Raw genomic sequence first — 72,089 nt, 5'->3', positions numbered from 1 at the left:
TTGTTTGCCCTGGTCGAGTTTGTCTAATATGCTGTTTTATGCCCTGGTGCAGTTTGTCAGAGATGCTGCTGTGTAGTTTGCCCTTTCCTATCACTGTTCACCAGTGCAGTTTCTCTGACATGCCATGTGTCTCTGACGTGCTGTTGTTTGTCGGTGCAGTTTCTCTGATGTGCTGTTGTTTGCCTTGGTGCAGTTTCCCTGACGTGCTGTTGTTTTCCCCGGTTCACAGTGTCTGACGTGCTGTTGTTTGCCCCGGTTCACAGTGTCTGGTGTGCTGATTTTTTGCGCCAGTGCACAGTGTCTGACATGTTGTTGTTTTCCCTGGTGCAGTTTCTCTGACGTGCTGTTGTTTGCCCTGGTGCAGTTCCTCTGACGTGCTGTTTGTTCCCTGGTGCAGTTTCTCTGATGTGCTTTGTTTACCCCGGTGCACAGTGTCTGACGTGCTGTTGTTTGCCCCGGTGCACAGTGTCTGACATGCTGTTGTTTGCCCTGGTGCAGTTTCTCTGATGTGCTGTGTTTGCCCTGGTGCAGTTTCTCTGATGTGCTGTTGTTTTCCCTAGTGCTGGTTGTCTGACGTGCTGTTGTTTGTCTGGTGCACAGTGATGTGCTGCTGTGAAACTTGCCTTCTTCTGTCTACTCTGTACTGGTGCAGTATGTCTGGTGTGCTGTTTTCTGCCGTAGGGCAGTTTGTCTGATGTGCTGTTTTGTAATTTGTCCTCTTCTATCACTGTTCGCCAGTGCAGTTTCTCTGATGTGCTGTTGTTTGCCCTGGTGCAGTTTCTCTGACGTGCTGTTTTGTGCCCTAGTGCAGTTTGTCAAAGTTGCTGTTGTGTAACTTGCCCTCTAATATCACTGTTCGCAGGAGCAGTTTCCCTGGTACTGTTGGTTGCCCCGGTGCACAGTGTCTGAGATGCTGCTGTGTAATATGCCTTCTCCTATCACTGTTTGCCCTGGTGCAGTTTATCTGACGTGCTGTTGTTTGCCCTGTGGCAGTTCCCCTGACTGTGCTGTTGTTTGCCCCGGTGCAGTTTCCCTGACTGTGCTGTTGTTTGTCCTGGTGCACAGTGTCTGTCGTGCTGTTGTTTGCCCCGGTGCACAGTGTCTGATGTGCTGTTGTTTGCCCCGGTGCACAGTGTCTGATGTGCTGTTGTTTGCCCCGGTGCACAGTGTCTGGTGTGCTGTTGTTTTGTGTTGGTGCAGTTTCCCTGACTGTGCTGTTGCTTGCCCTGGTGCACAGTGTCTGATGTGCTGTTGTTTGCCCAGGTGCCCAGTGTCTATCGTGCTGTTGTTTGCCCTGGTGCACAGTGTCTGACACGCTGTTGTTTGCCCCAGTGCACACTGTCTGTCGTGCTGTTGATTGCCCGGTGCACAGTGTCTGAAGCGCTGTTGTTTGCCCCGGTGCACAGTGTCTGACGTGCTGTTGTTTGCCCCGGTGCACAGTATCTGACGTGCTGTTGTTTGCCCCGGTGCACAGTGTCTGTCATGCTGTTGTTTTCCCCCGTGCACAGTATCTGACGTGCTGTTGTTTGCCCTGGTGCAGTTTCTCTGATGTGCTGTTGTTTGCCCTGGTGTAGTTCCTCTGACGTGCTCTTTGCCCTGGTGCAGTTTCTCTGACGTGCTGTTGTTTGCCCTGGTGCAGTTTCTCTGACGTGCTTTGTTTACCCCGGTGCACAGTGTCTGACGTGCTGTTGTTTGCCCCGGTGCCCAGTGTCTATCGTGTTGTTGTTTGCCCCGGTGCACAGTTTCACTGATGTGCTGTTGTTTGCCCTGGTGCAGTTTCTCTGACCTGCTGTTGTTTGCCCTGGTGTAGTTTCTCTGATGTGCTGTTTTATGCCCTGGTGCAGTTTGTCACAGTTGCTGCTGTGTAACTTGCCCTCTAATATCACTGCTCGCAGGAGCAGTTTCCCCGGTACTGTTGGTTGCCCCGGTGCACAGTGTCTGAGATGCTGCTGTGTAATATGCCTTCTCCTATCACTGTTCACTGGTTTAGTTTGTCTGACATGATGTTGTTTGCCCTGGGTGTAGTTCATCAGACGTGCTCTTTGCCCTGGTGTAGTTTCTCAGACGTGCTCTTTGCCCTGGTGTAGTTTCTCTGACGTGCTCTTTGCCCTGGTGCAGTTTCTCTGACGTGCTGTTGTTTGTCCTGATGTAGTTCCTCTGACGTGCTCTTTGCCCTGGTGCAGTTTCTCTGACGTGCTGTTGTTTGCCCTGGTCCAGTTCCTCTGACGTGATGTTGTTTGCCCTGGTGTAGTTCCTCTGACGTGCTCTTTGCCCTGGTGTAGTTCCTCAGACGTGCTCTTTGCCCTGGCGCAGTTTCTCTGACGTGCTGTTGTTTGCCCCGGTGCAGTTCCTTTAATGTGCTGTTGTTTGCCCTGGTGTACAGTGTCTGACGTGCTGTTGTTTGCCCTGGTGTAGTTCCTCTGACGTGCTGTTGTTTTCCCCGGTGCAGTTCCTTTAATGTGCTGTTGTTTGCCCTGGTGTACAGTGTCTGACGTGCTGTTGTTTGCCCTGGTGTACAGTGTCTGACGTGCTGTTGTTTGCCCTGGTGTACAGTGTCTGATGTGCTGTTGTTTGCCCTGGTGTAGTTCCTCTGACGTGCTCTTTGCCCTGGTGCAGTTCCTTTATTGTGCTGTTGTTTGTCCCAGTGCACAGTGTCTGGCGTGTTGTTTGCCCCGGCGCATTTCCTTTAATGTGCTGTTGTTTGCCCTGGTGCACAGTGTCTGACGTGCTGTTGTTTGCCCTGGTGCAGTTTCTCTGACGTGCTGTTGTTTGCCCTGGTCCAGTTCCTCTGACGTGCTGTTGTTTGCCCTGGTGTAGTTCCTCTGACGTGCTCTTTGCCCTGGTGTAGTTCCTCTGACGTGCTCTTTGCCCTGGCGCAGTTTCTCTGACGTGCTGTTGTTTGCCCCGGTGCAGTTCCTTTAATGTGCTGTTGTTTGCCCTGGTGTACAGTGTCTGACGTGCTGTTGTTTGCCCTGGTGTACAGTGTCTGATGTGCTGTTGTTTGCCCTGGTGTAGTTCCTCTGACGTGCTCTTTGCCCTGGTGCAGTTCCTTTATTGTGCTGTTGTTTGTCCCAGTGCACAGTGTCTGGCGTGTTGTTTGCCCCGGCGCATTTCCTTTAATGTGCTGTTGTTTGCCCTGGTGCACAGTGTCTGACGTGCTGTTGTTTGCCCTGGTGCAGTTTCTCTGACGTGCTGTTGTTTGACCTGGTCCAGTTCCTCTGACGTGCTGTTGTTTGCCCTGGTGTAGTTCCTCTGACGTGCTCTTTGCCCTGGTGTAGTTCCTCTGACGTGCGCTTTGCCCTGGTGTAGTTCCTCAGACGTGCTCTTTGCCCTGGCGCAGTTTCTCTGACGTGCTGTTGTTTGCCCCGGTGCAGTTCCTTTGATGTGCTGTTGTTTGCCCTGGTGTACAGTGTCTGACGTGCTGTTGTTTGCCCTGGTGTACAGTGTCTGACGTGTTGTTGTTTGCCCTAGTCCAGTTCCTCTGACGTGCTGTTGTTTGCCCTGGTGCACAGTGTCTGAAGTGCTGTTGTTTGCCCTGGTGTAGTTTCTCTGTTGTGCTGTTGTTTGCCCTGGTCCAGTTCCTCTGACGTGCTGTTGTTTGCCCTGGTCCAGTTCCTCTGACGTGCTCTTTGCCCTGGTGTAGTTCCTCTGACGTGCTCTTTGCCCTGGTGCAGTTCCTTTATTGTGCTGTTGTTTGTCCCAGTGCACAGTGTCTGGCGTGTTGTTTGCCCCGGCGCATTTCCTTTAATGTGCTGTTGTTTGCCCTGGTGCACAGTGTCTGACGTGCTGTTGTGTGCCCTGGTGCACAGTGTCTGGTGTGTTGCTGCCTTCCATGCCCTCATCTTGCCCTCACGGTCCTCGGATGCGGGTGCCGACGGTGTTCTGCCTCCTCTCACCGGTCCTTATCTGTCATCGGATCGTCGGTTCTCAGCATCACCGCCGCGCATCATGCGTGGGAGGGGAGCACAGCAAATGCTGCGCCTTCGCCCTGCAGGCGCCTCTAGCGCCTCCTCCTCACCGGTATCTGAGGCCCCATCAGGCGCTTTGTCAACCGTCGGTGTTTTATAAGCTGGGACTTTCATTGCACATCACTCTGCAGAGGCGCGTTTTCAATTTGGAGGCGAAAACAAGCCCTGATAGACCTGCACGCACGCGCCCTCACGCACGCGCCTGGCACAGCAGGGCCTCAGGCAGAAACTTACATTTTCTCCAAAAGTGATATAAAGAGGCCAGTCCCAATGAGGGTGATAGTGGATGACGGGGGTGCCTGATCGCCTGCCTCTAAGCGCTCTAGGCGCTTTGATTATTCAATGAGACCCTGTCGCAGAGTGGTGATGTCCTTTGCTGGAGGGGTACTGAGGCGGCGTTCACTGGGACCCAGTACCCATGCACTGGCCTGTTCTCATTGGATGCCCTGTGCAGACCCAGGTGTGCACCTGTAAAGGGGCGGATGCTACCTGTAAACAGGTTTAGAAGCTCTGACGTCATTACCTCACTGAATGCACCTGCTGCCTGCAGCATGCAACGCAGCGTGAGTTTTACGTACACTTTGTGATGTGTGCATGAGTACCAGAGAGTAACATTGAAAACTGAGATTAATTCTTATAAAATGTTAGTGCCGGGGCTCTTCTGGGGGGGCCACTGTAGCCTGCACCATCCATTGCCCCCGCCAGCGCTGCCCACGACAGTACCAACACAAGCACTAACCATCACACTCCTACGAGTGTGACGGTTCAGACTATTCCAGGCCCCCCAGGACATAAGAATGGTGTGACCGGCTGGTATTATTCATTTTTAATGTATATTGACTTATTAAACGCTGTTGTTGCGCTCATCTCACAATCAGACAGCGCCACTGGACTGTCACTAGAGGCGCTACTGATACTTAAGTGCCAGTGGCGAGCCCCGGAAACCACAGTCTCAAATTAAGCATCGATTGAAAGTCTTCCATGGTGAGAGAGGTAAGCTCCAGGAAGAGGGGTGTGCCTGCTTGTGCAAAAGTGGAAGGTGTCATATATACCGTGCTTAATTTGAGCCGGTGGTTTCTGGTGCTCAACACCCATACTTAATTCTCAGCACCGGCACTAATGCCAGTCCACCACATGGTGGTGCTGTCTTTCCAGGTTTGAGATGAGCACACCAGCAGTGTTTAATAGTTCCGTATCCATTAAAAATTAATACTACCTACCCTCCATGCCATTTTGATAGCTTTGGGTGGCCTGGCCTAGTCTGAAGGGTCCCACTGGTAGTAGTGTGAGGGTTAGTAGCTGTGTTGGAACTGTCGCTGTCAGCAGTGTCAGGGCAAGGTGTCATGCATACCTCAGTTGTCTCCTTAGAAGGGCCTGGCACTTATGTGTTTACAAATTAAGCACTGCATACATAGCTTTAGCAGCATGGAACGTGTGTTAGTTGGTCAGGCACACTCTGGGTGTGCATGGGTGATGTGTATGGATGGCAGGAGGACAGAGATGCATCAGTAGAGCTCTGTGTGGCCTGACAAATAATCTAGCTGGAGGTGCCTTTCCTAGTGAGGCTTGGTGGACGATGCAAAGCGCCTTGAACACGGATCATCTAGCTACAAGCACCCTGTGAAGTATTTGCGGGACTGGCTTCATGTGATGCCTTGGACCGAGGCGGAGCCGGGGTCTTGCTGCATTGCTTTGGGTTTGTTTAATTTGGCGTAAGAAGATGCAGGGGGTACCAAGGTGTAGGCTATTGGCCCAGTCAACCTTGGAGTTCACAAGTGTGAGGGTGGCGTGTAGTGTTTGTGCATCGCATGGGAAGATGCGTTGTAGTGCTTTCATTGTGTAAAAGGCGCTCTTGGTGCCCTCCTTGGCACGTGGCATCAGGAACACATATGAGTCCATGGTTACTCCTAGGTTTTTCACGTCTCTTGATGTACCAGAGAGGACCTCATGTTCCTGGGGGCCGCGTGCCCATAGCTTGCTGCTCGTGCCGTTTGCCACGAGTCATGTCTGTGTCTATGGGGTGCTGGTGCTGAGCTTTGGGTGAGTAAACTGCACCCAGACATCTAAAGCAGAGGGCAGTTCCTAAGTCTTGACTTGCAGAGATGTTTTACGCCGTTCATTTTTTAGAATGATCCGCATATCATCGGCATAATCCTGGCATGTGAGGTTGACTGTCCTTCCGGTCTGTTAGGGGGTCCGGTAGATGTTGAAGATGAAAGGAGAGAGGGCTGGCCCCCGAGGGACTCCACAATGCTGGATGTAATGGCAGCTATGTAAGGTGGTTTGAAAACCAAGCTCTGTCTGTCCTTGGGTCATGAGACAAACCATTTAAATCATTGTTTTGTTTTCCAAGCTGATGAAGTCTGTGTGTTCCTGGAAAAGTACCGGTGTCTGGAGAGTTCATGCATTCCCCAATCTCCCATCCCTTCTTGGGTTTCTTGCTGGGACAGGAGGAGAAGGTTGAACATGAGCAGGACTTCTGCGGGAAGGGAGTTGTGGAAGCGGCAATGCTGTGCCTCCGTGTGCAGGACCGCCGCCCTGGGGTTGGCTACTCCGCCATGGGCGTCCTCCCCCTCACACCCCACCTGGGCGCTCTTGGTTAGGCTGTACCCATCCTCTCTGGGGTCCCCAGTCACCCCAACAGGCATGATTCCGGATAGAGCATTGCTTACAACCAGCACAAACCATCACCAGGTGAAAGCCCTGCTTAGACTTGCACGCCATGTGTTAGAGAGAGCACTTTACACACCTTGATTGAGGACACCTCAGACTGTCCCAAACATACATCCTAAGGTCCCAGGAATTAATCTTCTGGTTAAGAAATACTCACACCCAAGGTTGCTGCCTCCCTGGCAACCCACTGCACCAGGACGAAAGATGGCGCATCGCAAGAGACTCTATTGTAAAACATGTCCGCAAAGTGCCGGAAGTGGCAGTCTGTTCCCTGTAGGTCACTGCAGGGGCAGCCTGGATTAGGGTAACATTGGATCATGTGCCAGGCTTGGACTGATCTGTGCTGCAGCATACATGAAATCTTTAATAGGGAGTCTGAATATTGGACACACTGTCCAGCCTGCACTCCTGGGCAGGACCAGGGCTATCATCAGACCTTCTGCCTCTGAGGCGTCTCTGCCGCCAAAACTGCCGCTTGTCCTCATGTGTGGTCAACGTTTCGTCAGTTTCTTGAAATTGGTCTGTTATTTTCTAAGACATATTTCATGTGTATAAGAAAAGGGGAAATAAAATGTGAGCAGCACAGCCTAACGATTAAGAGAGAGAATTTGGACTTTTGTAAGTCCTGAAAAAGATCAAAAGAATATGATGACTAGACACTTCCAACAATTCCATAGGTCCATATATGTTTTATTTTTATTTTACAGGCATAGAACACACACCCCTCTTGACAAGTGGGGCAGCCATCCATGATAGTTAGTTAGCAAAGGGATTGTTAATTAGTGTTCACTCAACCAAGGTCTAAATGAAGGTATTGACGTCTATGTGCTTGTAGTTGGGTGTTTTTCTAACTTCTTTTAACACTGATTTAGTTAATATAACATATGAAAGATTTGTTTCAATATGTTTTGCTTAATTTATTTTATATTTTGCTATATTTGAACTTTCTCCCTAAAGTCCCTCTTTCAATGCTGCCTAAATGCTCTTGATAGAGGCCATTTCGTGGGCACTTAAACTCATTTCTGACTGGCATCACCATATGGTGGCATGCCAGAAATGCCATTCATAAATGTAGAAAGTATAAGGAACTGCTTTATATTAAAGTTGCATAGAATAAGCTAAAGATTGTATAATACTATATTTGCACACCATTATGCTAGGACATGTATGTGTTGCAGCCTTCAAAAAACAGCTCGCAGTAGATGGCAAAACATACGTCAGTTCATAAAATACAGGGTGAAGTTTGGAAATCACATCAGGCACAAAAACTAAGCAGCAAGTGCTGGAGCATACATGCATGCAATATATGACACAGCGAAGTGGAGTTAAGTACAAATCACAGGGCACATCATTAAAAGCACATGCAGCCCTTATCTGTTTACTAACTTGCTGTATGTGCTACACCCACCAATGATTGAGTTTTTAACAGAGGGTTAGATGCAGAGCACAAAGTCACTTGCACAAGTTGGACAAAGATTGCTAAAGAGCACTTACATGCACAAATGACAGGCAGCACATGAGATGCATGCTGACGGCAGCTTTACCCCCCCCCCCCCCCCCCCCCGGATATGAGCAGTGGTAGAAGGCGCACTTTCCATATAAAACAACTGAAACGAACCATTCAGTTTCATTACTTCAGAAAACCATGCAGTGGAGGTAGGAGAATTTGTGAACTCTACTCAATTAAATAAACTCTTTGTATGCTAGTTTCCTAGTATACCAGATCATAAAACTGCAAAAAAACTAAATTATACTGGCAACCTCATCCTTGGGTCAAACAAAACATGCATCTATTGTAGTTCACCTAAAAACCTCTAGTGGTGTCCTCTGCAGGGGTGAAATGGGGTTCATGGCCCTTTGTCTGACCAGCAAGTTCCTGGAGGCCTCAGCCCCAAAGTATCTCCAAACAAAATAAAACAAGCATTGTCAAAGCCAATAGGTGTGGAGTAGGATGCCAGCATTTTGGCTTTTTCACTGCTTATGTTTAGTCATGTTTTTTGCAAACCTTTGTAATTCGCGAAGATTCAGAGTGCTTTTCCATCTTTAAAAAAAATGGCTGAAAGCAACTTTTTTTTTAGTTTTACCAAGTACAACTTGCCATGGTAATCACTGGCGCTGGAAGGAACTACTTTCTGTGTGGATGCGCTCCTTGTGAAAGGGCAGAATTCCGTCGCTCGCAGTGAAGTTTGCCAATGGCTGAAGTGACCCACAGCTCCATGCTGCATACTGCAGAGGGCAAAATAAAAATGTGAAGGACACAATAACAGACCAATGGATGCAGAGGGCTGGTTGTATGCCCCTGTAAGTAAGTGTATCTTACATATAACTTTAGTAAAATCAAAAGGCCTTGGGTAACACCAGACCTAAAAATTACCAACCACTCTGCCTGGGTAACAGAAGCTTTTCAAGCTCCCTTTAACCTTCTCTCAGACAACAGCAATGCTTAAGTCATCATGAAGTTGAGCTACAAAGTAAAGAGACTTTTGTTCCAACACCAGCAATTCCCACCACCTCCTCCACAGCCAGCCTTCCATGGGCGTGGCTTTCAATCGCTGTCCCACTATCTGCAAACTACTCTCATACGAATGCGCCCTCCTGCGATTCCCCTAATGCTGTGACTCCACTATGACCAGGTCATTAACAGTTTTGTTTTGTGAGCAGCCCACTCCACTAATGCCTGTAAAACATGCATTTATAGCAACCACAATCCCATGGGCGCTATATACTTAGGACAATACCCTGATTCTTGGTAAACCTTGTGGCTACTCTTTCTTCCGCCACACCAAGGTGTAGACTAGTGATTGCAAGACAGTCCACTTTGTCGGGGCAGCTCATACAAGTGGCCCCCGGGGGGGGCCTTGGTGCCTTTTGAGAAGCTCCCTGGGCAATGCCTCTCATCACAGCTCAAGCCGCTGCCATGAGGACTTGGCTATTCCTGTGCTCTGAGGGAGAGCGCCAAGCGATGGGGGGCAACTGAAGATGCCACCCACGTCTCCATTCGTACTTGAGATGGGCAAAGTTGAGATGAACCCCTTGTGTAATTAAGAACCTTCATTAATTGGGCAGCTCCCCAACTTTGACTTGTAGACGGTGTTCATTGTTCTCACCGACCACTCACACTACGCGCCCAAGACCCAAAGCTTAGAAGACATAGAGGCGCCCCACGCCAATGTACCGGGCTGGCCATGTTTATTGATTTGTGACCTCATTGTAGTGATTGGTATTTAAGCGGAAACTGGAAGTAAGCCGGAAATGGGCAAAAGCTAGAAGCAGGAAGGAACGGGAGAGGAGAGGAGGCAAGACGCGGTGAGGTATGTGGCACTGGGGACGGGTTTTTGGGGGTGAGGGGCAGTTTTTAGGGCTGGGAAAGGGTCGATAGTTTTTACGGCTTGGGGGGCAGGGAAGTTTTTAGGACTCGGGGAGGAGGTTGGTTTTCAAGAGGGAGGGGTTAGTTTTAGGTTTCAGGGCGGTGGTTTAGGGGCCGTTTTAGGGCTCAGGGTAGGGGACAAGGATCGGGAAACTTTTTAGGGCTGGGGCAGGTTAGTTTTTAGGGTTTGGGGTAGTTTTTAGAGCTTAGCGGAGGCTGCAGTAGTTTTTTAGGGCTTGGGGGGCAGGGTAGTTTTTAGGGCTCAGGGTAGTTTTTAGGGCTTAGGGGAGGGCGGGGTGGTTTTTAGGGCTTGGGGGGCACGGTTATTTTAGGGCTCAACCAGGAAGGAGGTTGGTTTACAGGAGGGAAAGGGGTAGTTTTAGGTCTCAGGGCACGGGTCGGGGGTAGCACTTACCTAAAAAATCTTAACCACACATACGTCTTTGCCATAAATGCAATACCAACACATATTTCATTGTAAAGGCATGCGTGGTAAAGGCATATACATGGTTAAGACTTGCGTGGTTAAGACCACGTGGAACCGGCATGCATGGTAAACACATGCTTGGTTCCGTCACACAACCCGCTGTAAGTGACCACTGAAGCATTTCCCCTTAAGACTATGGTGGACCGGCCTCTGGAGGCTGGGGCGCAGTGACTGGCAGGCCAGCTAGGGTCAAGGGGTGGGACTTACAGGTCACAAGAGGCAGCTGCGCTATCTAACATCCTCAAGGCGAATAGAAGTTTCTGCGTTGCATTGGTGTTTTGCCTGCCCTTGAGTTTGTTCCTTCACCTTTATTTTCTTCCTCTACAGTTCTCTCGGCTAACACATCTTTGCCTTCCCCCCTGTATGTGTTCTGCCTGCAGCTTTCTCCTTCATGCAGAGCTAGATCTGGGGAGTGGGGTGGATTGTTGTCAGAACCTGACGAAAATACTCCCAAACCTTGAGCCCTACTTTGAGTTCTGTCCAAAAAGGAAGACATCGCTTTGGGGCTGTGCCTCGTGGCTGGAAGAGCTGCACTGTTGTCTGTACTTTGGTGGAGAAATGTACACACAGCACACAGCATGGTTGTGGCATCTTCCATCTCCATGGTAGTTAAGGTGCATGAAATGCTGGTGATGTTGCTATGCATGACATACTGTGGTTCTTAGAATGAGGTTGGATAGGATCTTTCTTGAAGAATAAAGTCCACTTCTTCAACCTGCCTGTATTGGAGCCTGATCTTAATTATTACAATGGTCAACATTGTCTATTAGCAATTAGAACATGCCTGCCTGCCTTACTCCAGCCACCAGACCATCCCGGTGTGAGTCATCCCTTGAGGTTTACAATGATTCTCGAACTGCATTTCCTGCTGCTAACCGTGCACCTTCTGCAGTGAGTCGTTGTAGGAAGAGGTGGTCTCTGTGGGTTTGGTGGTCGTAGCTTTCAGTTCCGCAGGCGCTCTTCATGTGGGGACCCGGCACCGCTGCCTTCAGTGCTACACGGTTGAAAGTCCCTGGCACAGTCCCTTGGTGCCTCTGCGCTCCTGATTTTATCGCTTCTGGTGTGCCTGGTGTCTGTTCACACAAAGCTTGTCCAATGAGAGGGGGGCCACCTGACTTTGGTTTATCACATGTGCTCCCTGGTGGTGTATTCAACTCCGGTGAAAATGGACTGTACCGCTGTCCGGGTGTTGACCCAGCTACCGCTGTCCAGGTGTTGACCCAGCTACCGCTGTCCAGGTGTTGACCCAGCTACCGCTGTCCAGGTGTTGACCCAGTTACCGCTGTCCAGGTGTTCACCCAGCTACTAATGTCCAGGTGTTGACCCAGCTACCAATGTGCAGGTGTTGACCCGACTACTGATGGCCAGGTGTTGAACCAGCAACTGATGTCCAGGTGTTGACCCAGCTGCCGATGTCCAGGTGTTGAACTAGCAAGCGATGTCCAGGTGTTGACCCAGCTACCGCTGTCCAGGTGTTGACCCAGCTACTGATGTCCAGGTGATGACCCAGCTACCGATGTGCAGGTGTTGACCCAACTACCGATGTCCAGGTGTTGAACCAGCAACTGATGTCCAGGTGTTGCTATGGCTACGGATGTCCCGGTGTTGACCCGGCTACAGATGTCCAGGTGTTGAACTAGCAAGCAATGTCCAGGTGTTGACCCAGCTACCGATGTCCATGTGTTGACCCAGCTACTGCTGTCCAGGTGTTGACCCAGCTACTGATGTCCAGGTGTTGAACCAGCAACTGATGTCCAGATGTTGACCCGGCTACCGATGCCTGGGCGTTGACCTGGCTACTGATGTCCAGGTGTTGACCCGACTACCGATGTCCAGGTGTTGAACCAGCAAGCGATGTCCAGATGTTGACCCAGCTACTGATGTTCAGGTGTTGACCCGGCTACCGATGTCTAGGTGTTGACCCGGCTACTGATGTCCAGGTGTTGACCTGACTACCGATGTCCAGGTGTTGAACCAGCAACCGATGTCCAGGCGTTGACCCAGCTACGGATGTCCAGGTGTTGAACCAGTAAGCAATGTCCAGATGTTGACCCAGCTACTGATGTCCAATTGTTGACCCGACTACTGATCTTAAGGTGTTGACCCGGCTAACGATCTCCAGGTGTTGGCCCAGCTACCGATGTCCAGGTGTTGATCCACCTACCGATTTCCATGTGTTGATCCACCTACCGCTCTCCAGGTGTTGATCCACCTGAAGATGTCCAGGTGTTCATCCGGCTACCAATGCTCAGGTGGGTCCCATGAGTGGGGTGCCCCCTGACTTTGGTTCATCACATGTGCTCCCCGGTGGTGTATTCAACTCCACTGAAAGTGCACTTTACCGATGTCTAGGTGTTGGCCCAGCTACTGATGTCCAGATGTTGATGTCCAGGTATTGACCCGGTACTGATGTCCAGATGTTGATGTCCAGGTGTTGACCCAACTACCGATGTGCAAGTGTTGACACTGGCAGAAGTCCAGAGCTTGTCATGAGCAGTGAAGGGATACAGCTCTCTGTACCTGCCCTGAGATCAGGAAGTCTGCCTGCTGTGGGGTGTGGAGTGCAGGAGGAGGACTAAAGTATAAACATCCCTCCTTGTACCTTTATGTTTTAAAGCAGGAAGCAGTAAAAGAACCAAGACTTGGAGCACTTATATATCTGTCCAATCCTCCCAACCGTTATCCTAGTAAGGAAATACTGACTCGTAGGCCTCTATCTGCAGCGCCTCGATACCCTCACAGGTGACAAGTAGCGCTCTACAAATCTACTGAGTGATTGATTGAATTAACCCCTTGTTTCCGTGATGTTTACTATCATCTACCTCCTCATCCAATTCGGTTTTTGGCCTCCAGAGGCAGAAATACTGTTTTACGGACAGCACCCCACGCTTGAGATGCTCCTGCTGGCGAGCCTTTATACAGATCACCGCAGCGCATACTAAACCTTGTGAGCTGTCCACCTGGATTGGAACCTGCACACTGGAGGTGTCATGGTTTCCCAGAGATGACAGAGTCCAGCAGCCCTCTGCAGGGCAGGATACTCTTGGAGAGGGAAGCTTTTATTTCAGCTGAAAGAACTTCATAAGCCAAGCTTCACTGCTGTGTGTCGCCCTGTGGGTCACCGAACATAGGCAGATAGACGGTTCAACAAGCACTGGAAGTTTCCACGCAGCGCAGACAGAGAAGCCTCAAGGCGTTCATTAATAACACGCTATACTTCAGCCTGGTAGTGTTGATAAGGCTTATGAGAAAATAACGATTCTTCCCACTCTGAGGTCAACCTTGAAGCGCAGATGTGAGGCTGGAGGGAAGCGGTGGGGCCCGCGCGCCCCTCTGTTACCAGGAGAGGGGAATGCGGAGTTATTCATAACACCAGGTTACCGTTTCCTGGTGTTTTCTCTGCTCTGGGCTCGTGCGCAGCAGCTCACGTGAGCACATGATATGGAAGGACATGGAGTGATTTATGCTGTAAGTCATGTATGCCCTGGACTTTCACAGCAGCACCTCTTGGGTGGGCAGCTGTCCTTTGACCCTGAGGGCTCTTCCACCCTACAGCTGGTGCCCCCTTGTTACTGTGCCCCAAAAGCTCACACACTCTCTGCGTTTTTTCAAGCTGACACACACTGTTGCCAGTCTGACTGCAAACATCACCTCACACCGGGCATCACTGCAGAGATAGCGCCCTTCTGACTATTGGACCTTGCTCTGTGCGTTTTTACAGAACTTTGAAACTCCCAAAAAACAAACATACAGACACACACAGACACACACACACACAAGAACGCACGCACGTGAACACACACACACACACAAGAACGCACGCACGTGAACACACACACACGCGCGCACACACACACACACACACCCTGCACCAGTTATAGTTTAGTGAACTGACAATAACTTGCACCCACATCATGCACTGCTTATGACTTCACATATTGCGTCATTCAAGACGTGTGGCATGACCTCATTGATCACATCACTGATTATGTTTAAATAATACTGTTGAAATTACTAGCAAGAGCTACAATAATTTTGAGAGTGTGCTGTCAGCTTTGTGAGCAGGGAGTAATAAAAGCTTTAAATTGATGTGAGATTCATCAGCTTCTCTGTGAGATTTCAGACGATGCAAAACAAATCGGCTGTCTCAGAAGTGAAGCATTCGACGGATAGGATTGTCTTTTCATTTGTATTCGCTCAAAGGGTGGGTGCAGTGGGGGGAGGTCACTTGCCGAGAGCCCCCCCTGAATATCATTGAACAATAGACTCTTTGGCCAACCTGTGCTGTGAAGGGCTGAGATCAGAGCTAGCGGGGTGGTAGGTGGTCATGGAGGGTGGGTGCAGGTTCTGGACACAGACGTCGCAGTGGACCACCAACCCCCACTGCCTGTGGCCGAAACCATGCACAGCATGAGTCGGCCATATGTAGGGGTTTGGGAATGTGTCTGACCATAATGCAAGTCCACCGCCCAACCCCTATTGTATGTTGCATGCAGGGTGTGGTTGACACCAGGCCTTACAGACATTCCCCAGTGTGCATGCCCAATGTCTGTGCATAGTGGAGAGTGAGCGCTTGAGGAGGGGTGGGTGCAGACCCTGGCCACAGGCTAAGCCCTGCGTCATACTTATCCTGCGTATGGCTGAAGATTTTGTGCGGTGGAGGTTTGATGCGTGCGAATGTTTGGGTGCAGGGCCTTGACACAACTTACACATTGAGTCCAAGTCCTGATGCAGGTTACAGGGACGTTATAGTTAGGCTCATATTTAACTCGTACAAAACCAGTGAAATTCAGCGTAGTTACCTCGGCTAACTATAACTCATGTCCCGAAAGTGCACTGCTTATTACACGTCATCAGCAGTGGATTGCGGTCGCGTGAGTTATAGTTGCCTGAACTAACTATAACGGGGGAATTTCATTGGTTTTTTACGAGTGAAATGTCCAGCTAACTATAACATGTGTGAAACCTATGGTTTTTTAAGTGAATTTGCAAGGTTTTTTAAATGCTAATTCCTAACTATAACGTGTGTGAAACCTATGGTTTTTTAAGTGAATTTGCAAGGTTTTTTAAATGCTAATTCCTAACTATAACGTGTGTGAAACCTATGGTTTTTTAAGTGAATTTGCAAGGTTTTTTAAATGCTAATTCCTAACTATAACGTGTGTGAAACCTATGGTTTTTTAAGTGAATTTGCAAGGTTTTTTAAATGCTAATTCCTAACTATAACATGTGTGAAACCTATGTTTTTTTTAGTGAATTTCAAAGGTTTTTTAAATGCTAATTTATGTATGTATTATAATTTTTATTATATATATATTTTTTTGAATTTGGATAAAGTTGAACAGCATAGTTAATATCTTCTATAAAAGTATAAACAGTTTTAAATGTTTTTTTTTTTTATGGGTTTTTCACCGTGCGCGCACCTCGCGATTTTTTGGAAAAAAAATAAAATGTTTTTTTTCACCCTTCGGGGTCCTTCAGGGACCCCCTGACACAGGCTAGGGGGTCAGAAGCTCTCTAACCTGCCCCCTTTTCACGTTCTTATATGTTTTTTTTTGTTTTTTAAGGGTTTTTCACCGTGCGCGCACCCCGCGATTTAAAAAAAAAAATGTTTTTTTCACCCTTGGGGGTCCTTCTGTGACCCCCTGACAAAGGCTAGGGGGATCAGGAACTCCCTACCCTTCCCCCTTTTCAGGTTCTCCACCTTTTTTTCATAGCGACACACAAAATGGCGTCCGACACTTCCTGATTTCGGCCGATTCCAATGTTGACTGACATCTAACAACCAATCAGAATTACGCTCGCGCACGGCACCGTGCGTGCACGGTGCGCGCCTATAGATATTTATGTACATTTAACTGCAATTTTCTCAGGAAATACTGAACAGATTTACACCAGACCTGCAAAAGGCACATCCCTGACCTGAGGACTACCTCTCTGCCAAATTTCAAGTAATTCTGTTCAGCCGTTCGGGCTGTACCTTTGACTAAAGGTCCCTATGGAAAAATGCATGGGGAAAACGCGTTTTGGGACCCCCCTTTTTTCTCGGCCCCCGCTTGACGATTCACCCCGAGACTTTCAGGGTAGAAGCTGAGCGGAGCGCCCCATTAGTTTTGAAATTGAGGATTCGTCAACCGGCGCCAAAGTTATTCAAAATAGAATTTTCAGATTTCCTATGGAAACACGGTCCTAACTATAACTATCTACTGGCGACAGCCAGTAGATAATATATATATATATATATAGGTCCAGCCACCGGAAGAAAACCGTTCAAAACAGGTTTTATTGAAGACCTGCCAGCAGGTAGGTAACAGACCACAGGCAACAGTATAGTTGATCGCCAGACGCGTTTCAGGAGTTCATCTTTCCCTTCTTCAGTGGCAGTTTGACAAGTGAGCGCTGCAAAGAAAGGTGCACATTTATATTCCACATCACCTGCCTCTGTGGGCGTGGCCGTCCTCACGGCCTTCTGGTAAGTGTAGTGCGCCTTAGTGTTCCCCAGTGGGTGTGCTCTCTCACTTGTGCTGAATAATTAAAAGTCTTAAGCCCATGTGGGTTCGTGCTCCGGACTGCCAAAATACCTGCCATGCTTTTCAGTCTTCAAATTGATCATTCAGCTAGCACCAACCCCGCAAAGGTGCCAGCCTATATATCCAATCGTGTTGCATCCCTTGACCTCTAGAACGGTGAAAAGGAATACACGAACTCCTCTTATGTGCGGTAAGATTTTTTCTATTCTCTCCACATCGTAGTCATGATGCGTTTCGGCCGGTAATATATACATTTCACATGATTTTATTTAATTTATTTTATATTTTAAATTAATTTAATTTGAGGAGGAGATCATGTGCTGTAACTTTCTAATTTGTAAGATCCAGGTAAATTTGTATTCTTTTAAATTATTTTACATTTATATTTTACATAAAAAATATTCTTTAAATAATAAACTGTATTACAATTCCGTATACTTTGCCTTAAGGGGATCTCCAACACGGTATTGGAGTACTCTACTAACAGGTGAAAAGTTGGTAATAGTGCAAAGGCACTGGCTCTCGCAAGGATGATTCCATTTTTGTTCTGGACAATCAGGGCTTAATGATCATGGCAAATAGACAAGGGCAATCACTTCCTCACAATCCATCTTCCTCCATCCAAAAATGAAGACGTGGATATGAGATAACTCCCAAGTGCGGACACGCTTGGCAATGATTGTCCACCTGACCATCCACTTACCACTCATCCCTCCAAAACGGATCCCCAGGTCTCTCGCCGCAAAGTTAAACCCTCCTGAAAGACGTACCACACTTGTGGAATAGAAATGGCACCAATAAGATGTGTGGAGATGTAGTGTTGTCACCCCGCATGTGGGTCCGCTGATGAGCCCAGACTGCTAAGTCCCTAAGGCGAGGGTCTGCCGGTGCTCACACCTCATTCATGTTCTGATGTTTGCTGCTACTGACAATAAGAGGCAGAAGATTACACCAATCAGTCAGAGAGAAGCCCACCCCTGGGCAGGGCCAACCCCAGCCCATGCATAGTTAAAGCATTGGTATAAAGGGAACTTGCAGACTGCTGCGCTGTCAAGCCATGCCTTTGTGTTCGACCAATTCACCAGGGCTGGAAGTAACCATTCCAGTCAGTATTTCCAAAGGAGTTAATGCGGATCATGAGTTAAACTTCCCGGAATGGGGAATAACCTGCCAAACCTGAGATTAGAGTGTTCTGTATTACAGGTTTCCCCTATTCTGGGGAGCTTAACCCTGAAGTTACGTGGTAACTATCTGCAGTAGGGGTCAGTGAGAGTTAGGGGGTCGGGTCTCTCTGGCCTCTCTGGCGAGTCCAAGCTGCCCTTTTATTCCATCTGGCCTTTCCCCTGTGGGCTGGAACTATCGCAGGCCATTTTGAAAGCCTGGGGATGCTGCTGGTGCCTTTATCACGTCCCCCATGAGGTCAATTGCAGCATTTACACAGGGGCTTCAGGAGAAAGGGAGAGAGGGGGCGATCAGAGAGAGAGAGGAGAGAGAGGGGGGGATCAGAGAGAGAGAGGAGAGAGAGGGGGGATCAGAGAGAGAGAGGAGAGAGAGTGGATGGCTGGAAAGAGAGAGCTAGAACCAGAAGAGGGAGGGAGTGGGCTGCTTTCAGCTTTTCTGCCAGGGATTCTTTTGTAGCTTCCCCAGCCTGGCTCTGTCCTGTGGCTCGGTCTGTGGGGGAGGGTGGGTGTTCGGAAATGCCTCTTCCCTGCAGGCTCTGTCCCTCTCCACCTGTGGATTTACTCATTTGAATCAGCACATGGTAAAACCAAGGGGCACATTTACTAAATTTACTAACATGTTGTTCCGAGTTTGTGTTACAAAAGTGAATTTGTTTCTTTTAAATGTACTTGGAAAGATGCCTGAAATATCTGTTTCATCTGGGAGTGTGGGATTGCTGCATGAGCGGTACCCGAGTGTTCCCATGCAACCACCAAAGGGGTTTGATGCAAAGCACTATCTACTAACAGTAGTAGAGAGGGTTTTGAGGCAAGCAACATAGGGCCTTATTTACAATATAGTGACGCAGGGCAGCAAGCTTTCCTGCTGCGTCGCTGTGCTTCAAAAGAAAAGGGCAGAAAAGGTTCCTGTCCTTCCCCCCTGCACCGGTACACTAACAACAGCCACACGCCAATGCAGACACCCTTGAGTCATGTTGCAAGGGTGCCGGCATTGTGGGGATGATTGCTTTTGTGCAGAAAGACATGCTTTCCTGCACAAAAACAATAATTGATGGCATTTTATTCTTTCTGTGCATGCTTCAGAATGCAGCATGCACAGAAAGAGGAAAACACAAGGAGAAATAAAAGTATTTCTCCTTGCTGCTTCTCCTCACACCTCCCCTGGGGAGGCGTAGGATTCTGATGCATTCCCAGGTTTAGAAAATGTTGTAAATCTGGGAATGCGTCAAGTTCCATGGATGCTGCCTGGAAACACCCACAGCAACACCCATGGAATGCCCCTTTGACGCAGCTATGCATGCAAGGGGAACATTTACAAGGCCATGAAAAGTCACATGGCCTTGTAAATATGGGGAAGCCCATTGCATTGCGTCAATAAAAGTGATGCACCACTGTCGCGGGGGATCGGAGGGGCACAACGTGCACAAACTTTTTAATTTCAGAAAAAGAGTCCCACTACTTTTTGTGATAAGACAACCTTCCCGGGACAGTTCATTCCCTTCGTTTAAATGCTTCAGCTGTAGTGTGCGGCAGGGAGGCTCCTGTGCTGTGAAACTGAGGGAGAGGCAGACAGCTAAACAAACCTTCTTGCCAGGGTGCCTGCAAGGAATGAAAATGTGCACACCTGGTCAACCTGCAAATGTAAAGGGTGCTTGGAAGCCGGTATTGGCTTTAATTTATGGAATCACTTAAAGCTTCCTGATGACACAGGTTTGTTCTTTCTGAGGGGTACTGTAAGGGAGCTATTAGCTAAGTTGTGAAGTGTGTGCTTTTAAAAGAGAGAAAAATGTGCGTCCTTATGACATGCATTTATTCTTTTTGCGATGTATTGTAAGGGAGGTACCAGCTAAGCTGTGAAGTGTGTGCTTTTGAAAGACAGTTATAAAAAAATGTGCACTGTGTACAGTCTGGGTATTACTAAATGCTATATTTTGAAAGCACATTATCTTAAACCTTTTTAAACATTTTGCAGCAGCCTGTCCAGTGGCGTCGCCCGACTGCGCAGGTCAAAGAGGAAAAATAAAAGGAAAACAACTCATTGTTATTATTGTTTTGTTTTTCCCTTGCTCAGCTCGCTAGGGGCGGGGTCTCTGCTCACAGAGCAGGGCAGAAGAGGAGTGGATTGCCCACTCCAAACGTGCATGACTCTGGCCGGCCGTCTCAGGCTGGTCAAACCGCCATGCACACTTTGCATGTTCTCCATGCAGACTGCATTACAGCCTGTATGGAGAACATGCCCAGACTCCCATTCTCTGGCTGAGCGCCGATCCACACTGCTCAGGCCAATCACAACGCTGTTGCTATCGGGAGACTGGGAGCCGGGTGCTTCCTGCCCTGGAAGATGAAGAGGAGTTGGCTGCGGCAGACAGCAGACAGGCAAGTGTTAATTGATTTTTACTTCATTCCCTCCAACCCCCTGGCCCTGTGACCTGCCTCCCTAGCGCCATTAAATATCAGCCGCCACTGAGCCTTTCTTATACTGTGTGTAAGGCAAGTTTAAAATAATTACATATATTCACAGTGCGTCTGTCACAGAGTGGGGCCTTGTAGTCCTAAACATACACAAGTCCCTATTCTGCACCAGCCAGCATTCAGTTCTGTGGCTCTCTAGTGCAGTGCATTAAATAATAGCGATTTCATGACGTACGATATTACGTTTCCCACTGATTAAAATAAATCGCGTCTAGGTTTTATTTAAGCTGCATGTTATTTTCCATGTAGTTATGTGCTACGCTTAATTTGAGCAAGTGGGGGGCACCAGCGCTTATTTTAGGGGACGGGTCCTTATATTGTGCAACAGATATTTATAGAGCTGAAAAAACGAACAGATCGGAAAGACAGAGGAAGAGAAAGACAGCGAAACCGCCTCAAAGGGAGAAAGCAGGAACCTGAAACTACCAGCCTTGATATTTGCGCGGTGACGTTTAATAGAACTGGTCGCGCGCGACTGACCAGACCTTCGGGCACCGGCACGCTTTCTTTTACAAATTAAGCACAGGGTTATGTGAAGGTAAAATACATAAAATGTTACAGAATAGTTTTTTTAGCCCCGCCTTTGATTACGCCCCGACGCTCACTCGCCCCGCCCCATTGCGTGCAGCATCACTGTTCCGATACTTTTTTTGATGCACTTCGAACCAGTGCTCAAATCCTTGTTTTTCCCCTGATCCTATACGCATTTATATTCTATATACAGCACCTCTTCTTTGAAAGGCGCTTGGTGCAGTAAAAACTCCACCTAGAAATGCGCCTTGATGTAGGGTGACCAGGCGTCCCCGTTTTGCCAGGACGGTCCCAGTTTTTCACCTGATGTCCCAGCAGATTTGAAGTAATTTAGCTCATGTCCCGGTTTTTAGGTCTCGGGACCATCCGGTCGGCAGACCGGAAGTCCGGAGATTTAATGACTTGGGAGAAGAGGGGCTTGAACCCGCCCCTCTTCTGCCCTGTTCTCCATTGGCTGGCCTCGTAAATGCTGGCCAGCCATTGGAGAAGAGGTCCCGTCACTCCAATCATGCCCCGTCCTTTTCGGATCGGGGGCGTGTTTTTTGCGAAAAGTCTCAAGGAGGAGACAACAGCAAAACACGCCCCCGAATCCGAAAAGGAGGCTGCCTTTCTCCGAGGCATCTGCTCTGCCTCGGAGAAAGGCGGCGGTGTGCTTGTTTCACTGTGCCGCCTAATTTCCCTTTGTTGTAGAAGCTTGGCTGAGGCCTTGATATTCCTGGCAGTGAGGCTCCGAAAGCTCCCTCCCCTGGCCCCAGGCATTTGCATTTGAATCGGGCCATAGTCCCAGATAAGATTGTAAAGGCAGCAGGAGGCAGGGGCCCCCTTGAAAGTCTCCCGAAAAACAAAAGTGAGTTGTTAGCCGCTTTTCTTCTCTACCTTCCTGCCCCCCAACCTCCCCCACCCCTTCATCTCTCTCCCCCCAAGAAAGGCTCGGCTCCCTACTGTAAACAAAAGAAAGGAGTATGTACAGTGCACTGTGTGCTGACCCGTGCATCTGCTCCAGATAGGTGCGAGATGAAAGGCGGTGCAGAGCACCATACGTTTGTAACGTCACACTTCGCACCACTGGAGCTAAGCTGTGTTCTCGGTGCTACAAGCACTTTCTGCAGTACATCAATTAAGAGCGAGACATAATCCGTTGAAGATTATTGTATGTACATTTTAAAATGTAACGAGAACCAACACCGGCTGTCTGCAGCCAGATTTACGAATACCAGCAAGAACCACTTTATCATAACCTCATAGTGGAGAGGATTAAATATTGTTTTACATTTCTTACAATCTTTTCTATTATCCCCCCCCCCCCCCCAAATTAACGCAGTACAATTTAGCAGCCCCTGGCGCACATTATAACGTCACTAGCCATTCCAAAACATCTCACAGCCACAGGGCCATGTTACACTCCCCCATTCACCCTTGCTCCATCGTGCAGAAGACTGGCATCCGGAATGATTTCAGATCCAATTTACGCCTGCCCTCGGATGCACTGCAGTGGTATGTCAGGCGAGTAAGACACCACCATTCTATGCCGTCAGTTACTGCGGCATCTGTTCCTTAGTTTATAATAAAACGTGTGTTCTTTATTTAGACCTTCTACCCAGCGCGCATGAACATTTAGTTCGCATTTATTAACACGTAATCTAACTGGATAGCCATTCCGTGGACCGTGAAGGATGAACGGCTGAGTGGGCCCGGCTGGGATCTGCAGGTCACACACAGAAGTCAGCTTCGGTTTATTAGCCGACTCGATCTCACTAAGAAGGTAATGCTGTAATATTCCAAGCCTGCGTTTTCTTTTACAAATCACGGTTTAAATTTGTATTAATGCAATTTGGCTACGGACCAGGGTGAAAACACCCAGAATACACTAAACTGTGAAACTAAAGTCCAGGAATGGAGCGCTGCGTCTTTCTGACATGGAGTCCGTTGCTAACGTTACATCTATATTTCTACAAAGCATGTCGCTGGAGATACACAGTATTAAACGGCCATAAAAGAAATATTAGAACATTTATCTCAAAATCACGTGTATGATGGGCCTGGATCTCACATCCTGTGCTAATTAATCCCCCTCGTCCCACTGACGTTTTCTGAGGATCTGTACCACCCACTCCACCTCCGAAAGAGAATGAAGAAACAAAATATACACTTGGTGACATACTTCAGCATCGCCTAGTTTTCCACGTCTATGCATGCTCAGCTGTTCCAATCTAGGTTTTTAACTTTGCATTCTGGGACTTGTAGTTTTATTCAGCCGAGTAGAAAACCTGGACTACAAGTAACAGGATGCAAAGAAAATCCTGGACTGGAGTAGTTAGTCTGGCACGGCTACTAGAGACTTGGCAGCTATGTTAGTTCTTCACCGCAGCACCAAAAAGTTGCACCGGAGATGCGCATGGCTGTCACTCCCTCAAGGCAGCACCTCTCAGACAAGGAGCACGGGTCACTTGGTAAGCCATTAAACGAGTTCTGAGCCTAACAAACACTTCAACGTACAAAGGACACGGCTCCAACCCACCCCGCAGCACGGGATGCACGGGAAAGAGACCACCACCGTCTCAGGCACACAGCACCAGCACCTCTCACCCGAACCCAAGGACCCCTTTCACCCTTACTGTCCTCAGGAGGCGGCTGCGGGAAGGTGAGACCTCTGCGGGCGAGTGTGAAAGAGGGGCTCTCTTCAAGGGAGGGGGCACCAGGGCTCCCCGCGGGAAGTAAAACAAGCATTTACAATGCAATGGTCTCGCCATTGGTAAAGTTAGAGCTATTGGCATTGCTCATGATATTATTTTTGTTTATGTTTTTGTTTTTAAAACATTTAAAGAAACGGCATTGTCATGAGCAATGCCAATAGCTCTAACTTTAGCATGCCGAGACCGTTGCATTGTAAATGCTTGTTAGAGAGGGTCGACTGAAAACGGTGGGAGATGTTTTTTATGTTTTACAAAGCAGGGATAGTTAGCAGTTGTTTCAAGAAAGCAATTTAATTATCAGACAAGCTACTGGGTTTAAAAATTGGATTTTATGTATGTTCTTACTGCCTGTTCTGCTGATGAGTGCTCTCATCGCTTGAAGTAAAATTGTAGTCCTTCTTCTATTTTTGTGAAATGTCCCCGTTTTTGGCTTTAAAATTCTGGTCATCCTACCTTGATGACTCTTGGTACTAAGTTTGCACTATATCAGATGCTTAAAATTCAATCAAAGTAAAACAAAAATGTGCTTTAGAATATGGTATTTGCTGCGACTTTGAATAGCTCAGTTTAAAAATAACACCATTGTTCTGTGAAAATTATTCTCACACACGGCTTCTGCCATGAATTTAGGGGGAAGTCCCTGAATCTCATCGGACAGCGAAGTTTGTTGGAAGTTTCAGCCGAAGTGGCTTAAGTTGCACAAACTTAATACGTGGAACGGGTTCCACCTCCTGGCAGAATTGAAGAACAGCAGCTAAAATTCCATAGCCGGCCAGACTGTGCAGTTTGGAGCGCCGCCTCTTTCTGCACCTGAGGCATTCATAGGATTTCAATCAACGAGTTCGAAGAATTGGACGGTAGCCAGGACAAGTACTAATTCTTAGCTTTATTGGAAGATAAACTCCACCCAGCACACGGAGCGTCCTCCCAGGTAAATGAACGAACGGCAACTGATAAGTTGTATTCGAATCATAGCCCGGTGGACGCTCCATGCATGAGCCACACATTTGAAAGATACAAGTAACATTCTACATAGCATTCCTACATTTCTTAAGCATCGCGCGCTAACATGTCAACTATTACACCACCTTTCCCCCTTGCATAAAATAAAGTACAGTGCACATAAAACTATACAAAAGAACTTGTACTAAAAAAACGTAATATCTGATAAATCCATCAAATTTCTTTGGGGGTTCTAATAAACCGACCTCTTGAAGAACTTGTACTAGGATTACAGGATGATGAGTTAACAATGGACTGGGCGTTGACACAGGAAACGGGGTTAACATTGGACATAAGAGTAGATGACATCATTTCAACAGGTTTTCTGAATCTAACCAGTGTTCCCAATCCAGGTCATCCTTAACATTTCTGCGATTATCGTGCATAATCTCCACTTGATGCGGAGACACTTTCACAAGATGTCTTTTGTTCCACCAACTTTTTTTTCCAATATAAGCAGCTCCCTTACTAACCTTAAGTACCTGTTGAGGAATAAAACATTTTGACTCACCCTTTTGACTGAAAACCCAGTCTCCAACCAGAACATCCTTATTCTGAAAACTACGGGGCAGATTTACAAGAAAGTGACGCATATGTAGAGATGCGTCACTTTCCCTGAGCCAACATGCCAAACCCTTTATAATACGGCACACCATGGCGCAAGGATTGACAGATGCATCTGAAATTCTGACGCATCTGTTGACGGAAAAGTCACGCATTGCTGGAGTCGTGTCCCAAGCATGACGCAACTCCAGCAATGCTCAGGGCCGCCCTATGCCTAACATGCTGCATCAATTCTTACGCCTGCTTCAAGCAGGCGCAGGGTTTTGACGCAGCATGGACGTAAAAGTGACTCAGTGAAATCTTGTAGATTTCACTGCGTCACTTTTACGGGGTTTCCTGCGACGGAACACCCACCCTGCATACATTAAACCTGAAGCAGGTTTAATGTGGCGCAGGGCTTCACAACGTGACGCATCTCCCTAGATGCGTCACATTGTAAATGGGCCGCAACTTTTACGCTGCCGCTGCGTCACAAAAGTGACGCAACAACGGTGCAAAAGTGACGCAAGGGGCTTGTAAATCTGCCCTCACATTTTTTATCAAATTCTACTTTCATCTTGATTTGTTTCGCATTCACTTTCTCAGTTATTTCATTAAGATTGACCTTATTTTCACCAGATATATCCCGTAGCCAGGAAGGAAAAAGAACAGTGTGTGCCTCTCTACCCCTTAATAAAGTGAAAGGTGGTACCCCAGTAGTACAATGTGGGGAGGTGTTATAGTTCCAAATTATTTGTTTGACAAAATCCTCAACTTTCATACCAGAAGCAAGAACTGTTTGTACACCTTCTTTTAACACCTTATTCCCTCTTTCCACTAAACCATTAGATATGGGGGAATGTAAAGCGACCTTCAGGTATTTAATGTCAGAGTCTTTTAAAAATGTACACATCTTCTCCGACACAAAGTGAGTACCATTATCTGTGACGATCACTTTAGGGAATCCTTCTAAAGAAAAAATCTCACTTAAAAACTAAATAGTTGATTTGGTGTCAGGAGATTTCACGAAACTATGGTACATCCATTTTGAAAAATAGTCTACAGCTAATATAGCGTATCTCCTATCCTGGTACTGAATAGGGACCTGAAAAATCAAGACCAATTTTTTCCCATGGGGCACATGGAAATTCGGTAGTATGAGGTTTTAATGGTACGCCAATGTTTATCTGACAAAAGACACACGGAGCAGTTATCAATTGTTCTTTTATCTTGCGAATCTAACGATGGTCACCAGTAGTGTTGTTTAATTTTTATTATGGTTTTAGTCACGCCTAAATGTCCCAGGTGTGCTTCATTAAGAATTGTAGGACGTAAAGATGTGGGGGGAACAAACTTGTCTCCGCCTCGGACAATTTTGTTCTTCACTGAAAGTTCATCAGAAACCTGAGCAAACACACGCAACTCCCCTACCAAACACCTGGCGTCAGGCCAGTAATGAGTGGTATACTCCATTACTTTTTGCAAAATCACATCACTTTCGCACGCTGACTTCCAATCGGTTTCAGACAAAACCAAATTATACTCTTGAACAGCATCCACAAATGTCACACATTCGATCTCTTCAGAAAAAGTATCATCCTCATCATCTTTGTGCATCAACAACCTAGACAAACAGTCAGCACGGAAATCTTTTCCACCCTGAATGTGCTTAATTTTGAAACAAAACTCCTGAAGTTTAGACACCAATCTCATCAACCTTGCAGACATGCTAAGAGAATTCACCTTGTTAAAAATATAAACCTAAGATTTATGATCTGTCACCAGATCAAATTTGCGCCCCCAAATATACATCCTAAATTTATGCACAGCCCACACGCATGCCAGAGCTTCCCTCTCAATAGTGCTGTACTGTCGTTCAAATGACTTTAGGGACCTAGAGGTGAACGCCACGGTTTGTTCCTGACCCTCAACTCTCTGGCTAAGGATTGCACCGAGTCCATAAATACTGGCATCGACAGTTATACAAGAGGGACAGTCATCTCTAAAAGCGTGCAAGGCTTGGGCAGAAACCACCATCTTTTTAACATCCTCAAAAACTTTGTCCAACTCAACAGTCCACTTGAAACTTGGTCCCTTCCTTAGCAACAAGCGTAAAGGTTCGTCTGCTTGTGCATAGCAAGGTACAAACCTCGCGTAATATTCAGCTAGTCCTAGGAATGACCGTAACGTATCTTTATTAGTAGGGGGCTTAGCATCTTCAATAGCTCTAATAACGGAAAACTTAGGTTTAATTCCATTCTTTGATATAGTATGTCCTAAATAATCCAATTCTTGTAAGGCAAACTTACATTTGTCAGTTCGTACAGTCATATTTTTGAACCTCAAAATAGAAAGTACTTTTTTCAATATGTTGTTATGTTCATCCAAGGATTTCGCAAAAATGAAAATATCATCCAAATATGCTTGGACCCCACTAATATCATGGAACAGTGTATCCATAAGCTTCTGGAACACGCTACCAGTGGAGGCAAGGCCAAACGGGAGATGTAAAAATTTGTATGCTCCGAAAGGGGTCACAAATGTAGTTAACTCTTGAGAGTCTGTCGTCAAAGCGACCTGATGGTAAGCCGATCTTAAATCTATCAATGAAAACCATCTGGCCCCTCCGAGGTTCGTTAATAACTCGTGAATCTTAGGCAGTGGGTGGCTATTCACAATTATATTTTTATTTAGTGCGCGCAAGTCCGCGCAGAACCTAATCTCGCCAGATTTTTTTCGTGCGACTATGAAGGGAGCCACCCACTGCGAAGAATCAGTAGCCTCGATAATACCTTGGTCACACAAACTTTGCAAAGTGCATTTCAACTCCTCTATGACACTCAATGGGACCGAACACACTTTGTGTGAAACTGGTTGAGCTCCAGGTGTTAAGCTGATATGGTGTTCTATACCTTTAACCAGGCCAACTTTATCACTGAATACGGAATTGAATTTCAACGTCTCATTGTTAGTCTCGGGTATGGAACATTCAACGTTACACACAGGTAAATCTCCTACTTTAATCGGATTCTAATCCCCAGGGACCAAATATAGTCCCATACGTGCCAGGTCCTTCCATCCAATTATATTTTCCCCTTTTTCTGCTACGTAAATCTTTGTCTCAGCCTCTCTCCCGAGACATTGTACAATACCCGTAAAATATCCAATCATGTTAATATCTTTTTCCCCAAATCCTTTAGGATTCACATCAGATTGTGACAACTTAACGTGTTTGTTCCACAATTCATAAAAAGTTGTGTCTCTCAAAATCGTAATAGGTGAGCCGGAATCTGCCATCACCTGAAGGGGAATATTATCAATTATAGCAGAGCATAATGGACCTTTTATGGAATTTGACTCACTACCACAGTCTAGTGTAACTACCACATTACTAAGGGTATTGCTACATGTATCTATAACATTATTGATACTGTTTACATTGAGAGGTTTTCTAGCATTCCTGCATACTCCCTGAAAATGTCCAATTTTCTTGCAAATAACGCAGCGTTTTGCCAATGGCAGGACAACCCGGAAAATTCCCAATATGGTTTTTAGACCCACATCTGTAACAGAATAACAATTGTTTCTTCTGATTAAATTTTACATTTCTACCTTTGACATTCACAGCACAAATTGAGTTATCTTTTTCTCCATTTGGAGGTGAAATGAGGTTAATCCCGGTTTTAGGGACCTCTTGCATGGCTTTGCTAGAGATAGCAGAACGCTCGATACTCAGAGCCAACTCGATAACTTCAGATAAAGAAGGATTTTTACAGCTTAAAATTCTTTACTTAATTTTGCATGAAGCACAATTAAAAACAAATTGATCTCTAATATAATTGCCTGCCAATGGTCCAAAACCACAAGTTGCAGCTAATACTCTTAGTGCAGATATATATTCCTCTACCTTTTCTTCTTCTCCCTGTTTCCTTTTGTAAAATGTATGTCACTCCAGCATAATATTTGGTTCATCAGAAAATAGTTTTTTAAGACGAGTGACATCTTCTAAATAAAACGTTCCATTGACTGTCGCCAGAATGAGCCGCAGGAGGTGGAATAGGTACAATATTATCGAAAATCCTTTGGGCAGCTTAACCAAGGCATCCGAACAGCAAAGCAAATTTGCGAGCAGGTGTATAATCCACAGCATTGATGGCTACAAATAGTCTGTACCATTCAGACCAAATAATCGGTGGACTACCTGGTTTACTCAGGAATGGGGGAGGTTGTGTTATTTGTTGTACATTAGCCATAATAAATCACAAATTGTAATAATATGATCAATAATAGTAATAATAACAGTGAAATGATTAATGGCTCACAGAACTTATTAATAAGAGCGTGTGTATCGCTGAAGATAAATTATGACACACAGAGTAATTTGAATTAGAGTATCTATCTATCTGTACTTGGTAGATGAAACGCTGTATCAGAATGTAAATCACTGAATAGACTGATGATGCTGCTGTCATAAAATGCAGAAAGAGGCATTTAAAGTATTTAGTTATAGCGTGCACATTGCTGAAATAAAACTTGACGTGCAGTTGGCTTCTTTGTTTTTAAAAAAAAACTCAGTAGGTACATGCTTGAACAATGCGAAGCGTGCGTGTCGCTGCAAGAAATGGAATATTGCCGAATTCAAATGTAGCGTGCGTGTCGCTGAAAAGTAAACCTGACGCGCTGAGTAAATGTCAAATCTTTAACCTAATGTAGCCAATAAATTAGCGTGCGCGTCACTGATTAATTCGACGTGCAGGATTTAAGCGCCAATGGACTGCTTTGATTGCCGTAAATTCAATATGAAACGTCCCATTAAAAGATGGCGTTGCATCACGTAATGACGTCGGTGCGTTGAGGGGCGATGAAAGTGCTCGAGGCAGGGAATCTCCGCGAGGAGATAGAGCGCGGGCCAGCTGGGTGCTCCGTAAAGAAGAAACAAAAGTCACGTACCTCAAAATAATCTCACCCTGTAAATGTCTGTGAGAATGATCTGGGAACTTGATCCACCGAATGAAACTCGTCAATCTCCGTTCCGGTCACTGGTGAAGATAACATCAGGTACGCTGAAGGAATTCTTGAAACCTTTTGCGTGGGTTTGTGGGTGGAGTCCTTCTTTCGCTCGTCGCCAAATGAAGAATTGGACGGTAGCCAGGAGAAGTACTAATTCTTAGGTTTATTGGAAGATAAACTCCACCCAGCACACGGAGCGTCCTCCCAGGTAAATGAACGAACGGCAACTGATAAGGTATATTCGAATCATAACCCGGTGGACGCTCCATGCATGAGCCACACATTTGAAAGAATACAAGTAACATTCTACATAGAATTCCTACATTTCTTAAGCATCGCGTGCTAACCGCGCGATGACTAACATGTCAACTATTACAGAGTTGGAAGAGTAGAAAACTGTGGCACATTAAAATTGTGATGGTGTGTTTGTGGGTGCACACACTAGCTCAGCACACAGCTAACAACTGAAGTAAGGGGAGGGGATGTGGTCTGTCGGCTAGACTGCAGACTTTGGTGCTGGAAACCAGGCTTCGAGCCTCGGGGTCGCGTCCACATCCTGTGATTCTGGGCAAATCACTTAATCTCCCCGTGCCTGAATGTGTAATGTAAATGTGGTGCTCGTGTAAAGCGCTCCAATACCTTCGGGTCGAAGAAGGGCAGTGCACCGGGCACAAATATTTATGATTGTGCGTCCTGGAAGTAGATGGAACGGTGGGCGTAGGCAGGGTCAGATTGGCCTATGGAGGCAATCAGGCAGTGTCCGATAGGCTGATAGATCACGGTGTGGGCCTGTTTTTTTAAAGCATTTTGTGGCCTGTTTTATGATAAGGTGGGACGGTTTTTACTGTTGATTTCCTCAAACATTGCCTGCAGCAAACAAAAGTGCATGCGGTCTCACAAATTTCAGCCCTGCCAAGTTTTCCAGGTCCATGTGTGATGTGCAGCTCCAGTCCAGGTTATTTCTTTGAATTCTGGGACTTGTAGTTTTGTTTATTCCAGTATTAAACAGGATTCAGAGGGAAAAACGTGAACTGGAGCGGCACAACATGCATGGACCCAGGTAACTTGGCAGCTAACTTGCAAAATACCCACACAACGTGTACAAGTTCAAAAGTGGCCTGCTTTTCAAATGTGGGACACTCTTTTAGCTAACAGGTTTGCTAATGGGGGTCACTTTTAAGGTCTAGCCTAGACAGCGCGTGTGCTGTCTGGAAGATCGGTTGTGTGTACTCTGTGTGGGCTTTGGAGCATTGCCCTTAGGACTTGTTTATTTTGGTGCCACTGCCAGGGCCTATTTTTTGTCCCACTCTGACCCTGGGAGTAGGTGGCATTAGAGATTCTAAATGTTAGCTTCTGGCTAGATATGCCGACAGTCAGGGCTGGAGAGGGATACACATGCGGAAGCATCTAAGAGTAACCAGGAGCAGCAGCTGCTACCATAGTTTGTCATTTGGTAGTCCTGGGCCACTCTTGCCACTCCTGGTTTCGGGCAGCACCTGGAACCAAAACCAAGCCGATTCTGTAGGTTTGACTCAGGCACTTCCACTAGTTCTTCAGCAGGAAGGCTGGGATATGATGCCACTTTGGCTACCCTTGGCATGTTGGTGAATCTACAGCCACAAAAATATCACACTGGTAATTGGGTGACAGACATCTCAGAGGGCATGGCAGCGGGGGGCATTCGGGGTATGGCTGACAGGAACATGCAGGGACGGAACAGCTCTTTCTCTGCAGGTTTCACAAAAAGATCAGCCGATAGTAGCCATAATGAAGCATGTTGTGCTGCGCACTGCCTAGAGAGAATCTCTAGAGAGTGACAAGTCCCTGAACTAGCTTCCCCTCGTTGCCCCGAGCAGCAGGTCTTCCCCTCGCCGCCCTCTGATCTCAGCCGTAGGGACTTCTGTCTTGTCTGCCTCATTTCACACCTCTCTTGCCCCGTTTTCTGTTGCTTTCTATCTCTTTCTCTACTGCTTTCTACTACATTTTCTTTTTGCCTTCTTTTCTACTGATTTCTGATAATTTTTTGTTCCTTTTTGCTTCTTTTTCCACTGATTTTGCCCCATTTCCTGTTCATCTAGCCTCACTCTTGCCTCTCTCTTCCCTGCCCGTTTCTGCCTCCTCCCTGTGGTACCGTTCCTGCAAGCTCCATCAGCCACCACCCAGTGACCCTCCCTCCTCCTAGGACTAACTTAATGGTGCGCCAAAGGCACGCCTGTCCATGCTCAGCGCCAGGCACCCTGATTCTCCTGCCCGCTGCATATACAGCTCTTCTGAGCTTTGATCCCTGGACCCAAAACTCTGCAACAACAACTGCTGCCACACTTCTCCACAATCAATGGAAGGACCTTTCACTAGCCTGCACTGTCTCTTCTCCTGCGACACTGGAGCACCAGTGAGCACGATGACCACCACCACACTGACCACGACTGCTTCAGAACAACTCAACTGCCTCCTGCTCAACACACGATCTGTCTGCAAGCACGCCACCAAAATCTGGGACACCATCACCACCATGTCATCTTCCTCATCAAGACCAAGCTCACACTGCATCCGCTCCTGACATCGCCTCAGCAACACCCAGCGGTTACAAGATAGCAGACCGGGACCACCTCAACAAACAGGGAGGCGGGATCACCATCATCCACAAAGAAAATACCCAGTGCACCACCACCGCAGATGACACCACCCCAACCATGGAACACCTCCATTTCAAACTCCAAACAGACATCAAATCCACCATCCGAGGCACCCTCACTTACAGACCGTGAGAACCATGCGCCAGGTTCTGCAATGCCATTTGTGACTTCATCACTCAGCTCGCCATTGACTCCAAGGACTACGTCCTCATTTGAGACCTTAATTTCTATCTTAACAACCTCAACTGTACCAACACTGCCAGCCTCCTCGAAAGCATGAGCAACATTGGCCACTCTCAACTAATCACCAGCCCCACACACAACGCAGGAAACTCGCTTGACCTCATCTTCACAGCCAGCGACAGAGTCAAGTACGATCATGTCACAGAACTCACCTGGACAGACCACGCCATCGTCTACTTCATTATCACCAGACCTCCACAGCACAAACCCCAAGCCACCCAGCATTCCCCACCACAGTTGGAGCAAAGTGTCAGAGAGCCAGTGGACCGACACCCTCTACCCCTCCCACTCTGACACCGCACTTAACCTAGAACAAGCTGTTAAGAACTTTACCGCCTGGATCACTGACTGCGCCGACAGAGTTGCCCAACCAAGCCCAGCAAATGCAAAAGATCCACCAAACAGGCCAGATGGTACACCATGGAGCCGAGAACCATGAAATTCAACTGCAAGCAGCTAGAAAGAAAATGGCACACCAGCAAGGAATCCGCACATAGAACCACCTTCAAGACAGCCCTCAACCACTACCACCAGTTCTTGAAGGAGACGAAAAAGAATGCCCTGAGGGACCGCATTGAAGCCAGTTCCAACCACAGCAAAGAACTCTTAAACATCATCAGAGAGATCTCCAACCCCTCACCCACTGAAAACATCATCACCCCTTCCCAAGAACTTTGCGACAGCCTGGCGAATTTCCTCCATGGCAAGATCTCCACCATCTACAAGAACTTTGAACCATAGCACACCCCAGCTGACCTCTTTGGCCACCTAGCTCCCACTGAAGCAAGACCCGACTGCATACTCTCCACCTGGAACCAGAATACCACACAGACCACCACAGCGGTCATGAACTCCATCCACTCAGGACCCACCGCGGACCCCTGCCCTCACCCTTTTTTCAACCTCACAGCAAGATCAGCAGCGAGCTTACCACCCTTTTCAACCCTTTTCTCTCACCTCGGCATCCTTCCCCAAAGAATGGAAAACCCACAGAAGTCAAAACCCTTCTCAAGAAACTGCCTGTCGACCCCAGTGACCTCAAAAACTATAACCTCATCCCTCTGCTTCCCCCCCCCCAAAGGACTCGAAAGAGCCATCAACTGCCAACTCACTGAACACTTGGAGAACAACCATCTTATGAACACCTCTCTATCTGGATTCCACACCAACTACAGCACCAAAACTGCCCTAATCACTGCCACTGATGACACCAGAACCCTCCTCAACCGGGGAGAAATGCAGCCCTGATCCTCCTCGACCTCTCTGCAGCATTCAACACCGTTTCTCACCACACCCTGATCAAAAGACCACATCACATCAGAATATCAGGACACACCCTCAAGTGGATCACCTCCTTCCTCACCGGAAGAACCAGACGGCCTGGCTTTCACCATCCAAGGACATTATCTGCAGCATTCCTTAAGGCTCGTCCCTCAGCCCCACTCTGTTCAACACCTACATGACCTCCCCCCCTCCCGCCAACACCGTAAGAGCCCATGGATTAAATATCCGCTAGGCAAACAACACCCAGCTTATCCTCTCACTCTCAGAAGATCCCAGCACCACGAAAACAAACTTCTGCAGGTGTACGAGAGCTTTACCAACTGGATGAAAAACAACTGCCTGAAACTCAACACAGCAAAAACTGAAGTACTGATCTTCGGCAGCAACACCTCTCTGTGGAAAGACTCCTGGTGGCCCTTGGAACTGGGACCTCACCCACACTCACAGACCATGCTTGTAATCTTGGCATCATCCTGATAGCAAACTCACTATGAAAACTCAGATCAATGCAGTCTCTTCTGCCTGCTTCCTCACTCTTTGCCTGCTCCAGAAAATCTTCAAATGGCTCCCCGTCAACACCAAACACATGATATTCAAGCCCTAGTGACCAGCCACCTGGAATGCGGCAATGCCCTCTACGCAGAATTCACCACTCACCTCCTGAAGAGACTGTAAACCATACAGAACTCCACGACCAGACTCATCCTTGACCTACCCAAATTGACCCACATCACCCCTCTTCTCAAGAAACATCACTGGCTCCCCATACAGGAGAGATGTTAATTCAAGATGCTGCTCTACACCTAAAAAGCCTACACAACCAGGAACCAGCATGCATCAACCTCTGCCTGAACTTGTACCCACCCTCCAGACACCTGCTCTCTGCGCACCCCCCCCCCCCATATGCCGAAAGCAACATTGGAAGACATTCCTTCTCCTATAGCATGGCTATATCCTGGAACGACATTCCCCTGCACCTCTGGACCTCCACTTCTCTCCTAGAATTCCAGAAGGCACTCAAGACCTGGCTGTTTAATTGAACCCACTTAAAGCAGCAAGACCCTTAGCACCTGGATACATTCACGGTTGATTAGCTGCGCTTTGTAAATCCTGATTGATTAATTGATTAATTTAAGGCAGGGGTCTTCAAAGTGTAGGGCGCGACCCCCAGGTGGGTCGTGAAGTGATGGAAAGGGGGTCGTGCATTCCCGGTCCCACTTCGGCCCAGGCACAACAAGGGATTCAGCCCCCCTCCTCCCCCGTAGTGTGTCTCAGCTCGAGCTGCTGTGGGCTCCGCTGGGCTGTCTGCAGTCTCATCTCCTGAGTTTTTCACAGGTCGTTAAGGACTATTTGCAGATTTATATACCTTTTGTAAAGTGGTAACTGAGGCTTAGTTTTTTTTTCTAGTTCCAGTACCCCCTGGGCCCCAACTCTGCCTTTTCCTTACATGTGTATTTTACAGTTACTGCAGTAGTGTGAGAATGCATTTCACGAAAATAAATATAAAGTAGGGTTGCAAGAAGAGAAATACCAGCCATGTGATGTTTAAAGAGCCTCTTGACACTAAATGGGATTGTAAATAAAATCATGCATTCATTCGTAATGTGACTTTTCTGTCTTTGTTCCCTTTAATTATCAGTCATGAATCATTCAGGCAGCCCTAGAACACAATTAAAAGTGCTTTCTATTTATATTTGCTGTTCCAATTACGCACAGATGAGTGCTGAAATATACAGCTTTAGGTGACTGCTTATTTTTGTACCGTCTGGGACATCAAAATAATGAGCAGGCAACCCTAACCATAGGACTGGAAGTGTGTTGCAGGATCAGCATATTATTTATTTCCTCCACCCTCGATCCCTGATTAATGTTATAATAGCAATAGTTTAACTTATATCTTAAACCCTACGCTGCCGTCAATAATATGCTGAGTTACTTCAAGTGTTTGGGAATGCACCCTGCATTCAAAGAACTCACTTCTCATTCTCACACTTCACTTTCACGCTCACCCTGCACTCACAGCGAACGCAATGCACTCACACTGATCACCATGCACTCACACCATTCACCCTCTCACCCTGCGCTCACAGTGATCACTCTGCAATCACAATGCACTTGCGTTGTTCACCCTGTACCTCAGCCTGCAGTTACACTTCTCATCTGCACTCATGTGACACCTCATTCACCTGTCCCCTCACTGCTCAATTTGCAACTTGCTCAAACAAGCCCATCATTAACCATGCATTCATTCGTCCCACTCTGCACTTACATCCGCACCCAAATTCATGGTCACCTCACTCACCCTGCAGTCACTCCTCTTTCCCTACTCTCACACTGTTGCATCACTCACCGTGCACTCACATGGGCACACTTCTCATCCACCGAGTGCAGAGGGTTAATGTGCCTGCTACAAAGAACATGTACTATGCAGATCACAGAACTGTGAGTAAACTAAGTAGCACTATAAAAAAAAAAATGTTTGTCAGAAAGGTGCTACAGAGAGATGAGGTGCTTTGATGGTGAGTTGTAGTGAGGGAATTTATGGAGAAGGAGGAAACGGGGATGGGGCACCAAAAAAGACTATTGCGCCATGTGTGGCCAGTGCTATGGCCAGCCCTACCTGGGAGTGTAGGCACCCTCGCGAAGTTTGGGTCTAGTCGCTCCCATGCTTCTGCCTATTACTATTATTATTTACATTTGTAGTGTGCTGCTATTACTAAAAGGTGTCCTGGGGCTAATAGCCATCTGCTGCCTGAAGGCAAATGAGAAACATACAGAAGGGGAAGGAGAACCAGCCAAATGGGGTGACCTACAGAGCTTAGAGTCAGGTTTTTATATCTTCCTAAAGGATAATAGAGTCTTGGTGGAGCGAAGCAAAGCAGGGTGCACGTTCCATAACTGTTCGTCTTGCACCAAAACAGCAAGACAGACAATTCGTGCCTTCCTGAATTAGGGAACAATAAGCAGAATGGCACAGGCCAAGAGGAGCATACGGGTCCAACCCGTGTGCTCGGTGAGGAGAGATGAGAGAAAATGGCCTGCAAAGTGAGAGAGGAATCCAGCATTGGGAGAGGAGAGAGGGATGGAAGGGAGGGGTGAGAGGAAAGTGGCATGGGTAAATTGCTTAACTCTGCACAAGACCACCAGGGTTTTAAGGGACCCCTGCTGCTCCCGGCCAGGGCCAGGTGAGCTTCTAATGTGGCAGCACGTATTCCTGAGGAGTGGAAGGCCCATCACAAAGGTTGACTAGACATCTTTCTGATGTTAATTGCTGTATTTTGGTTATAAACTGGTACTGATGGGGTGAAATCTTTCCTCAGTGTTACTGTGTGCAAAAATATTCAAAATAATGAAGTAATTCTATCCCAAAATAACGCTGCATCACATAACATTATTTAAATTTTCTTCCCACACAATTTAGTCAAGCCTGTCGTGTAATTTGGTCCTCACCTGCCTCGTAATTCCAGAAGCCCTGCCTACAGGTTTAGAAATGTTTATCAGGAGGGGGTCCTTACGACTGAAAATGTTGACAGGGGGGTCTCTGCACCCAAAAGTTTGAAGACCTCTGATTTAAGGTGTGCGCTTAAGGATATCGCAGAGATTCTTCCAACATCCTGCCTCAGTTTACACTCCTAAGCAAGGAAGGCAATGACCGGAAGTCATGTGATGCCCAGAAAGAGATGGAGAAAGAGGTCCTAAGGAAAGACTGCTCACATACCTGCAGGGGCATGTTTAGGAAACCATTTGATTGCAATTGTGGTGATGCCAATATTTAAAGCTATTCTCCAAATGCACCTCTCTCAGTCATCCTCCTGTGGAGGCTGTCACCCTCCTTAGACCACTGTCCACCCTTTAAAATAAGCAAGCTGCCTTCTAAAGCCTCCAATAAGATTATCCATGCAGAAAACTTTCCTCACCCCCCAAAAATGTTTAATTACCATTGATTTGCTTCAAAACCACTTGATCTCACTCTCCTTGGAGAATTAAACATTTGAGCATGAGGTATAGGATGAATGAGTGAACGGCATTGCTGTGTCAGGTCAGAGGTGTGTATGGCAAGGTGGAAACATCTCAGGAAGAGCTGGAGCAAGGGGTGGATGAAGAGGTGAGGTTGTGTGCATGTTAGGCCTGAATTAGGATTATGAGCGCTCTGCGTGACCCCTGTTGGCCCTGAAGCTGTCAGTGGTGTTTCTACTAGGGGTGGACATGCCGCATGTAATTTGCTCTAGTGTAATTGCATGAAATTACAGGAAAATTGCACAAGATTACGCAGAATTACGTGAGAAGAGTAACATTGCTTTTAGTGGTCTTTTCGTAGCAGAAAATTCACCCTCATGTCCAAAATAAACACAAGGATGCATTTTGCACTAAGAAAATAACACCAATGCAACAGAGCAGGAACTGCAACAGCCCGCAGCCACTCATGCACTGCTCCTGAACTCTTGGATAGGCATTCTTGCCGCAAATTATGAGAACAGGCGTAATCCTATAACTTTCGGTAATTTGCATCGCAAGAGCAATGCAAAATTACCAAAATTACTCCAATCAGTCCTGCGTAATAACATTTTGCTGAGGCGTGGTTGCTAGATTAACCAAGATTTTATTAAAGTTTAACGACCATTAGCATTAAATAAACCTGAGCATTTGCAGAGGGGGCACAATGCAGATTAGTGAAACTGTAGGTGGGCGGGGCAACGAAGGTGAGCCTCTAGCTTGGGTCACTGGTTGATCTTGCCCCACAGTAACTGTCACATGACCTTTCAAGCACGTCAGGGACTCAGCCCGAGTATAGTCATTCAGTTTCGTAAATGAGCAAAGGAGAGGAACCTTACTTCTTCTAACACTGCTCTCCTGGGCCACCCAAATCACACTTTTGTTCATCTCTAGGTCAGAAAATGTCTTAGGTGTCCCTTTAAGGCTCAGTTTCCACTGGCCCCCAACTGGTGGCGCAAACTTATTAAAGTACCCACAACCCATCCTTCACCAATTGAAAGGGGGAACTTTCTCATGAAGACGTGTATGTGAGGTCGACATCTTACAGCGTGTTGTCCAATCACATTCAACTCTGCATCATGTTCACTCTATTTCATGACTATTAATCCCCCCCCCCCACACACGCACTTGTACCATCCTCAGTGTCGTGTATAGCTGCCACACACTTCTGAAAACCACCCTCCATCTTACATCAACACACTCTTTGTCTGCAGAAGCAGGCACTCAGGGAATCTAGTCGGTTATTTTATCTTGCTTCGAATTACAAGAGATTAATCAGAAAAACAATCAAAAAGACATACGTTCTGGTTTATAATTATGATGCATTTAGTGATTAAGTTGGAACACAAAAGACAGACAATTATGCACTGCGTCAAACGTATTTACTTCGATCATTATTTTGCATTTTACGAAAAGGCTCTCAAAAATTCAATTGAAGATAAGAGTGACATTAAATAGAGTGAAAAATAACAGTGCTCTGTGACATGAGGGAAGTGTCATATATATATAGCTGAATCAATTTTATGTACAATTTTTACAAGGGAAATAGAAGCTAACGTGGTCAGTATGAAAGGGAACTCAGTGTCTCTGGTAGAATTGCTTGTGGCTAATTTATCAAGCAATTCTACCAGAGACACTGATTTCCCTTTCACACTGACCATGTTAGCTTCTTTTTCCCTTGTATATATTGTACATAAAATTGTTTCACCCATGTATATATGACACTCACTTCACTCATGTCACAGAGCACCGTCGTTTTTCACTCAGTCAGTCAGTCATCTTTATTCGGCTTAACCAGCCATAAAAGAATACAAAAAGACATTTAATGCATCTGGAACATCGACATCTGATACCGACCTAGGCCAATTAACAATACTCTAACGTTATATTCTTTACTAAAATTCATCCGCTAGGTCACAAATGGCTTCAAATGTCAATATTCAATAGTTAAGCAGACATTTAAAAACATTACGAGGGTAATATATGAACCAAATCTGTTCCTACGTTAAGGTGCTTTTCTAGTGGCATTTATGGCAGCTGTGGACACCTCCAGAATTTCCAGGTTAATTCAAATCCATAACCTTAAAATGCGCACATTTTTAAAAATTCAATAAAACAAAGAAAACCACCTGATTTCAATTTGTGGTTCCATTAACATATCCAGGTAAATTATCACAACATGTGGCGAAATTGAATAGTATGTTAGAAGACAATTCATAAAAAATACCAAGGTCATGCAACACTTTGTATGTTGTTAATTCGGCGAGAATGCTCAAGGTGTTATTGCTCATATCTTTCTCTGATGGCCAATGATGCTTTTATATATTTGGCTACCGCAATACCAATATCAGGGGTGGCCAGAGAATACAAAAATCTAAAACCGTCAGTATACGTACAAGGGCGAATTTTCTATAACAGTGGTCTTAAAAATGTGCTCCTTGGCGTGTTATATAAAGTGCAGAACAAGATAAAGTGGAAAGTGCTTTGAGTTGTCAAGTTATCACATGGACAGGGTGAGAGGTCATTAGCCCAACCACTCTGGAAACGCCAGTGGCAAATGCACTTTACTGAGGCAAAATCTAGTTAAATAAAATCTAATCTGAAGATTGATAGTAAATGTTAAATAATATTGCTTTGGGGGAGGGTACAAGAGCAGGGGCGCACTCTCACCTTGATGGCAATAATGCATGTTTGCCCTTGCATGTAAAGCCTCTATGATACCACCTTTGGCGTTCAAAGGATTGCTTTTGGGGCTATCATAAAACTGCCCCAGTCCAATTTCATAAAATGTGTCTTTCACAAAACAAAGCCATGGTATTTTTAATGCATTGGTCAAGTTTTGACAATCTTTTATTATTTCTCGAGAGAATGCTAATTTTCGGATAACCACATTTTCGCCCACAGGAATAGAGGGGCACACAATATGCGTTCTTCTATGTGCTCTTTCCCCAATTCATCATGACATAGGCGGCTGGGGACGCTGTTAGGCGTCATCAAAAGCCTTTTCGTGAATTTATTTTCTACAACTTGTAACTGGCGTCTATTGTGATGCCCCCACACCCATGCGCTATATGTTGCAATCGAAAGGCATTTGGCTTTGTAAATGGTAATTATTTTCCTCACAGGCTTATGGCCTAATTTGCAAGCAAAGCGAAATAGCCCATCCACAGCCCTAGTTGTATGGTGCGCTCTTGCTGTCACTAATGGGTCCCAACTCAACTCGTTATTAGACAAATTCCCCAGGTACATAAAGCTCTCAACATTTTTTATTCTTGTTTCCAGTGCTACAAAAGTCTTGGTCTTTGTGTTGTTTGGGCCGCATACCATAATATAAGATTTAATAAAATGTACTTTAAGATCAAGTGACTCCATAAAATCAATAAAAGTATCCAGGGAATTCTGAAGGCCTTTCGCCATTGTAGCCATTAGCACCGTGTCGTCGACATAAGATAACAAGGGCACAAATTTACTGCCAATCTTGGGGAAAACAAGATTCCTACTTAACAGAGAAGCCTCCAGACCGTTTGTATATTTTAAAAACAGAAAAGGGGCTAGGATACACCCTTGGCAGACACCCTCTGTTGAAACTATTTGGTCAGTTTTTTCCCCTGAGTACCGTATCTTATGGAGAATGAAGTATTCAATGTAGTCTGCGGATGAGTGACACCAGTGCTTGTTCCACGCCTAATAATTCCAACATATCCCACAGTTTCTCACGATCAACAGTGTCAAAGGCACTGGACAAGTCCATGAAGGCCAGGTGGATTGAGCCCTTTCTGGCCTTCACATATTTGTTAATAATTAAGGACAGATTAAGGCATTCTTCGGAGGTGCCAAGCCCCCTCCTGAAACTATATTGCGTATTGGATATCACTCCTGTGGAGGATGCCCGGGTCTCTAATCGGGCCAGGAGAACTCTGCCCAGTACCTTGGCTGTGGCATCAAAGAGCGAAATTGGTCTGTAACAAGCCAGGTCACTTCTATTACCCTTTTTAAAAATAGGGACCACTATTGCCTCCCTCCATGATTGAGGGATTGGGCCAGTAATTACTGCCTTAAAAACATTCGTCAAGACGGGTGCCCACAGGTTTGGATTATTTTTAAAAAGGTCAAGGGGGACCCCATCAGGACCTGGTGCTTTCAGACGAGACCCCTGGGCTAATGCCTCCTCTACCTTGGCGAATATGACTGTTTTTCCCGCAGCCTATCACCCCGCATGTTGTTACAACGCGGTCGTTACCACGACCGCGTTTTAACAGCGCATACCATTACTCCGCAAGTCGTAACAACAACTTGCGGAGGGGGGCGCTGGATGTTGGAATAGTATAATTTACTGTTCCAACTCCAGTCTGTGCAGACAGTAGGGAAGGTGCTGGATTTTAAATCCAACACCTTCTCCCATTCCACAAGTCGTTGTTACGACTTGAGGGGTAATGGTATGCGTTGTTAAAATGCGGTCGTGGTAACGACCGCGTTGTATCAACATGTGGGTTGATGGTTTCGTGGTGAAGGTTGTTCACCACCTTGGCTACTGTAATAGATAAACTGAGTTTGGTGGCTGCAGCTGAGTCTGCGGGTCGATCCCTTATGTATTCCTCAACACTTTTATTTTGGGGGTTAAAGATTCCATTAAAATGAGCTACCCAAGCGTCTCCCAGTATCAATGAGTCCATCTGCCTAGCTTCTTCATTAAATAATGGGTGATTTATGATTTCCCAAATTTTTTTTTGTGTCTCTCAGGGCTCCTGCTCTCTCTAGGTCTTCCCATGCTAAATTTCTCAGCTCCGCTTTCCTGGCCTCAATTACTGTTTTGTATCCCTGCCTTGCTGCTTTGACCAGGTCTCTATTGCAGGGATTAACAAGAAGCGCCCTTATTAAGTCTTTGTGGGCCCTAGAACAATAGGAGTTAAACCACCGTGCCTCATGAGGTTCCGCCTGCTTAAAACTTCTTGTCAACCTTGCGGCTACCTCAGCGCATAGTGAGCCAAACTCCTGAACAACTTCCTCTGGGGGGGAGTCTGAGTTCAAACACCACATAACTAAATGGGGGTTATCTTTGATGATATCTCTTTCAAATTTGAGGGGATCGATTTTACCCCAATTTAGCCTAACTCCCTTGTTCCGGTGATAGTGGATCGGGCGATCATCGCCCTCCCCCTCCCAGAGCTTTACATTTTTCGCTCTATGTAATGTCACTCCTATCTTCAATTGAATTGTTGACAGCCTTTTCGTAAAATGCATAATAATGCTTTAAGTAAATACGTTTGATGCAGTGCATAATTGTCTGTCTTTTGTGTTCGAACTTAATCACTAAATGCATCATGATTATAAACCAGAATATATGTCTTTTTGATAGTTTTTCTGATTAATATCTTGTAATTCGAAGCAATTGTTATTTCCCGACAGACCCAATTGTAGCTTTTGCAGAGATACCCAGGTTCTGAGGGACACAGGGTTACCCCATTGAGACTAAAGGTTATTTTATCTTGGCACACCCTTTAAATAAAACTTGTATTCTTGCAATCTGAGTGACAAATGTGCCCTTGTAAGCAGAAGTGATACCTGCTTTTCCATTCAAGGGGCTATGTAAGGTGTGTGCTCCACGCGCGGGTTCCAAAATCTTCAGCCACCTCACAGTATGCCGGTGTTTCACCGAGGAGCTCCTTTCAGAGCTGACACATGATCCTAAGGCAGGGCTATTGCGGTCTCTCTTGATGCCTTTTGGGAGACCGAGCCAGTGCTACTGCTGGAGCGAGGTTTTCCCTAAGAATTGTATACCTCCTCCATTTCTTCATTTTGAATTAACATGAATAATTGATTAACATTAATAGTAATAATTGTTTGCTGTGTTTAATTAATCAACATTACTAATTATAAAATACACGTGGGAATCGCATTTGCATGACTGGATTGATACGTAAACTAATTTCGTACGCATACTAATGTCAGATATTTAGAATTTGCATGTTATATGTTGCTTTTGTGATGTGATTTGTGAATCGTGCTTTAAATTGTGAGTATAAACTGCAATGCGTGTTGCTTTTGCTAGATAAATCCACACACATAGAGGGGTTAGTGAGGGAATAACATTTTTATAGTCATTTCCATGTATTAATTACGTTTTGTGTCTCTTTGCTTAAGTTGACCTTTCTGGAGTGGCCACAAAATGGCTGCCATCCCTATTTTGACGCCCCGATAAGACACAGAAGTCACTGAGTGAAGTGCGCCTGCGCTAAAAGATGAGCAACAATAACCTCGTCCTGACCCCAGGCAGACTGCATCCGTGAAGGACATCCTGGGAGGAGTGTCAAGCACCGAACAAAGGACTTCCTTAAACTATGAACCGTTATAATTGATGACACTAAGGACACAATCCCGCATGGGAATCAACATGCCCTGAATGGACTAGAAACTGTTGCCAATGTATTCACAAATTGAGAAGCTGCATCTAATGCAACATTTTATGCATGAGAATCAGGAAGAATGATCCTGGTTTAACCAATTAAATTTGTTCTAAACATGTATTGAAACATTTTTTGATAAAATTTACTATAAAAGTAGACTAGAGAGGGTAGGATTTTAGCTTATTCCTTTTGCACACCATCACTTTACTAGATTGCCCGACGTTATGCTGACAGAGAGGACGGTGACACTGCTGGACAGATGCGTACCAGAGACTCTGATGGACTGATTTGATGCCCAATTAACCTACAAACTGATTCTTTGATTTATGGGCATAGAGACGAAAGATCTGAATTTGACATAGAGGACGCCATTTAGCCAGATTAGGTAAATATGCGAACTAAAAAATTGATTGCTATATGATTTCCTTATGCTTTAATTAGATAAACATATTATTGCATTTAAAGAACTGTGTCGGGTTATTATTTGAAGTATTTCAATGTATATTGTTTAGAAGAATTAAGGGTTGCTATTCCCAGCAACTAGCTGATCCATGGCCAATAGTATGGGAGGAACTGCTAGGTTATAATGTATTAAGATCCTGGTGAGGTAGGGAGGTATAGGTAAACTTGTTGTTACTCATTAGGTGATTGGTGCACTCTTCCTCCCATTTCCAGCGCATGGAATAAAGAAAGAAACTCCCCTCTCTCTCTCTCTCTCTCTCTCTCTCTCTCTCTCTCTCTCTCTCTCTCTCTCTCTCGAGGACCATTGATACTGAAAGTAGAATGAATGATTGGTGTTATGGGCCCCACCAGTGAAAGAGTGAATGAAATGGTTTGATCTGAGGGTTGAGTGTCTCCCTGGGCCTCACTGACATGATCTGTTGTTGTGTGACTCCCTTAGGGTGCATTCCTATGATCTGTGGTTGTGTGTCTCCCTTAGGGTGCATTGGGATGATCTATGGTTGGGTGACTCCCTTAAGGTGCATTGGAATAATCTGTGGCTGTATGACTCCCTTAGGGAGCTTTGGTATGATCTGAAGGTTGTGCGTCTCACTGGACCTCATTGATATGATCTGTGGTTGTGTGACTCCCTTAAGGTGCATTACTATGATCTGTGGTTGTGTGACTTCCTTAAGGTGCATTGCTATGATCTGTGGTTGTGTGACTCCTTATGGCGCATTGGTATGATCTGTGGCTGTGTGACTCCCTTAAGGTGCATTGCTATGATATGTGGTTGTGTGACTCCTTATGGCGCATTGGTATGATCTGTGGTTGTGTGACTCCTTATGGCACATTGGTATGATCTGTGGTTGTGTGTCTCTCTAAGGGTGCATTGGGATGATCTATGGTTGGGTGACTCCCTTAAGGTGCATTGGTATGATCTGTGGCTGTGTAACTCCCTTAGGGTGCTTTGGTATGATCTGAGGGTTGTGTGTGTCCTTGGACCTCACTGATATGATTGGTGGTTGTGTGACTCCCTTAGGGTGCATTGGTATGATCTGAGGTTGTGTGTCTTCCTGGACCTCACTGATATGATCTGTGGTTATGTGACTCCCTTATGGTGCATTGGTATGAATCGAGGGTGTGTGACTCCCTTGGTGTGCATTGGTTTGATCTGAGGGATGTGTGTCTCCATGGGCCTCACTGACATGATCTGTTGTTGTGTGACCCCCTTAGGGTGCAATGCTATGACTTGTGGTTGTGTGTCTCCCTTAGGGTGCATTGGTATGATCTATGGTTGGGTGATTCCCTTAAGGTGCATTGGTATGATCTGTAGCTGTGTAACTCCCTTAGGGTGCTTTGGTATGATCTATGGTTTTGGAGAGTCCCTTAGGGTGCATTGGTACGATCCAGGAATTGTTTGTCTTCCTGAACCTCACTGATATGATCTGTGGTTGTGTGACTCCCTTATGGTGCATTGGTATGATCTGTGGTTGGGAGACTCCCTGAGGGTGCATTGTTATGATCGGTGGTTGTGTAACTCCCTTAGGGTGCATTGGTATGATCTGAGAGTTGTGTGTCTCCCTGGACCTCACTGTTATGATCTATGGTTGTGTGACTCTCTTAAGGTGCATTGCTATGATCTGTGGTTGGATGACTCCCTTAGGGTGCATTGCTATGATCTGTGATTGGGTGACTCCCTTTGGGTGCATTGCTATGATCTGTGGTTGGGAGACTCCCTTAGGGTGCATTGCTATGATCGGTGGTTGTGTAACTCCCTTAGGGTGCATTGGTATGATCTGAGAGTTGTGTGTCTCCCTGGACCTCACTGATATGATCTATGGTTATGTGATTCTCTTAAGGTGTATTGCTATGATTGTGGCTGTGTGTCTCCTTTAGGGTGCATTGCTATGATCTGTGGTTGTGTGACTCCCTTAAGGTGCATTGGTATGATCTGTGGTTGTGTGACTCCCTTAGAGTGCATTGGTATGATCTGTGGTTGTGTGACTCCCTTAGGGTGCATTGGTATGATCTGTGGTTGTGTGATTCCCTTATAGTGCATTGCTATGATCTGTGGTTGTGTGACTCCCTTAGAGTGCATTGGTATGATCTGTGGTTGTGTGACTCCCTTGAGGTGCATTGCTATGATCTGTGGTTGTGTGACTCCCTTAGAGCGCATTGGTATGATCTGTGGTTGTGTGACTCCCTTGAGGTGCATTGCTATAATCTGTGGTTGTGTGACTCCCTTAAGGTGCATTGCTATGATCTGTGGTTGTGTGACTCACTTATAGTGCATTGCTATGATCTGTGGTTGTGTGACTCCCTTAGAGTGCATTGGTATGATCTGTGGTTGTGTGACTCCCTTGAGGTGCATTGCTATGATCTGTGGTTGTGTGACTTCTTATGGCGCATTACTATGATCTTTGGTTGTGTGACTCCCTTAGGGTGCATTGGTATGATCTGAGAGTTGCGTGTCTCCCTAGACTTCACTGTTATATGATCTGTGGTTTTGTGACTCCCTAAAGGTGTATTGCTATGATTGTGGCTGTGTGTCTCCTTTAGGGTGCATTGCTATGATCTGTGGCTGTGTGACTCCCTTAAGGTGCATTGCTATTATCTTGGGTTGTGTGACTCCTTATGGCGCATTGGTATGATCTGGGGTTGTGTGCCCTCTTGGCGCTTGGTGGGGTCTTTTGCTTTGTGATTCTCCGGGATGCGTGGTATAATTGGTGGTTGTGTGACTCCCTGGGCCTCACTGGTATATCTGAGGCTGCCTGTATCATATCACTGATTCCACAGCAAGGCTTTTTAGCGACACTGGCGCCAAAAGAAAGAGGCCCCATTTCTGAAGGCTCTCCGCTGGCTCCCGGGGACAGTACTACATTTGGTCTATGATGCAGCCCACCCCCCTTAGAGTACAGAGTTACATACTCCAAAATACCTTTTGAATCTGCCCTTGGGCATTGATGGTTATGGGTAAGTAGACCAGGGTACTTTCTTCAGTCCAGTGGGTCAATGGAGAGCAGCAACGACACAAGGTTACCTATGATAAAGAGGCCTCTAACAAAACAACGTGGCAATTCCGTAATCATCGATGAGGAAGTCACAAGAAGAGGTGTGTATCTCAACAGGTACCAAAGGTTGGCATTGCAGAGATAGGCACAATGCCAAAGACAGGAATCAAGTTTCAGATCATAGTGAAAGCCAGATGTGCTTCTTAGCCGCATCGCAATAGTGCAGGTTCGTTCTTGTGGCCGAGGATCGCACCAGGAGTAGTGTTGAGCTCCCCAAGCCGCAGAGTCGTAGACATGGAGCTGGATAAGACGTGGTACACCTTATTTTATATTAGAGCCCAAGAGCTGAAACGCGGCGACACCTGGATGCTTAAACTGGATAACCACCTGGAGCAGGGCTCAGGGTGGAAAAAATACACTGTGAAAACATGTGGCAGGTAAGGCTGTCGTGCTCACCCCTTGGAACCAAACATCTGTGGTTGGAGAGGACGTGGACGGGTGGAGGTGGTAGTGGTGGTGGTGATGGAAGAAGCAGCTGATGAGAGAAATTCTGGAGCAAACCTCTGTTTAGTTTCTGTATTTGATGCTTTTTTAACCCCTTCTGTGCCCCGCCCTTTCCACGCCCTGTGCCGGGCGTTTCATTAGCGGGCGGGGTTCATGACGAGATAGTCTCGTCATGGGCACAGCGCAACCGCGCTCCATGACGAGACTATCTCTTCATGGGCACTGAAGGGGTTAAAGAAATCTGAGACCATAGGTAGAAAGGGTGGGGCCAGTTGTACAAATGGTCATGTTAGTGGTATGACTTACCTGCATCTGCTGTCTTCTTTCCCATGACATCAATACACAGAAGGTACTTTATCACCACGATATATGGACGCATCCAACCCATGCCAAAACCTGCTGGCACGTTACTTATAAGAGACACTGAGGCCTACACACAAAGGTAAATACACACATATATTTACTCACATGTTCATTGACTGTTACACCTTGGTGTAACTCTATACTTTTTTGTTGTTCACCATTTCCCAGTATAGATTTACATGTCTCCACCCCATTGTTCAAGGTGTGACGACATCTAGGAAAGAATTTAGCAGTCTAACGTTACTACATTTAACGCATGGCAATTGCTGCGACTGGGCTGAAGATCTCCTTATGGGAAGTTATAGAGAAAAATATGTTTATGAATTATTTGAAAGTATTATAAAATATTGTACTGTAAAATGAAAATGTAAATTACTTTAACATAATTATTACACAAAAAATGAATCAGTAAAGTGTTACAGTACATTATCTTGCCAAATTAAATGTGTTTTAAGTAATTAAAATGTAAGTAAATTAATTACATTTCTAAATATTATTTCAAATTAAAATTAAACAACACCATTCATTCAATCATTTTAACATTTAATTACTGTTTATTCAATTACATTAATAGTGATGTGCTATGCATTAATTTAAATGATTTTAAATTTATATTACATGTTTAAATGTTTAATGATTTTTTTAGACATAAGTTAATTAGTAATTTTTAAATTATAAAATATCAAATGTTTAATTTGATCTAAAATTTTAAAACTAAAAACAATTTTCTATCTATCTATCTATCTATCTATCTATCTATCTATCTATCTATCTATCTATCTATCTATCTATCTATCTATCTATCTATCTATCTATCTATCTAATGTAAAAGTAGAAATCATTTTTTATTGAACATTATTTCTTATTGGGTGTTAAGTCAATGCCTTCATTATTCTCTATGGGATTCAGTTCCAGTACCAGTGAGTGGCCATGTGTGGTGGTAGACTTACCCCGAGGCTGAGCTAGAGTACATTTACCTTTACCTTTTTGGCTGAAGTAAGTGAGTACTACTTTAGAAGCTACAAAATGCTGTATGTGAATTGGGCGCAGTGTGTTCTCGATGGACATAATCATTTATTTTTTACATAGCACTACCTACTCTAAGAGGCTTATTTACAAGCCCTTGGCATCGCCGGTGTGCCACTTGTAATAAGGGAAAAAGTGATGTACTGGTGGCGCAAGGGCTTGCAAATAATCCCCATAGTTTGTAAACCTGGGCTGGCATCAAATCGGTTCGCCTGGCAGAATATGGCATAAGAAGGAGGTAAAAAAAAAATCTCATATTTTCCTCTTTCTAAGCATTCTGCAGCACACATAGAAAAAGGGAATTGCCTATTTGCATTGCTTTTGTGCAGGAAGGTATACCTTTCTGCACAAAACAATCCTGCCCCTAACACAGGCACCCTTGCAGCATGGCACAAGGGTGTGTGCGTTGGCACTAGGCGGCTCGCACTATGCCAGCGCTAGGAGGGTGCAGAAGATTTGGCGAAATGTCTGCTGTCTGTTTCAAGAAGCGCAGCCACTCTGCTTGCTTCCCAGCATTGTGTGAAAAATTATTAAATGTGCCCCACAATGCTTATCAGCCCCCAGAGAGTTGGCGGATTGGGGATTTCACAAAATAACCAACAGCAGAAAGGTAGAACACCTGGCACGGTGAAGCCTGTCAAACCAACCCGCAGAACGAGGCAGATCTTGTGGATTTAAAACATGTCAGCAGGTTAGGCAATGCCTGCAGCACATAAACATGTGTATAAACAATGAGTCGTGCAAGTTATTTAGTTGGGGTGTGTCTAAGTCTGAACTTCTTTCCCATTTGTCTTCCTTACATTTTGTTTCACCGTTTTCTTTCTCTCTCTCCTCTCTCTCTCTTTCTCTCTCTCTCTCTTTCTTTGTCCTTCTGCATTGCTGCACCTCCTCCTTCTCTCTCTCTCTCTGTCTCTCTCTCTCTCTCTCTCTTTCTCTCTCTCTCTCTTTCTTTGTCCTTCTGCATTGCTGCACCTCCTCCTTCTCTCTCTCTCTCTGTCTCTCTCTCTCTCTCTCTCTTTCTCTGTCTCTCTCTCTCTCTCTCTCTCTCTCTCTCATTTATTCCCACCAGAACTCACCAGTTCTTTCTCTTACATTTCCATCCTGTGCCCCCTAACACCAGTCAAACGCTTTAGTTTCATTACCATTACCCGAGCTAAAAACACCCCCATTTTCAAGTTTGGGTTTTGACAGTGCAGCTATCGAACAATCTATGACCAACAATATACATGGACTGGGCTTGGCGTCTACCGCCATCAGCCATTGGCATTCCTCGACCAGCCTCTTTCAGCCATTGGCTTGAGCCCTTGCCCATCATGACTTGGCCCAGCCCCATGGAGTATTTATCTTTATTGATCTATCTCAAATGCCATTGGTTGTTTGGAAGTATCTCTTCTCCACCTCTGCTCCAGTGTCTGCATTGAACTGTATGAGGGACTACTTCACAGTGTGGCCTTCTCTGACCACTCCTGCTGGCTGCCTAGCATGTGGCTCACTCTAATTTCATGGTACATTAACCCAAGACCTACTGGCTTTGCCAGTGCTTTTTGTGACCTGTATTGGTTATTGTGTTGTTAGTTTGCAATCACCATATCATTTCAATGAGCACTAACTTAACTCACTTACCACAACTAATGCACAAGGAAGAAAAAAACAAAAAAACACTTTCTACTAATCTGCCACCTTCTTACCTCTGTCCATGGATCCCAGGGTAGCTTGCTACTCACCCCAAAGCGCTTCAATGCTTCGTCAGGGTAGGAGGCACTATATAAATACAATTTACAATGACAACGACTATCTTCATTTAGTTTTATGTGCAGCATGCTGACACTCTAGAGTTGAGTGCTCTATATAGGAATGTATAAATAAAATATAAACCCTTCAAGGTTGTATGGATAATCATCGGTCAATAAAACTCTGGTTCTCCTTGAAGTTACCAGTAAAATGAGGTTCACCTGTTGATTCTGCTGCACCTGTGCGTGAGGTCCCCTGTAAACTGAACCTTAGACTGGGTGGGTATTCGGAGAATCCCTTGAGAAAGGGCAGTTGCATCCCTACGGGATGCTCCACCCATAGGCATAGGGTGCGTGGTCAGCCTGGCAAGGGTCCTCCCCATCTCTTGGACATATCTAGAGAGGAAGCCCAGAGCTGGACAGGTGTCGGGCGGCTTGAAGGTGGTGCCATGGGGGAGGAAGCGCGGTCCCTCACTCCTCCGGAAGGACTGGTGCTCCGAGGACCAAGGTGATGATATAGATAGCGGGCGGGAGAAGGATCTGTACGATAGTAACATGTTTGAAGGACCAGATATGGCTGCTAACTCTGTGATGTTCTAGGACATTGGTTCCCAACCCTTGGTCCGGGGACCCCTGGGGGTCAGTGAAGCCTCCTCAGGGGGTCTGCAACTACTTAGAAAATTAAATATTAATAACAGATTAATGAATTGAATATAAATAAAGAAGCTAAATGTACAATTGAAAATGTTTTTAAAAAGTACTATAAGTGTGTAGGAATTTGAAATTTCAGTCTAAAAATTAAATGAGTATCCTCGGACCAAACTACACATGGTTGTGAGGGAACCCCAGTAGGGGACAGGGTTCCGGTGCTTTTGCATAATACTTTGAGCAGTTAGTCTGAGAGTGATGTAATATCACTTGGAACAAAGCGAGTGGATAGAGCGACGGAGGCTCCATGGGCCCTTGTTTGAAATACAGGGACAGAAGTGTTTTGCTCTTGTTGAAGTCGGTCATGCAGACAGGAAAAGCTCTTTCAAACAGCTATGCTTTTCCAGAAGGGGCACCATAACAACGTCTACAGAGCTCTTATAAGAGGTGTTAAAGAATTTCAGAGCCTCATGAGCTGAGAGGTGCAATCACCCAGCTAGACTTTTGGGAACCTGGAACCCTATGCAGAGAAACCAAGATGGTCTTATACTGCCTGCACTTTAAATAATCCCATTATACATAGTGGCGTAATCGCGACTTGCTGAGAACACAGATGGAGGGGTCTAGTCTGGAGGAGGTGGTAACATGACCTCTTCTAAAAAGAGCAGATATCCCAGCCAGCTTCATCCCTTGTTTATATGGTAGGGGAAAGTAGTGTCTGGATGGTGGCCATGGTGCCACTGAAAATGTCATGAGATGGGCGGGCCCAGTTAGGGTTACTAGTTGGCCTCCGCCAATTCTGTACCAGACAGTGACATAAATCAATACAGTTTTCCATTGAAAACCCATAAAATGCCCTGACATTCATGGAGAAACCTTCCAAAACACCGGAGACCATTTAAATGTGGGTACATGCAATTGAACTCAATTCATGGGTATGGTTACAATACTACCCACATCCATGGCCATCATGCAGCCAAGTTTCCACAGCATGGTGCCCCTGCAGCCAAGATATTTATACTCCAAAAAGGCATACATTTGGGTCGTTGGTCTTCCTCCCCTGAAGCATCGGTGCTTGCTCCCCGCACCAACGGACTGAAGGTCCGCATGCCAAACTCTGAGCGAGGGACCAAGAGTGTTTTGGGGAATGTCTTAACCTTATCAAAATGTCTGCTTCATTTGAGGATCCTGTCTCCAACTTGGGGATACTTTGTGGACCACAGAAGTGGCCTTCATGCTTGTAGCCGGTCAGGTTTGGGTACTGTCTGTACTGCTATCCGAACAAAGGACCAGAAAGTGGTTCTTCTCAACAATGCTGCGATGCCCCTCATGTTCTTCAGATGTTGGCGCTTTTTAGTTTCTAGACGTCTTTAGAAGATCTCCAAGATGATGTCTTAATTCTATTCGAAATAATTCACTTGTATAGCTTGAGTCACGCCTGCATGGTTTTGCTAACTTTCCTGCTTGTTTCTTACAGCTTCCGTTGCACAAAATGTCGTCGCTGGTGGATCTCGGGCCATGTACATATTCTTTTCAAGCTGAGGCTGAACTGGCTGGAGAGCCAAGGTCTGGTCAAAATGAGAGTCTTCCGGCAAGAGTGCAAGCGCTGCTCCACCGGCTGCTTCGAGGATCCATCGTTCACCCCTGAGGTCATTGACAATGTTGTAGGCAAGCTGATGGGCAGGATACGGAAGACCTGCTACGGGGAACTGGGTGCCGATGACCAGAATCTCTCTTCCATCACCTACGGAAGGAGGGAGGGACCCCATGAAAAGCAGCACTGTGAGGCCTGCCGCCAGGGGCTTTGTGATTGGAGGGTATCTAACCATGACCCCCCGGAAGCCCCATCTTCATGGAAAACTGTTGCATCCCCTCCTATAGTGGCACCTATAGAAGAAATACAGAGTGGAACACATTCTCTTTTCAATACCACTAACCCATTGTGGCCGACCCCGCTAGACAATGTAATTAATCGAGCAATTCCTGAAGCCTCATGGGTGATACCAGCCAACAATGCTTCACATGGGGCAGATCCTGGACCCGCTTGGAATAACACTACATATAGGGCAGATCCTGGAGCATTCTGGGAAATACCACCAGATAATGCCTCACATGGGACAGATCCTCCAACGGTCTGGCAGATACCACCCGATTATGCCACAAATATGGTCCAACCAAGGCCACCTCAGGACCTATCACCACAAAATGCTGTATTTGGGATTGCTTCTGAACCATCCCGAGAAAATGCTGGACCACTTAATGCCACTTATGGAGAACAACCCGGGCTATTCTGGGAAACACCGTCGGATAGTGCTTCGGATAACTTAGAGCATACCAGCCCTGTCTGGGCGCTGCAGCCAGATAATGCTTTGGATGGGGTGAACCTTGAACCTGTTTTGGAGGCACCACCAGAGCCAAGAGGGGCCGTCCTCAGATGGATGGTTCTTGCATTTGGAGTGGGGTCCATGTTATGGTGGTTGTGTAGGCGGTTCAGGGTTCCCACAGAGCCTCAGCGACCTCAGGGGGTTCCCGCTGTTCCCGCTGTCCACCTCCATCACATTCATGACCTGCTGCTCCTTCTACAAGGAATCTGACTCGTGTATCACCCTACCTGGCGCTTCAGATGGAGTCCGCGGTACGGCACGGACGACACGCGGCTCAACAGCGCAAAGTGTCAAAAGTGACAGTTATGTCACAGTTGGCAAATTATTTCATTTTAGTCAACGTTCATAAAGTATTAAAGTAAGTCATCACTTTAATCAAACACCCAAAAGGTGTTGTGCCACCATTCATGAAACCCACTGACCTCAGGCACACCTGAGCTGCCGAGGATGACACCACACATCTATCACTCAGCACTTAACACGAGCTTTTTTGCAGAGATTTGTCCAATCCGTTGAACCTTTAACCACAACTTTTACCAAAGTTTCCAATTAGCCCAACTAATGTTTATACACTTTCAAGACTTCTGAATTGTGAAGCACTTTCGAATTCTAAGGATTTATCGTGCTACAAATGACTAAAATGAAAGACACACCCAAAACGTTACTACACATGTTTATATTTATGCAGAAAATGTGAAAGAGAATGAAACTGTCTGGTCTGACAGTGCATGAGGAGTGGAGACGTGGGCTGCACAGGCAGGTGAGCTTAGCTATCTGGGACTCAGCAGCTTAATGGGATACACTACCACCTCTCAGGACTCTTGCATCCATAGTAGGGCTCATATCTACATGGACAGGATCTAGCATCATCCACTCATTTTATGTTTACACCCTCGAATAAAAGCAACCCTCAATTCTGAGTCTGGCTGTGGGCCTATGGGCCGGGCCAGGGTGTGCAGAATTATGAAGGCAACAAATATTGCGAATTCATGAAATTGTGAAGTATGTCACTTTGGCAAAAATGTGAACATAATAATGGACTGGCAAAACATTTCTCCAGCAAAATCCTTCTTTTTGTGGGGATTATCTTTCAAAATGTACGCGTGCCTGCTTTCTTTTCCCAGCATGACTTATTTTTGGGTGATTGTTTTCAACAGCTGTTTCATTAATTTACTATGGGCCATATGCATCAACGAGAAACCTGCTCGCAAACGGGCAGATTAGCAGAATCTGCCCCTTTGCGACCGGTATTTTTGCATTTGGGATGCATCATCCCAAATGCAAAAATCGCTATTTAAGGAATCTCTAAATAGCGATTCCTTAAATAGCGATTTTTGCATTTAAGGAATCCCAAATTGAGATTCCTTAAATGCAATGCATGAAAGTTTAAAAATTAGCGATTTCGCTAATAGGGGGAGCAAATTACCATGAAGTTGAACTTCATGGTAATTTGCAAAAACGTTGAAAAATGCACTAAAGTGCATTTTTCAAAGTTCCATTTTACACACACACATGCCCTTGGGGCATGTGTGTGTGCAAGATGTATTCATATGCAGATTTCAGGGGTGCAACAAGGTGTCCTTTTTGACGCCCTGGCACCCTTGCAATTGCATGAGCAATTTGCGATTCTCTAATTGAGATTAGCAAATTGAGAAAGTCCTCCCATTCATTCCTATGGGCCTCTAGGCCCATAGGAATCAATGGGGAGGTATTCCTTAATTGCGACTCGCAATTTGCGAGTAGCAATTAAGGAATGTTTAGGATTCGCTATTTTGTAAGCGAATTCTACATGCATAGCCTTTTGCTATTCCTTATTAGCGAATCCTTATTTTTCGCTATTAAGGAATCACAAATGGCATTGTTGATGCATGTGCCAGAAAGTTTTAAAAGTTTTGAATAAATGATATCGAAATACAATTTTTCAAATTCCCTCACTCCTAGTGCAGAACATACTCCTTCCAGGGATGGACTCAGGAAAACTCCCTTCTAGATGGCCAGCCTGACCCACGACTTGGTCGCCATATACAACCTTAAGCCAGGCTAGTTTGTGAATCCAGGATGTATGACCAAATAGAGCAGTGTTAAAATATATTTCCATGTTGCCTTTTAAATTTAAGTTAAGGTTCAAGGTGGCCCATTTTACTCGTATTTCCAGACCAATTGTCCAAGATTAGGTGGAATGAAATTCTCTCTCTTTCTACCTGCAGGCAATGCTGTGCACAGGCCGGAAATAACTGTGCATAGGTGCTGGTGTGCTTTAAAGCTCTGCACTAAAAGTTACCTAGTGATTAATGCTCCAAAGTGCAACATCCTGGTGTAAGAAGATCACCAATCCATGTAAAGGAAGATTGGACTGCCAGGAAGGGAACTGGAGCAGGCCAGGATGAGGACGTTGGACCCCCCCCCCAATGCAAAACATCTTAAGAGTTCTGGCAGATTCTACCAGGGGGCTGGGGTCTCTGAATGACATAAATGGGGGGGGGGAGGGGGGTGCGGTAACCTCAATGTTTACAATGCAGAACATCTGTTTTATGTGTCACATGGTGCACATTACATGGGTCCCCTTCAAGAAGCGAACATACTGATTTGAGGACCTTCTTGTCATTGCCTCGCACAACCCTTTGGTCAGCTGAGGACTGAACTTAGGGCAAAACTTTGTCCAGTTCTCTATTGTGAATGTATTGGGATAAATTCGGACAGGATCTAATGAGTTAGAGGGACCGCAGCCTTCTATAATGTCATCATATCAAAGAATTCTGCTACTCCTTGGCTGGCAGCATGTCTGGCACAGCTGTTGGACTCGCAAGGCATGAAGGTAGTATCTCGGCATCAGGGTGTTGGAGTGAGGTGAGTGCACTGGCTTCTTAGTGCCTTCTGGTTCCCTGACGCTGTGCCAGAGATAGAGGGGGATGGGGGAGCGACAGGTATCCCTACTCACCCCTGTTACTCAGGACAGCGGTTCTGAGTGTTCCACCTGCTCTTGAGTGAGGTGTGATATGCAAGGGGCAGCTGGGCTCAGTTCTTGACTGTACCGCTGTTACCCGAACACGGCACGGGTCCTAACCGAAAGCGCTCCTTTCACACAGCAAGGATATGTGATGGAACCAGATACCACCTGTCGAGGAGTACATTTAAAAAAAATCTGCTGCTGTAATAGTTTTCAAGCGCAATTGTGTGCAGATCTGAAATTCATCCGCAGAAATACAACAGCAGCACTATTTTGATGGAGCGATGCAAGTGTCGAGGGAGGACACAGTGAGATGTCTTGTCTGGAGCACGCCTCCTGAGCCCCACTTCACTGCTCATCACTACAATACATCCCTGACATTTACACATAAAATAAGCATTTGCAATGCAATCGGTCTCGCATTTGTTAAAGTTAGAGCTGTTGGTGTTGAAAATAATAATGTTTTTAACTTTCGTTTTTTTATTTGCAGTGGAATTATTATATTTGCATAGCACTATTGACAATGGTATAAAAAAAGCAAAAGTAAAAAAAATTGTCATTTTCAACGGCAAGAGCTTTAATTTTTACAAATACGAGAACTATTGCATTGGAAATGCAATTGGTCTTGCATTTGTTGGAGAAGGAGTTATTGGCATTATAAATGCCAATGTTTTTTACCTAATATTGTTGCAGGGTGCAGTACCATATGTGGCCAAAAGAGGTCCCATGGGACCTCTTTTGGCCACATATGGTACTGCACCCTGCAAAGTTGGAGTTAGTGGCATTATAAATGCCAATGTTTTTTACCTAATCTTGTTGCAGGGTGCAGTACCATATGTGGCCAAAAGAGGTCCCATGGGACCTCTTTTGGCCACATATAGTACTGCACCCTGCAAAGTTGGAGTTATCGGCATTATAAATACCAATGTTTTTTACCTAGCCATGTTGCAGGATGTAGTAGCATATGTGGCCAAAAGTGGTCTGGCACCTCTTTTGGTCGCATATGGTACTGCATCATGCAGAAGATATGGTAAATCCACCATACCCATAATGCATTGCATACAAGACAGTACCACAAGTACATTCAAATAGCTATGCCCATATATACAATTAGTAGCTTTGAAATGTGACAAAAGAACTATTATATTAATTCCGGATTAGGTTGTAGTCTGTGTGGAGATGATGAAGGGAAATTTATAGAAGGTATCATATAAATGTGAGATGTGCTAATGAGTAAAGTGACCACTGCCAGGCTTGGTTAGGACCAAGTGTGTGTCCTGCCTGAAGCCTTTTAAGAAAACAGTGCTCTGAGGCTGTAATTAAAACCTAGGGAGTAACAACACATGCAACAGGGGGTGTCCTCATGGGAGATTACAAGAAGAGACAAGGCGGTACTAAGGAGGGACTACTAAGCCTATTGACCAATGAAAAGCCACCATTTACAAGGACAGGGTGGAGCTTTATGCCCATATACTGAATACAGCATGTCTCGAAGAGACAGTGCAAGCACTGCCTAGGCGAGACCTAAAAATGAATAGTACGAAAACGTGCCCTTTGAAAATTTATTCAGTTTTTAAATAATTGAAATTGTGGAAAATAAACAGTGAATGCAGTGTGAATTGTTCCTTTCAATTTTTGCTATTAAAAAACGGACGAGTTTGAATGGATATTTATTTATTCCTGTTGATTCCGCAAATTTTTTACATTTCCCTTCATATTCTGGTATTTTCTTTTTTAGTTTAGATTTTAGCAATTTCCCCAGGAGGTTGACACTGCTCTTTATAGAAATCAAACTCGTTGTACGGCCACAGTGTTCCTACTCCTGAGGGCTGAGGCCTTCCGTAACTTTTTCCAGCACCCCTGGAGTGCCAGGAAAGGACCCACCCTGCTTTTCTGGCTCCTGGGAGTAGCTAGAAACCGTCTGTCCACTGTGGACCGTGAGTGCGACTTGTGTCTTGCTCCTTGGGTAACCCTCCTATGCTTCACAGCTGGATGTGCAATGCCTGGGTAACACTACTTTACACATACCCTTATACACATACATTTTAAGAGGTGCCCCATTAAAGAGGTGCTATACGGTATTGGTCACTTCAGGTTCAAATTTCAGGATTAAGGCTGTCCTCCGTCTCTGGCCAGACCATCTCCCTGCCACGCCACTGGTCAATGTACGGCAGATTTGAACAATTTTAAAATTAGAGGGGGACAAGCCAACAAATTAAAGAGGAGAGCCAAGCCAGAGCCGAGCCAATGGTCTGGCTCAGATCGTAGAGCCTGTGCACCGTGCAATGTTTGCTGTGTAAATCATAGACCAAACAACAGGTAAAGTGCTCTAAAGTCCCTTCAAAATAAAAAAAATACATGTAGCATGTGGAAGTTTAACATTGTTATGTCACATTACAACACTGCACTGGGAAGTACTTTATTAAAAGTGATAGTTTTTAAATATGAATCATCAATGAACTAAGAGGCAAGACAATTGTCATGTATAATAAACCCTGTACTGTCCCGGATTGCTATTGAGTAATATTCCTAATGTTAAGGTATTGTTTTTTTACCTCTTTGTGCACCTTTTCGGCAGCTTTTATAAAGCACAAACTCGACCTGAAAGTTTTCGGAGCGCTTTGCATAGGCACACGTTACATTACAAAATGTCACGATTCATTGTTTATAGGGATGAGGAAATGACGTTTTATGGCCAGAATCACAGGATGTTGAGCGACGTCGCGACTCAAACCTGAATTTCCCGACCCAACATCAAAATCTCTGGCTGCAACGCAACACCCTTGGCAGAGGGAGGCAGAATCCTCATGAAAGCTCGACTCGTTATGGGCTCGAGGTTCCAGTAGGACCTCGAACCGAGACAGGCTTTAGGCTCGAGCTGTCCTCTAGCGTCCATAGGGCCACCCACCTCTATTAAAATCCATGTTGCATATCCTTGAGGGGATAAATCACCATGTCAAGTGTAAGCCTGAAGGGAGTTTTGTGGAGTTCCACTATGCGGAACTCCGCAAAGAGCAAAAAAGCTCAGCGCGCTATGCGGAGTTCCGCAAGCAGCGTAGTGAGTTAGAAAAATGCTGTTCGCTGTAATTTTCAGCGGCAGGTGTTTGTCTGCGCTGTGAAATTATCACAAACTGCACCATGCACAGTGCAAGTGAGCGCTGCTTCCTTTCTGCCTCTCGAATAGATATTCTACTTGAGCGGCAGCTTTCTCAATGCGAACGGACATTTTATCAACGTGAAACGTCGCAAGCATACCCGGCCACTCGCATTGAGGAATCCGACTGCCCGCGTTGAGAAATCTCGCCGGGAGGTTGATTTGCCTCCCTTGCGCTCGCCAACTTGATGTTGACGAGCGCGAGTGTGGAAAAAAACAGAACTCTGGGACTTCTGTGTAAGGCAGAGTGCGGGAAACTCTGGAAACTCTGTGAGTGAAGAAGAGTTCACAGCCCAAGCTTAGTCCAGTGTCTAAGCTCCCCTCGTCTACAATCTACTCTTTAACACCCCTCCGCCTTCTAAATCGCGGGGAATGTAGCTGATTCTACTAACTGTCAGCGAGTAGTAGGGACAGGTCCCGGTTCTCCACGTTTAATAGAACAAGTGTTCCCTTTAGAGGGTGGAGAGCACAACACAGTGCAACACAACACAGAGCAACACAACACAGAACAATTCAGCACAATACAACACAGAACAACACAGCACAACACATTGCAACATAACACAGCACAAACACAACAAAACACAGCCCAAACACAACAAAAATCAGCACAAACACAACACAGCACAACACAACAAAACACAGCACAAACACAACACAGCACAACACAACAAAACACAGCACAAACACGACAAAACACAGCACAACACATCTCAGTACAACGCAAGGCAGCATCGATTCTAGGTGTTTTGTATGCCTCATTTGCTTTCTTGTAAAGTAAAAACACAGCTGATGTGATAAGCGCTGGTGCATGGACTTTGGCCCACAGCAGATACACCCATGTTTTCACTGATTGCCAACAAACAGTCTAGTCACGGGCCCTGCATTACCCGAGGCATGCTGACTGCCGGTTTACTTTCTCCAGCACCGATACCAGCCTCCGGTGCCGCCTACATCCTGCTGGACCCCTCCAGGCACAGGAAGGACAGACGTGCAGCCCTGGACAGGTTTCCATCCAGAGTTACCTGCAGTCAGTTCCCTTTACTCTCTCTGGGGGTGCTGTGGTGCACCCCTGCTCTTTAGGTCACCAGGGGCTCCTCAACACAGACATGGAGCAGGAGGCGTGGAACAGCCTCTTCCAAAGTAAGATGGCAGCGCTGCGGCCCCGGGGCCAGTGGACCCTGGACCAGGATGACACTGCGGAGGCGCTGCCCGGGTGGAAGCAGTACACGCTGCACGCCTCCGCCAGGTAGGGTGGCCTTCCAGTTCAATTGGTGAACTCCTTCCTGTCGCCTTTTGTGGCTAGTAATTAAATCCATCTAGAAAAGCGTTTGCTGTACCAAGTCATATTTAGGGCTCCCGGTTTTATGGAATTTATTTTTTTGACATTTCGTCTGTATTTATCCATTTTTATTGTTTGCTAATTTTATCTGTATTTATGCATATTTATTTTGGGTTTTGTCAAAAAATGAATCTGAAATTAGTATATTTCTACATTTAATTGACCAATAAATATGCACTCATGCCTGAACGACTAACAGGTTTCATGGATATAAACACACTCAGATGATAAAATATGGTCTTATAAAAAAACATGCACATTTTAAATTCAAGGTTGTGCACATCTATTGCTGTTTAAGGCTCTTTACTAAAATTCATGTATTTTTTAACCCCCTTACCTTTCGATCAACAGCGCTATTGGCCTGGAAGTCCTGATGAAAAGCATTTAGAATCACTGAAAAAACAACTCAATTTCTGTTGCTATCCACATTTAAAAATAAATACAGACAGGAAAATAAATGGTTTCCGTCTATATTTATCTGTAAAAATCAGTAACAAACAGGGAGCCCTAGTCATATATGGTTACAAATGCAATCTAAAAGAGTGCAAACATCGCAGAAAGACGAGACAGGAAGGGAATAAGCAGAGGTTGCTGAGCCACAGAAGCCTGGCTCTGGCTGAGCTCGAGGTCCTGTTGGAACATCAAGCCCATAACGAGCCGAGCTTTCATCCAGCTTCTGCCTTCTGTTCTCCCTCACTCTACCCAGGATGTAGCATTTTGGCCAGTGCTGCCGACTTTGGAACTGGGGAACCAGGTTCGAGTCTCGGCGTCTGCACACAATCCTGTGATTCTAGGCAAATCACTTAATCTACCCATACCTACCAAAAATGAATGTGACCTTGTGTAATGTAACTGATGCTCCTTTAAGCCCTCCAATTTGGCCTTTGGGTCATGTTCACCTAAATAAACAATGCACAAAGAAGTAAAAACAAATACCTTTCAGAAGGAAAGACAAAAACATAATAATTTCCAAATTGATTTGTACAAAGTGAAACCAGAACACCTGGATAAATGTGGCTTCACCTTAAATTGTGTGATATTGGGCAAAAGTTTTGATTCACCAAAACTCTTTTTTCTTCATTATTGTGTATGAAAGCACTTTCAAACATGTGAGTTCAGAATACCAGTTGTACAAGGAAGAAGTGTGGCACCGCGGCCAGAGCGACTGATTCCGGAATCTGGGGATCACGGTTCGATCCCTGGCTCCAGCTGCGGATTAGCCCAGCACCATATGACTCTGGGCAATAGCTTGCTTAATCTTCCCGACAGCGCCTAGAGACCCTTACGGGTGATTGTTTGCGCCTTACAAATGTGGATTATTACAAAAACCTTTTGTGCTTGATTTAACAGACTACAATGTTGCTCTACAATAATCTCGGCCATGTGCAGGGTTTACGCCAGTAGTGGGCTGTACCCTGCCAAAGCTGCAGGGCGGGCCGGAGGAGGGAGCTGGGGAGGAAGGGAGGGAGGGGGAATCCGGGTACAAAATAATAAATTGCCACCGCTGTCCGCTGCATCGCATTCTTACGGGCACAGGCTCCCAGAATGCACTGCAGCCAATCATGACGGTGCATGAAAGCAGCGTCAGGATTGGACTGGGCGCTATGACTCTGCGCTCCCAGGCAGACTGGGAGCCTGTGCCTGCTCTCTCCAGCCCCAGCAATGCAGCTAGGGCTCGAGAAAGCTTCACTGCGCATGAGGGTTTGGCCGGCCTGAAATGGCTGGCCAAACCCTCATGCGCAGAGGAGGGACAAGGGAGTGCACCACCACCCCACCACAGTGTCATCCCCTGGACCCGCCCCCAATCCTCGTCAGAGTCCCGGGGGTCCAGGGGGATTAAAATAAAATGATAATAAAATGATTTTAAAACCCGTTTTATTATGGTTTTAGTTTTAGGGTGGTGGGGGGGGGGTGGCGGTGATCGGCGACCATAATGGAGGGGCCGCAGCTGGTTTATACGACAACTGTCTTGCCTCTAAGTGCACAAATTGCTTATGTTTAAAAACGATTACTTTCTGTAAGTACTTCTCAGAACAGAGCAATAATGTGGCGTATGAATGTCAAAGCTTCACCTCTTATAGAAACACACATTTTTGAATTTTGAAGCAACATTATCATATTTTACCTAATGCTTGTTGTGTGACTTACATAGCAAACATTTTCAGGGCTCGGCTCGGGCACGGGCTCTAAGATCCGAGCCAGATCTTGCCTTGGCTCGGCTCCCCCTGTTAATTTATTGGCTCGCCCGACTCTGTTCATAAGTAGCTCACAAACAAAGGTGTGGCACTGAAGTTCTACTCTTCCACCCCTGCAAAGGGCCTGTTTGTTTCTGGGCTGCACAGTATAGAGAATACCGGGCAGATTCTGTGTGCAGTATTTCTGCTTCCAGTAGTATCACACCCCTTAAGACTGTGTGAGTGCATTCATCACACAAGCTTCAATGCCAATGTGAACTCCAATATCTCACACACCGTTACATTGCAAACTGCAGTAAGTCATACATAGGGCCACTGGAGTTATGCGGCAGGGGAGGGCCGAATTATGTGGCAGAGTTGATTAAATAATGCTGCAAGGAAAGGCAAATGATGCTGCATTGTGCAGCACATTTTGTGATAGTATTACTTGATTATTTTGTCATTTTTAAACTTGTTAACACTTCTGCGCATTCGCTGCACCTCATTAATGCCAGTTTAACACCCAAATATAGCAAGAAGCTACAGAAAGGTGACCTGTCAACCTTTGCAAAAGGCCTTCGACTGCGCAGCAACACGTGTCGCTGTGTTTTCAGTAACTTTTGAACCATTTGAGCGAGAAACAATTTTTTGGTTAAAACCTGCAGGTTATGGGGCAGATGGATTATGTGGCCAATGCGGCAAATATACAATTATGTGAAAATTGCAGTGGCCGCACAATCACGTAATTCCAGTGGCCCTGGTCATACATCTAGTTGGGCAAAAGCTGGCTGGGCGGGATGTGGTGACGGTGCAGCCATTGCTGGGGCAGTCCATGCACGTGCCTCGAGGGACAATGAATCATGAAGTGCCGGGGGCCAATTAAATGAAGGAAGTTGAGACGCATGAGTGAGAACTATACATTGAATGCTCTGGACAGGTCACAGTGAAGGAGCCCTACAGCCTAGACGGATGGATAGAAAATGGACAATGTGGTTATTCACGTCATATGGTGACAGCAGTCACCTGAGAGGAGGCTGCTGGGGTTCGACAACAGCCCAAACTGCAAGCGGCTTCTTGAGAGCTTAATTAGGACATGATTGCTATGGAACCTGCCCTGACCGATTATCCATAACCAAGGTGTATCTGGAGAGGTTCAACTACACACCAAGCCATTTTTGATTCATGACAACCAGAGGAATAACAGCCTTGCTGTCGACTGGGAGGGGACAGCAGCATTTGAATAATCAACTAACCATTCCTCTTGCATTTGACCATGCAGGGTGAGGGGCCTTCTACAAGCCATGCTCCACACACCCGGCGCAGACCATCTGTGCCATCATCTTCCACTGCCACCTTGACTGGCACCACCAGGCTGCACTTCCCCTGTTGCCACCACCTCAGCCACCTTCAGTGCAAACGTCACCAGACTTCCTCTCTGGCCACGACTCCTGCCACATCCACCGCCTTGCCAGCCACTGACCGCAGCACACTGACCACTGTCCCGGCTGCTGTACGGTCGGTGCAGGCCAGTCAGCCTAGAAGAGAGAGGAATAAGGAGGAAGAGGAGGAGAAGGAAGAAAATGGACCACTCTGGGAAGATGGGGCTGATTTAGAAGCCTGGAGCCCTGCCTCTCCCCACCGGCTGACATGCTGCAGGACCTGCAGCATCTGGACAGCCCGGGAGCAATGCGGTTCAATCCTTGGTGCAGACGGGGGGACGCGCTGCTGCCATGAAGTCAAGACAGGTCACTCCTAGGGAGCTCTGAAGAGTCAGCAGCCTGCATCCATCAGGTCTGTAAGGACAGAAAAGACTTCCATGTTCTGACTTCACACCCCTGTATCTGCAGAAGCTCACCCATGGCTTCATGTCATTTATGGGCCTGATGAAATATTTACTTCCTGATTGTGAAACCCCCTAGTGCCCTCAGGTGTCACTGTAATAGAATGGAGCATTGGGGCACGCTTAGGGTCATTCCAATGCTTGGCCCATGAGGCATTATCAGATGAGAGGACAGACCACCGCAAGCCCCCAGTGAATTTTTGGCATGCAGGTGTGTTAGCTGTGACACCAGTGCCCACATTAATTCACACCCACACACTGGACCCCTGCCTGTGCCAATTATTTCCTATCTTCTGAGGGGGGGGCTTGAGGTTCTCACCTAGTATCCATGTTCAGAGCAGGGGATATTTCTCCTTGAAGATTGTGCTCTGCTGTTCTTCAGAAGCATGGCGTCATGGCTGGATCCGGCAGGGCGTGAGCCCTAGGTCTGCATCACACACAATCTGTGCGGTGTTCATATGTTGCTTTTTCCAGTTACTATAGACTTGCTGAGTGGCTCAGAGAGCTACAAGTCGAGCATGTGCAGTCTCTTTCCCTAGTGACATTAAGCAAACCCTCCAAATGCCATAAACATGGCTTAGAAAGCATAAGCTGTCCTGGGGTCTGTAGGGAAAACAATGATTTGAGAGTAGGGAAAAGTGGGCACTCATTACCTGGCTCAACATGTAACATAAAGTTGGCTGTGAGATGGCCTGCAAATTTGCAATTAAGCTATGGTGTCCATCAGTGGACAAAAGACAGCACAGCATGTGGTTCAATGGGGTGGGGGCACTTCTAATACCAATGTTAGGGTCTCATGGATCCCCACTGGCATTGAGGAGCTACAGAATGGTGTCCCAGCCCAACAACTACCCCTCTACTCCTTGCCCTTTTGAAGAACTTTAAAACTTTAAAGACCTTTTAGTTTGGGAGAGTCTACCTAAGTCCAGTTAAGTATGGACTCTGGGTGAGTCCAGTTAAGTCCCCAGCTGAACCCCAGTAGTATGTGTCATCAGGGCAGCGGTCAGCAGAGCCAAGACCAATGAAAACTGATTAACTACTTTGGATATTTAGATGGGGCCTGTTCCCCGGGAGAGATGGGCTGTGTAGGTTCACTTGACATTTACTCTTTACAGGGCTTTCAACTAGTCAGGCCAACCCGTAAGAGGAGGCCCGGGTCTCATGGAAACAGAGAGGCGGGTGTATGATAGCGTCTATGCTCCACAGTAAAATCTGGCTACGCTGTCACATTGAATGACTCTATTTGTAAACAACAACAAAATGTAGGGCCCGATTTAGATCTTGGTAGACGAGTTACTTCGTCAAAACGGTGATGGATAACCCGTCCACCGAAATATAGATCCCATAGGATATAATGGTATTTATAGATATCCCATCCGCCAGAATATAAATCCTATAGGATATAATGGTATTTATAATATCCCATCCACCAGAATATAAATCCTATAGGACATAATGGTATTTATAATATCCCATCTGCCAGAATATAAATCCTATAGGATATAATGGTATTTATGGATATCCTGTCCGTCAAAAGATAAATCCCACAGGATATAATGGGATTTATAGATATCCCATCCGCCAGAATATAAATCCTATAGGATATAATGGTATTTATAATATCCCATCCGCCAGAATATAAATCCTATAGGACATAATGGTATTTATAATATCCCATCCACCAGAATATAAATTCTATAGGATATAATGGTATTTATGGATATCCTGTCCGTCAAAAGATAAATCCCATAGGATATGATGGGATTTATATTTTGCCGGACGGGATATCCACCACCGTTGTGACGGAGTAACCCATCTGCCAAGATTAATATTAGGCCCTAAGTCACTGTTTGGGCTGGAAAGGGTCACATCTCATATTATATTTTTCAGCTGTCTTATTGACAACCTAATGTGGTCCACAAATACTATGAATGTCAGATGTACCTTACATAATATTTTTGCTTTCTCACCTCTAGGTTCAATTGCTCCGCTTGTGGCCGAAGGTGGGAATCGTCCAAAGTGCGCATGATCTTCCACATCAGGAAGGCCAGCCGGCGTGTGCCTCAGGGCTGTGTGAAAATGCGGGTCTTCAAGCAGGAATGCCGGAGATGTACTGCGGCCATTTTGGAAGAACCCGAGTTCATGATTGAGAACATAGATGTAGCTGTTGACCGGCTGGTGACAAGAATACGCAAGGTGTGCTATGGAGAGGATGTGCCTGATCGACACGTCCGTGATTTCATCACGAGTGGGAGCAATGAAGGACCTCACGACAGCGCACACTGCGAGGCTTGCCAACTTGGGCTCTGTGACCACAGACCTCCAGCCAAGAACCAGGAAGCGCCAATGGTGAATCGAGTGAGAAGTTCCTATGATGAGTGGGATGCTCTGATGGTGCGGGGCTATGGGCATCTGCAGGATGAGAGCCATCAACCATTAATCCAGCAGAGTGGCTGGGCCAGGGAAAAGCCTCGCTACAAACTTCGAGGAACTAATCACCCAAGCTTTAGACCGGAGCCAGAGGTGGAGAGCGGCTGCCCATGCGTACTGCTCTGAACAAGTCCAGTTCTTGTTGTATCTCTTCAGTTTCCGGAAGCACAGGGGCAAACATGCCCTGTATCAGCTTTTAGGTTACTCTTTCAAATAAACGGGGATTGATATTGGAGATGTGATCTGAATATAACCCGTTCAATTGAGAGATTGGTATGGTTCACACTCTAATTGGACACAATCAGGGAAAATACTTATTTATCAAAACTCCAGATTCACTTTATAGTTCTTGTGCATTCATAAATTCTTATTTTCAGTGCTTATTTATAGGAATTTAGCAAGCCAAATGGTTTTGAGAAATTTACACTGCAAAGTGTGATGGGAATTGTAGTCCTTAAATTTCCACCCCTCCCTATACCTAAAAGAACTTTTAATGGGGCCATGCTACTAAGCCTTACTACAACCCAAAGCGTCCTAATATGTGAGATGATATAACTTTGAAAGATCTGTTTACACGTGAACTGTGAGGCATGTTCCATCAAGGCTACATTGAAATACCTTGAGAGTCCAGGAAGGCAGCAGTGTAAAAAAGGGTAAAAAGTGTATAATTTTGGGCTCTCCTGCAACTTTCCAAAGTATCTCTCACCGTTTCTCCTGGTTTCATTTAGAACATTCTGCCCTAATGGCTCAAATGCCTTTTTTGCATTACAGCCTTCCTGCTAAGTTCTATTGGACTATGTCAGAAGATGTGGTCCAATCAGAATTCCCACTACAAAGGCTCTAGCCAGGATTACCATCCTGTATGGAATGCTGATATTGGCTTAGCAATTGATCATGCCTGCATTCTTTTTTAAATATAGCTTTATTAATTTTTTCACAATTGAACAAAAACAAAGGAGTCTATTAACATAACCGTTTGTTTTATTTACTATACGCTTAAACAGAGTGCCATTTTAGCTAACCTCCTAGTTATGGTAATTGGAAAAATATAGCATGCACATTCAAAGAAAGAGACCAGCCATACACAAAGTCAGGGTTAAATGTATGTCAACAGCGCTACCTCCAGCTGCGGCATGCCGTCCACTCACACCTAGCGACAGGCACACGATTGCCTGACCATAGCCCACCTGAAGCACAGATTATGTTCGGGGACCTGGGTAAGGGTGGCATTTCCCGTATTTACCGCACACTGATTAACAACACCCCGACTTCCTTGGACCGACTGCGGACACAATGGGAGGACTGGGTCGGCCCCCTGGAAGAAGAGGACTGACGAGATGCCCTCATGGCCCCTAGAATGGTCACCGCCTCTGCTAGGCTGCGCTTAGTGCAACTCTACTATCTACATGCTGCATATCTCACCCCTGTACGTCTTCATCGTGCGGGGCTTAGTCTGTCCTCAGCCTGTACCAGGTGTGGCCATGATCCCGCTGACTTCCTACACATGGTGTGGGCCTGTCCCCTCCTGGCGAGATTCTGGAGGGGCATCGAGGATGAGCTCTCTGAGGTTCTGGGGTGGAGGGTTCCACATGACCCTAAGCACACGATCCTGGGCATCACTGATGGGTTGGATGGGTCGCGAAATGAAAAACTGTTTTTCAATACGGCCATGGTGGTAGCCAAAAGGGACATTGCAGCCTCATGGAAGTGTCCTGTTGGCGGAGTGGGGTGGACTGGTGCGCCACACAGGAGAAAGTAATGTACGCAGCACGTGGTTGCCCCAAGAGATACCGTAGAGTTTGGGGGAAGTGGTTGGGGGGAGAGGTCTAATCATGAGGGGCTTGATTGGTTCCATTGTATGTTTGCTTTGTTAATGTCTGTATGCTGGGTGGTGGGATTCTGTGACTGTAATTCTCGATCATTGAAATATGGTGTGATATGGCTGGTGCTTTCCTTCTGTAAAATGAATAAAAATTTGTGTATAAAAAAAAAATGTATGTCAACAGAAGTATCAAGATGCGAAAATATCAGCGGAAACGTAGAATGGGAGATAATAGCGTGCAAATATATAAACTAAGTCACATCTCTCTGAAAAACGCAAGGCTTATAAACACAACTTTAGGTTTTCAAATTCACTCCAAGTTGAATCCTATTTGTCCAAACAATTCAGAGCGAAGATTTTGCAAATGGTGTCAATGTGCAAATATCTTATACCAAATCTGCTACGGAACCAGATTGGTTAGATTTCAAGAACTTCAATGCACGCCGGCAGGGTTTGTAGATTCACAACACAAACGGATCCTCTGGAAAACACCAGACCAATATGATTTCAATCTAGCACAAGCCATAAGAGAATAGAAAGTTGTATTTGTCATTAACATATACAAAGAGCATTATTTTGAAACTCTCTGGGGTATTATATTTTCTAAAGAATTTTTCTGTTGCATTATTCTTAGACCCACACTATAGTACACAAAGTGTACTACTATATGACGACTGCCCTCAGTACCTCTAAGACAGTAACAGTAATCTGGGTAGCACAGTCTAATGTATTCTTAATGTGATCATTTATTAAGAATGGTTCTTTCAGCAATTGCAAGTTATAGAAAAGTAAAGCTGCTAATAATTCTATCGATAATTTAGCAATAAAGGATGAGTCAGCATCAAAAATCCACATTCTTCACAATTTCACTAATGTTATTGCACAAGATATATTAACGATAATGCTCTCTTGCTGTCAGGCCACATACAGACAGGAAATAAGAAAGGAAGTGTGCAGGTCTTCAAACCAAACTTGTGTCAAACATCAAATCACTGATTAAATTTGCTGCTTCCAGTTTTACATTTTCTTAATATACTTAATTTCAGCATTCTCACATATAGATTTATGAAGTGAAACAACCTTTCTAAAACCAGAGATCTTAGATAACTCATTCCAATATTTAATGATGAGAACTGGTGATTTTAGAAGTTTCAGACTCTCCCATTTTTAATCAATGCTGAGGTTCTGCTTTTGTGAAGATGGTGATTATGCATCTTCATTCAAATTCTACATGACTTTGCAATTACCATGGT

General features: G+C 45.8%; 2 protein-coding genes across 2 annotated transcripts; both read left to right on the top strand.

Annotated features, from left to right (window-relative positions):
- Positions 1 to 48,654: 48,654 nt before the first annotated feature.
- On the top strand, positions 48,655 to 59,737 carry LOC146788687 (uncharacterized). Its single transcript, XM_085635916.1, has 2 exons — positions 48,655 to 48,909; positions 54,221 to 59,737. The coding sequence occupies exons 1-2, from the start codon at positions 48,767 to 48,769 to the stop codon at positions 55,335 to 55,337; spliced, it is 1,260 nt and encodes a 419-aa protein (XP_085492042.1). The 5' UTR covers positions 48,655 to 48,766; the 3' UTR covers positions 55,338 to 59,737.
- Positions 59,738 to 62,102: 2,365 nt separating this feature from the next.
- Positions 62,103 to 71,007, top strand: LOC146788686 (receptor-transporting protein 2-like). The gene is made up of 2 exons (XM_085635915.1): positions 62,103 to 62,477; positions 68,561 to 71,007. Exons 1-2 carry the CDS (start codon positions 62,338 to 62,340, stop codon positions 69,138 to 69,140), a joined length of 720 nt encoding a protein of 239 aa, XP_085492041.1. The 5' UTR covers positions 62,103 to 62,337; the 3' UTR covers positions 69,141 to 71,007.
- Positions 71,008 to 72,089: the final 1,082 nt, after the last annotated feature.

This window comes from Triturus cristatus, chromosome 11 (genome assembly GCF_964204655.1).
Source record: "Triturus cristatus chromosome 11, aTriCri1.1, whole genome shotgun sequence".
Taxonomy (NCBI): domain Eukaryota; kingdom Metazoa; phylum Chordata; class Amphibia; order Caudata; family Salamandridae; genus Triturus; species Triturus cristatus.
This window is presented reverse-complemented; position numbering and strand designations above follow the sequence as displayed.

What these genes read in the sequence shown, in the direction of transcription:
- LOC146788687 (XM_085635916.1), top strand. Translation starts at nt 48,767, where the DNA reads ATGGAGCTGGATAAGACGTGGTACACCTTATTTTATATTAGAGCCCAA. An exon ending in ACTGTGAAAACATGTGGCAG is followed by an intron (nt 48,910 to 54,220) that starts GTAAGGCTGTCG and finishes TGTTTCTTACAG; the next exon opens with CTTCCGTTGCACAAAATGTC.
- LOC146788686 (XM_085635915.1), top strand. Translation starts at nt 62,338, where the DNA reads ATGGAGCAGGAGGCGTGGAACAGCCTCTTCCAAAGTAAGATGGCAGCG. An exon ending in ACGCTGCACGCCTCCGCCAG is followed by an intron (nt 62,478 to 68,560) that starts GTAGGGTGGCCT and finishes TCTCACCTCTAG; the next exon opens with GTTCAATTGCTCCGCTTGTG.